At 37.8% G+C, this 72089-nt stretch overlaps 2 protein-coding genes across 6 annotated transcripts; one reads left to right on the forward strand and one right to left on the reverse strand.

The window, feature by feature from the left end:
- The first annotated feature begins 32773 nt into the window (after positions 1-32773).
- LOC107809702 (uncharacterized) lies at positions 32774-36030 on the forward strand. 3 transcript variants are annotated; one of them, XR_001653468.2, is made up of 6 exons: positions 32775-32985; positions 33169-33239; positions 34039-34128; positions 34616-34660; positions 35148-35192; positions 35680-36030. XR_001653468.2 is itself a non-coding variant. In XM_016634368.2 (5 exons), exons 1-4 carry the CDS (start codon positions 32859-32861, stop codon positions 35169-35171), a joined length of 312 nt encoding a protein of 103 aa, XP_016489854.1. In that variant the 5' UTR covers positions 32774-32858; the 3' UTR covers positions 35172-35192; positions 35680-36030. The 3 variants fall into 3 exon arrangements, 2 of the variants coding, with proteins under 2 accessions (XP_016489854.1, XP_016489853.1); XM_016634368.2 differs by lacking the exon at positions 34616-34660 and having other exon boundaries at positions 32774-32985; XM_016634367.2 differs by lacking the exon at positions 35148-35192 and having other exon boundaries at positions 32776-32985.
- A 626-nt stretch (positions 36031-36656) lies between these two features.
- On the reverse strand, positions 36657-42707 carry LOC107809705 (uncharacterized). 3 transcript variants are annotated; one of them, XM_016634373.2, is made up of 7 exons: positions 41924-42707; positions 41049-41126; positions 40572-40606; positions 40418-40473; positions 39029-39127; positions 37625-37714; positions 36657-37070 (listed from the first exon to the last, which is right to left on the reverse strand). In XM_016634373.2, exons 1-6 carry the CDS (start codon positions 42347-42349, stop codon positions 37656-37658), a joined length of 753 nt encoding a protein of 250 aa, XP_016489859.1. In that variant the 5' UTR covers positions 42350-42707; the 3' UTR covers positions 36657-37070; positions 37625-37655. The 3 variants fall into 3 exon arrangements, with proteins under 3 accessions (XP_016489859.1, XP_016489858.1, XP_075079270.1); XM_016634372.2 differs by lacking the exon at positions 37625-37714 and having other exon boundaries at positions 41924-42704; XM_075223169.1 differs by lacking the exons at positions 36657-37070; positions 37625-37714; positions 39029-39127 and adding an exon at positions 39135-40239 and having other exon boundaries at positions 41924-42704.
- Between the last annotated feature and the right edge of the window lie 29382 nt (positions 42708-72089).

Here is a 72089-nt window from a genome sequence, read left to right on the forward strand (position 1 = left end):
CCAATGATCTGGATTGCGTCTATTTGGATTTGACCGCATCTCTTTTGGCCATCATACCTTATCTCCCATGCTTCTCAAAACAGCCACGAGCTCAGAGGTAGTGATATTAAAGTTATATCCGCTAAACCTTGCCTTTAAACTTCTGTCATCATCTCGTGACTCTTGTCTGTTCTGATCATTTCTGAATCTTGATGAAGAACCAGATTCCCTGTTCCTCGATTTTTGATCATATTGCTGGCTATCTTGTTTTGACCGTGAGTCTTTTCCTGCAGGTCCCATATATGGATCGTACCTGTTTTTACCTGATCGTTTTTCGATTTCTGATCTTTTTTCGGTTTCCGATCTTTTGGAACCACCCCTTTCTTCATGATGAAACTTAGGTACGGTATCTTCTTCAATTCGCAGCTTCGTACTGTACTTGTTGTAAACATCATTCCACGTGGTTGCAGGAAATTATCGAAGGCTTTCTTTGAGTCTTCTCGTGGCTTCAGAACTTTTGTCATTTAAATTACTTGCAAAAGCTATTGCAGCCCAGTTGTCAGGTACACGGGGTAGAGTCATTCTTTCTCACTGGAATCTATCAACAAAGTCTCTGAGCAACTCTGAATCCCCTTGTTTGATTTTGAAAATATATTCCATTCTTTTCTCAACCTTTTGAGCTCCCGATTGTGCTTTAATAAAAGAATCTGCAAGCTCAGCAAAAGAATTTATAGAATTTTCAAATAAAAGAGAATACCAGGTTAATGCACCCGTGGTGAGTGTTTCTCCAAATTTCTTGACCAGTACTGATTCAATTTCTTGTTTGGTCAAGTCGTTGCCTTTCACGCCTGTTGTAAATGCAGTCACGCGGTCACGTGGGTCTGTAGTACCATCATATTTCGGGATGTCAGGCATTTTGAACTTTTTCGGAATTGAAAGGGGAGCAACACTTGGCTTCCAAGGTTGTTGTGAGTATTTGTCCATGTCTACTCCTTTTATTACAGACGGAACTCCAGGGATTTGCTCAATACGCTCATTTTGTTCCTTAATCTGTTTCTGCAAGGTTTGTATTAAATTTTGCAAATAGGAATTATTTGAATTACATGGTCCCCATTCCTGTGGTTCACTGGTGGTTCCTCTATTTCCAGAATTAACAAGATCAGAACGAGGATTCTCCAATGTATTATTATTAGGAGTTGGTGTGGGTGGTACAACAGGCAATCGACTAACTAGAGCCTGAAGAGCTTTGCCGACCTATGCATCAATTAGCTTTTGTAAAGCTTCATTTGCACCTCCTTCAAAATGTTCAGATTGTTCTTGTTGATCAGTACGAGATTCAGGAGCAGGAGTGCCTTCACGAGATTGACGTGGTGAATCTGGAGGGGAGGGAACCACGTCAATGTTCGGTTGGTCTCCTTGATTTTGATGGATTTGATTTTCATGGTTTCCCAATGTGTTATCACTGTTATTGTTGTTGTTATTGTTGTTTGACATGTTGATAAAGACGAATAAAACGTAGCTTCAAAGAAAAGATTATTAGTTTCCCGGTAACGGAACCAATTTGTTTAACCAAAAATATGATTCTTTGGTCAAAGCTAAAGACAAATAGAAATTCGGGCTACTGATAATCAGGAGACGAAAAAGAAATAGTAGACCTTTTGAGAATGACAAATAAGCAGTAAATAGGTTTGTATTCCAATGTAATGTTGATGATATCCTCTGTCCTTACAAATGACGAGACCTCCTCCTTTTATAGTTGATTCTAAGTAAAAGAGTAATACCTTAGTCTTAATGAGACAATTATGAGCAATAAATGACATTAAATAAGACGTTACACAATCATTCCTATTTAATACCAATTCTCTAACGTATTGGGTATTTAACATTGAATTTGGACTCCTTTTCGTCATCATATCCATGTCTTCAATGCCTTCTGATCTCTTGGCTTTAAATGACCTAAATAGGTACGAAGCTTGTATTATTCGAATTGCCTCTCGTGCCTATTTAGCTTTCTTTTCCCCGTATCTGTTGTCACTCGTGCCTCTTAACTGATCATCATGTTTTGACCATTTAACCAGTTCTCGTGTCATGCCACGTCACCTTCAATGTAAATTCAGTTTTTTCCCAATACAATTACTAACATTTCCAAGAGACAATCTTGTAGTAAAGTAGTAAACGATATCATATCACCATGTCCTTACTACAAGATATTTTTCAGTCTATGGATCTTAAGAAGTGCTAATCTTTTTTCTCTCCAAAGTAACTGTATATTCAATGTGAAGACAGACAATACCCCAAGAGGTGTGCATCACGCATGACATTCAAATTTAAGGCTGAGAATAGGAGAGGTGGCAATTCCTTCAAATATACGACCCAACATCAGAATTTTGTACTGAGAAAGTTTAGTGATACAGCTCAAAAAGTTTAGTGATACTACTCAAAATCTAAGTATTGCTCCACCCCTATTTGATTGTGAATGTAAACAAAACTAAAAAAGAAGAGCATTCATCAATTACAAAATACAGTGGACGTACTGTTTGTCTGCCAAGGATCTTACAATTGTCCTAAACAACATGGAAGATCCAAGGGCAGCAATAAATTGATGGCCAATCTCACCCTTCCCATACCAATATGTACGTTGTGTAAAGGTTGTAGACATATCGACCCTGCAGCCAATCGCCAGCCATTGACAGAAAAATCATATTAGTAACTTATGTACAGGGGTTAGACTACAGTGATCTCTGGATGATCAACAGTATACATGTGTCGATAGAGGCATAATATAATAAACAGTTGAGTAAACACATAAGGCACAACTAACGATCATTATGTCATTTTTTCAAAAAAAAGACAGTAATCTAATTAATACAGTTGGGATATTTTAAGTATTTTTTTTTTTTTTGAGAAGGATATTTTAAGTATTATTTTTGGACCCACCTACATCTTTTTCTTCTTTGCAACAACTTCAATATATACTATTGGAGCCGAAATTTACCACGGCTGCCGGCACCAGGACAGTCCTTCCAATTGACTCACCTATTTCAAAGACAGAGAAGTAATCAATCATATTATTTCTCGATTGTAATTGATATGTTTGTAGCTGTAGAAGCATGACCTAGTAAATGAAGAAAACTAACTTTAATGATTGTAGATCAATTTATGCATCAATGCATACCTATATATACACATAAAATATTATGTCTGTATATAACCTACATCAGAAGCTGACGGAGGATTAGCAATTGAAAGAGCAGTTAGTTTTTGAGGGTAAGATTCGACTATAAACCAGATAGTAAGGATGAAAAAAAGCATAAGCTACCTCGTTCGTGCTCCCGTCTTTCCCGCTACCATCTTCGGTGGATAGAATTAAACTCCATCAAAAATACTGCATTACTTGAATGATGAGAAAGTCGCCGCCTTTTTGACTCAGCTCTTTTAGCTTGCAGTTGCAACAAAACTGATTGTTTTCTCTCTGGTAACACTTGCGCATATCTAATACTGTTTTTTTGTACCAGCGAGTTGTTCTTCCTCAGTGTTCTGAAGTCTATGCAATCCATTGTCTTTGTTTGTCGACATTCCTGATCCTAGTAATTTATAATTTTGTCAAAGTAACATTTACAATTTACTTTAACTTTCAAAAACTTTACATTAGATAGATACATACCTCTATTTGTAGAAACTACTGGAGGTTGAGAATTCGCTGCATCACATCTACCTGATCAAGTACAGAAGTACAATTCAGGTAACCTTTTGTACAGCTTGTTATTGCTTTGTTCGTACCCCCTTCTTCATTTATATATAGTAGTAATATATAGATAGGTCATTGATCTATTACCCCTCTTAATGAATATGCAGTGGAAGTTGAAACTAGTTGTGCTTCAATTGACACAACTCAAAAACTCTCTGATGATGCTGAATTGAATGAAGATAGAGTTGAGAAAAACCTTCCAGAGAATACTCCAATGCTTCTCGACGTTGGTGCACAATTAAATGAAGCTGGAACTGCTGATATCGACAAAGGCATGCAGCTTAGGTGTATTGGGAAAAAACTGAATTTACATTGTAGGTGACGTGACATGACACGTGGACTGGTCAAACGGTCAAAACACAATAAATAGCCAAAAGGCACGGGTGACAACAGATAAGGGAAAAAGAAAGCAACATTGGTGCGGACCGTTACTAAAATAGGTACGAGTATCGTACCTATCCAAGTCATCTAAAGACCGAAGATCGGAAGAAGTTGAAGATACGAATCTGATGATGTAAAAGAGTTTAAATATAACATTAAATATCAAATACGTTAGAATATTTGTTTTAAAAATAAATGATTGTGTAACGTTTCTTTTAATGTCATTTATTGCTCATAATTGCCTCATTAAGACAAAGGCATTACCTCTTCTCCTAGGATTAACTATAAAAGGAGAAGAACTCACCATCCATAAGGATACGAAATATTATTGGGATCTTATTGTAATACAAAACTATTTACTGCTTTTCCATCATTCTCAAAAGTATTTTGTTTTCGTCTCCTGATTATCAGTAACCCGAATTTCTTTTTAGCCTTGGTCAAAGACTCAGATTTTTGGTTAAACAAATTGGTTCCGTTACCGGGAATCTGATAATCTTTTTCTTAAGCTATATCTTGTCCATTGTCGTCACCATGTCAAACAACAACACCGACAATAACAGTAATAACACATTGGGAAACCATGAAAATCAAATCCATCAAAATCAAGGTGACGAGGTTCCCTCCCCTCCAGATTCACCACGTCAATCTCATGAAGGCACCCCTGTTACTGAATCCCGTGCTGATCAACAAGAACAATCTGAACACTTTGAAGGAATTACAACTGAAGCTTTACAAAAGCTAATTGATGCACAGGTCGGCAAAGCTCTTCAGCCTCTAGTTAGTCGATTGCCTGCTGCACCACCCACACCAACTCCTAATAATAATACATTGGAGAATCCCCGTTCTGGTCTTGTTAATTCTGGAAATGGAGAAACCACCAGTGAACCACAGGAAGGGGGACCAGGTAATTCAAATAATTCATATTTGCAAAATTTAGTACTAACCTTGCAGAAACAGATTAAGGAACAAAATGAGCGTATTGAGCAAATCCCTGGAGTTCCGCCTGTAATAAAAGGAGTAGACATGGACAAATACTCACAACAACCATGGAAGCCAAGTGCTGCTCCCCTTCCAATTCCGAAAAAGTTCAAAATGCCTGACATCCCGAAATATGATGGTACTACAGACCCGCGTGACCACGTGACTGCATTTACAACAGGTGTGAAAGGCAATGACTTGACCAAACAAGAAATTGAATCGGTACTGGTCAAGAAATTTGGAGAAACACTCACCAACGGTGCATTAACCTGGTATTCTCTTTTATCTGAAAATTCTATTAATTCTTTTGTTGAGCTTGCAGATTCTTTTATTAAAGCACATTCGGGAGCACAAAAGGTTGAGAAAAGAATGGAAGATATTTTCAAAATCAAACAAGAGGATTCAGAGTTGCTTAGAAATTTTGTTGATAGATTCTAGCGTGAAAGAATGACTCTACCTCGTGTGCCTGACAACTGGGCTGCAATAGCCTTTGCAAGTAATTTAAATGACAAAAGTTCTGAAGCCACGAGACGACTCAAAGAAAGCCTTCGAGAATTTCCTGCAACCACGTGGAATGATGTTTACAACAGGTATAGTACGAAGCTGCGAATTGAAGAAGATACCGTACCTAAGTTTCATCATGAAGAAAGGGGTGGTCCCCGAAGATCAAAAATCGAAAAAAGATTAGGTAAAAACAGGTACGATCCATATATGGGACCTGCAGGAAAAGACCCACGGTCGAAACAAGATAGCCATCAATATGATAAAAAATCGAGGAACATGGACTTTGGTTCTTCTTCAAAGTTCAGGAATGATTGGAACAGACAAGAATCACGAGATGATGACAGAATTTTAAAGGCACGCTTCGGCGGATATAATTTTAATGTCTCTACCTCCGAGCTCGTAGCTGTTTTAAGAAGCATGAGAGATAAGGTATGGTGGCCAAAAGAGATGCGGTCAAATCCAAATAGACGCAATCCAGATCATTGGTGCGAATTCCACAATGATCACGGGCACAAAACTTCAGAATGTAGATTCTTGCAGAGTGAAGTGGATCATCTATTGAAGCAAGGGTACCTCACTGAGTTATTTAGCGAGAAAGGAAAACAAGCTTATATGAAAAACAGGCAAGAGCCACCACAACCTCCTTCACCCAAGAGGACAGTGAATGTGATAAGTGGGGGAGAAGATATTCACGGCATAACCTACACAGCCTCCAACAAGGTTTCTAAGGTAACAATTACACACGGGAAACGGGTGCGGCAGGTCCTAGAAAATAAAAGTATTTCGTTCGACGACGCAGATACCAAAGGAGTGACAACTTCACATAATGACGCACTGGTAATATCTTTACTTGTACATGATACTAATGTAAAACGAGTTTTGATTGATCCAGGGACTTCTGTAAATATTATACTACTAAGGGTATTACGTGAAATGCAAGCTGAAGACAAAATGATACCCAAGGCGCACACCTTGTCAGCCTTCGACAATTCAAGTGTGGTAACAAAAGGAGAGGTAATTCTAACAACTTTTGCTATGGGTGTTGTTAAAGAAACTAAATTTCAGGTAGTTGATATGGAAATGGCCTACAATATGATCATGGGGAGACCATGAATACACGATATGGATGTTGTCCCATCAACTCTACATCAAGTTATTAAATTCCCATCACCATGGGGAATTTGCCAAATTCATGGGGATCAGCAGATGGCTAGAAGTGTCAACGCTGTAACAAGTACGAGCACCGTAAATAAAGAAAAATAGCAATTACAGGAAACAATTGAAGGTAAAAAAGATCAAACTTCAACTGAACAAGAAAAGACAGATTTGGACTCAAGGCCTGACACAATTCAAGAACCTGAAGAAAATGAAAGCATCAAAACGACAATTGAAGAGCTCGAGGCAGTGATATTATTTGAGCAATGGCCTGAACGGAAGGTTTATGTCGGAGCCAATTTAAGCTTAAACATGCGAGGTATGATAATCGAATTTTTAAAAGCTAACTTAGACTGCTTTTCTTGGTCCCACGCTGATATGACAGGGATACCACCAGATGTGATGACTCATAAACTCAATGAGGACCCTTCTTTCACACCAATAAAGCAAAAGAAAAGAAAGCAAGGTGCTTTCAAGAACCAGGTGATTCAGGATAAGGTCCAAAAATTATTAAAAATCGGATCGATCCGTGAGGTAAAGTATCCTAATTGGCTAGATAACACGGTGGTCGTACCCAAGAAAAATGGTAAGTGGCGCGTTTGTGTGGATTATACCGATCTAAATAAAGCATGTCCACAAGATTCCTTTCCTTTACCGCATATAGACCAACTAATTGATGCAACCGCAGGTCATGAACTTTTAAGTTTTTTAGATGCATACTCGGGATATAATCAAATTAAAATGGATCCTGGTGATGAAGAAAAAACTTCTTTCATCACAGACAGGAGGACTTACTGTTATAAAGTAATGCCCTTTGGTCTCAAAAATGCTGGGGCAACCTATCAAAGGTTGGTCACCAAAATGTTCCAAGAACATTTAGGGAAAACAATGGAGGTATATATAGACGATATGCTCGTCAAAACCCAGCGATCTCATGATCATATTTCTCATCTATCTGTTACATTTGAAATTTTGCGAAAATTTAATATGAAACTCAACCCAGAAAAATGTGCATTTGGAGTTGCATCTGGTAAGTTTTTGGGTTTTCTTGTTTCTAACCGTGGTATTGAAGTAAATCCTTCTCAGATCAAAGCAATAGAAGAAATCCCTGATATCCTTACTAATAAAAAGGAAGTACAAAGATTAACGGGAAGAATTGCAGCTTTGGGGAGATTTATTTCCAAATCCTCAGAAAGGTGTTTTAAGTTTTTCTCTGCACTCAAAAAGCAAGATCATTTCGAATGGAGTTAAGATTGTCAACAAGCCCTTAGAAATTTTAAAGCTTATTTGTCAAAACCACCGTTGTTGGCAAAACCAAAGGTGGGGGAAAAACTTCTCATCTATCTGGCCGTATCTGAAGTCGCGATGAGTGCTGTTTTAGTCCGCGAGGACCAAGGTAAACAATCTCCTATTTATTATGTAAGTAAGTCCTTATTGGATGCTAAGACACGATACCCACAGCTAGAAAAATTAGCATTAGCTTTGATCATGGAATCTAGAAAATTAAGACTTTATTTTCAATGTTATCCCATTAATGTAGTTACTGCTTTTCCGCTTCGAAATATTTTGCATAAACATGAACTTTCAGGAAGATTAGCAAAATGGGCTATAGAACTAAGTGAATACGAAATCATTTATCAACCCAGGACCGCTATAAAATCTCAAGTACTAGCTGATTTCGTGGCTGATTTTAGTCAGGGGATGCATTTAGAAGCAGAAAAAGAATTACTAGTTTTTAATGGTGCAAACCCGGGGACTTGGGTTTTATTCACTGATGGTTCATCTAATGTAAAAGGGGCAGGCCTAGGGATAGTCCTCGTACCACCTACGGGTGAGACTATTAGACAGGCTATAAAATGTCACTCTATAACTAACAATGAAGCAGAGTATGAGGCTGTAATTGCAGGTCTAGAATTGGCACAAGAACTCGGTATAACACAGATTATAATCAAGAGTGATTCTCAACTCGTGGTCAATCAAATGCTGGGGACTTATACAGCCAGAGAGACGCGAATGCAAGAATACCTCGCAAAGGTACGGGAGTTAATAAAGCAATTCCAAACTTGGAAAGTAGTGCAGATCCCAAGAGATGAGAATGTAGAGGCAGATGCTTTAGCAAATCTCGCATCTGCAGCAGACGTAGCAAACGATACAAATGCTTCAGTCATACATTTATTTCATTCCGTTCTCGAATCTGATAAAAACGAGGTAAATTTTAATCATTTAACATGGGATTGGAGAAACGAAATTGTTGCCTTTTTACAGCACAGTACCGTGCCTAATGACAAAGGAAAGGCTCACGCGCTTCGTAAAAAAGCTGCTCGATATTGTTTATATCAAGGAAATCTTTATCGAAAGATGTTCGGTGGACTACTAGCAAGGTGTCTCGGACCCTCTCAAACAGAATATGTGATGAGAGAAGTGCACGAAGGACATTGTGGGAATCACGCAGGGGGACGATCACTGGTAAGAACATTAATTCGCACAGGATATTATTGGCCTAAGATGGAAGAAGAAGCAACCAGTTTCGTGTCCAAATGTGATAAATGTCAAAGGTACGACAACAATATGCACAGACCAACTGAGTTACTACATCCTGTTATAGCCCCGTGGCCCTTTATGAAATGGGGAATGGATATCGTAGGTCCACTTCCACAAGCAAAAGGTCAGGTAAAGTTTCTACTTGTACTTACAGATTATTTCACTAAATGGGTAGAAGCAGGGGCATTTAAACAGGTACGAGAGAAGGAAGTTAAAGACTTCATATGGCGAAATATAATATGCCGCTTTGGAGCACCAAAGGAGATCGTGTGTGACAATGGACCACAATTCATTGGAGCTCAAATCACAGAATTTCTTCAAAGTTGGCAGATCAAAAGGATAACGTCTACGCCATACCATCCAGTAGGTAATGGACGAGCGGAATCTACTAACAAAGTCATTACCAACAACTTGAAGAAGAGGTTACAGGATTCAAAAGGTAATTGGCCTGAGGTGTTACCTGGAGTATTATGGGCTTATTGTACAACGACCAAAACAGGCACTGGAGAAACACCATTTTCAATGGTTTATGGTGCGGAAGCCTTAATTCCAGTTGAAATAGGTGAGCCAAGCAGACGGTACGATCAGGAAACGGAGGAATCTAATGATGAAGAGATGCGGGTCAACCTTGATTTACTTGAAGGAAGAAGAGAAGCTGCATTGATAAGGATGACAACACAAAAGCAAGTAATTGAACGATATTACAATTGGAAAGCACGCCTCAGATTTTTCAAAATTGGGGACTTCGTGCTTAAAAATGTGTTCCAATCTGCAAAGGCTGCTAACTCAGGAAAGCTAAGTCCAACATGGGAAGGACCGTACAAAGTCCGTGATATTGCGGGAAAAGGAGCATACTAGTTGGAGACAATGGACGGAAAAGTCTTACCCTCACATTGGAATGTCGTCCACTTAAAAAGATATTACTTTTGAGAAAGTACCTACGGTCAAGTATCACCATGTTAAAATTTCTCTCTTGGATTATTAATGTTTTACTAACGATTTTAGATGCTAGGCAAAATACCCTAACTCGTGCCAAATGATGAGTCACAACCTGCAAGGCAAAATGGAGTATTCTTAAATTCCCAGCCCAGGGTTACAATTAATCTGATGGAAATACACACGAGTTAGGCAGTCTTCATCTATAATCGCACCTCCGAGTCCCGTATATCTTTCTGTTTTAGGAAAAAGGGCAAAGTAAAAGAAATAAACAAGTGCTCGAGGCTTCATACTTCACCGCTCAAACACTTGGGGGACTACATATTGTACACAGATACGTGTAGAAGTGCAGATACGAATATCGAACAAAAGTCGGCCACAAAGAGACAAGTGTTGAGAAAAAGTTACGAAGTCTTCAACATTCATGAGAACAACAAAGTCATCTCTCAAAACTCATAAACAAAGTCACCTCTCAAACCCTTCTTAATATATAAAGATAGGGTCATGACTATGTACTGAAATAGGTTATGAAGAAAAACCTTGTTTATTCTATGTTATGTAAAAATCTGTTACAAGAAAAAACAATTACGAGAAAGTTGTAGATGTATTGTAATACATGTAATAGTCAAACACTTGTTAAAGTTCATGAATAGAAACTTGCCAAAGTTGTTTCATACAAAACGCGTGTATTACTATTTCTTTCATCGTATTATAAACACTATTATGAAGTTGAGACGGCTTCTTCATTAAGTGTCGATAAAATAAAAGGGCTCTCTTTTATAAGCCTCATGTTGATAATCCATGAGAAGAATCATAAAGCATTTTAAAAGAATAAAAATGCTAAGCTATTCTATAAGTCCTAGATAAATGGGCAAGAATAAAATATACAGAAGTACCAATAAAAACTTCTTAATATAAAAGACTAAGTACAAACTTAGTCAGCAAAATATTTGTTTTTTACAAATGCCCCATTATGATAACTGGGGACTTCGTCAAAAGATCCCTTAAAGTTTCCAAGGGATAACACCACCAATTAATAAAAACAAAAACAGCAATTTCATTTTCAGCTAGTCACTGAAGGGGTTGGAACATCAGAAGTTGCAATTTCATTTTCAAGAGCAATTTTAATTGGGCTTGGAATATTGAAATCACCGAGGGGAGCAAGAATCACAGGAGCTTCAGCTTCCATGGAATGTGTCATAGAAGTTTCACCCTCGGGAGCCAGAATTGCAACCTCAATTGCTGCAGTAGCCACTTCTTCATTTAAAAGCTCTTCCGTTCCAGGAGCTTCAAGTGCAGGAGAAGGAGTATCAACAGGTTGTTGACTTTTCTCGATAGTGTCTAAGACTTTGGCTAATTCAGATTGCAAATCGAAGCTTTCCTGAGCAGCTTCCATCAGAGCATCACGGCGAGATTTCAGGAAAGCCCAACTCACCTCTATGTTGAAGTTCTCCTCCAGAAGTCCATACTCCCTTTCCCACATAGCAAGATCATTCTTCAATATTTGATGTTCAGCTAAATGGGAATCAAGGGAAGCTTCAAGGGAGGCATGAGAGCTCTTCAAAGCTCGAATCTCGTCAGAGGAGGTATGTAAGTCAGCTTGAGCTTGAGTCAAGCTTTGCACTAATTCTCCTGCATATTCTTCTTTCTTGGCTAAAAGTGCCTTAAGCTCCCTGACTTCTTCACTAGCCTTTGATAATTGTTCTGACATTGAGCACTCCAAAAGCTCTTTATCTCTTTTAAATTGGCTTGACGAAGCCTTGGCAGTCGTTAATTCAGAAGTCAAACCACGCTTTTGCTGCTCCAGGAGATTTCTACTTTCTTGCAACTCCTCTATGGTCCCCTGAGCATTCTCAAACTGTTCTTTCCAATTAGCTGCTTCAAGCTGGGCTCCCCTAGCTATTTCCTTGGCCTCATGGATGGATTTTTCATACTCACGGGTTTTTCTTTCCATAAGGGAAATTCTTCCCATCAATTCGGTACCAATAAGGTTAGCCTACAGAGACAACTCATAGAAATGAGGATTTGTAGATCGAAAATAAAAAACTTGTTGGTAAAAGAAAAATACCTTCAGAGTAGAATGAACTATGTCATTCATCAGAGTCATGCAACTGTGGCTCTCCATCTTCTTCTTCTCAATATCACCAATTAGAGGCTCGAGCCAAACATCAGCTCTACCAGTCTTTCTCAAAAGGCTATGGTTGGCAGGAACTTCAAGAGTAACACTTCTCATAGCCATGGTTCTACTGCTAGAACCCGCCTCTGTATGCTGAATGAAGGGATGAGGAGCCATGGAAGGAGGAGTAGCAGAAAAGGAAAACACAGCAGCAGGAGCCATAAGAGTCAAAGAAGGGATGGAAGGAGAAGATGAAGAAACTGACACAGGAATGGAAGCAGGTGCAGTTGAAACTGGCAAAGGAATGGAGGAAATAGGAACGAATGAGGAGAGAGGAGCTCCATCAAAAACAGGACCGGGCTTGCCACTCTCAAAACCACTATCAAAAAGACGCTGAGTTAATTCATTAGTATCTTTTGGCACGGTGTCCCCGTCAGAATGAATCAAAACAGGCTCGGTGGACGAAGTTTGAGCAGGGGTATCCTCAATTTTATCACTATTAATGACTCGTCTCCTAACTCTTGGCCTGGCAATTAAAGAGGTATCTTCCTCTTCCTCATTCTCAGAACTTTCTCCTATAGCTTTCCTTTTGGAAAACGAAGCTCGAGTTTTGTTCAAATCAAGTGCAGCATTAGCAGACATGCGAATGGCCATAGCTACTTCAGCTTTCATTCCTCTAACACCAAATCCTGATCAAAAGAAGGATACATAATCAACATTGAGAAAAAGGTGCTTGGCATGTAAAAAAAACGTGTAAAAAGGGACATACCATGTGTTTTCACCTTCCAGCCATGTAAATAAGAAATTGATTTCCAAGTTCTTTGATCCTTAGGAGCAATCTTCAAAATTGAATCTACCCAACCACGAAAGTTAGGAATAAGTTCCATATCTCCCATGGTTGCTACAAAAAACCAAAAAGAGACGAAGTGAGAAAAAGAATCAGAATTCTCAAAAATAGGTGCGGTAAATAAAAGGAAACTTACGTGCAAAATTCCACTTCTCAGGGAAGGGAATATTTGTTTCACCAAGCAAGTCCACCGTACGTACAACAACGTAACGGGTGTACCATCCACGATCCCTGTCATCTTCAGGATTTACCAAAACCTTGTTGCTTCTTGCAGTTAAGGTAAAAACCCCATGGCACATTAAATTGGGATGGTATAAATGAATAAGGTGAGAAAGGGTGAAGTCAACATTGGCTTTGGCAGATAAGTATCTCAGACAAGCCACTGCTCTCCACACTAGGGGACCGACTTGGGCCAAACAGATTTTAAAGAAACGACAAAAGTTAATAATGACTGGGTCAACCGGAGGATTAAAACCCAAAGTAAATGGGTAAGTATACATGAAAGAATAACCATTTCTAAAGGAAGAAATTCTTTGATTTGGGGAAGGAATTGATATTCGTAGACTATTGCTCCAGTTACAATCCCTTCTGATGGTAGGGATTGTAAGCTCGGTTACTAATGAAGGATAAGTGTCAGCTTTTTCTAAATTTGCAATTTGCCTTTGAAGAGACGTTATATCACTCCCAAAATACAAATCACTGGGAACAATTTCATCGACTAAAGGTTCTTGAGAAGAATCAAGGATTTCTTTACCTTTAGAAGAAGGGGTCTTCGGAATAGAACTCCCGATATTAGGAGAAGAAAAAGCAGGACCAGATAAACCATCACGAGCGGACCCTAGGCCCAAGCTCCGAAGCCTACCTTCTCTGCCTCTCCTATGTCTTGTAGGGGCATTGGGGAAGTGATCAAGAATTGGAACTTTTCTAGGGTTAGGGTTTGGAGATGACATTGTTGAAGAAGGATGTACTAAAAGGGAGAGAAAATACAAGTAAGTAAGAAATTGCTTGTTGAAGATCTATGAAGAAGAAGGTAAACAAAAGAGGGTTAAAAATGCTTATAATGACAACCGTCAAATTTAGAAGTGCAATGAAGGAAAGCCTATAATAAAGGCAACTATCATTTCGTAAATAGTGTGAATGAAGAAGTCTCGAAAAAAGGGGGTAGAATTGCAGAATCAATCAGATGGTGACATGCATGTAAAACATTAAATGGAAGGGACAATTGAAGCGTCAGTATTTGTCATAATATTAATTACGGCAAAAATTCCCTTTTTATGAAAATCCACTTCCCAATTATTTACTTGATAAATAAATGGAAAGTGGGGGGACTATCTGTATTGGGAAAAAACTGAATTTACATTGTAGGTGACGTGGCATGACACGTGGACTGGTCAAACGGTCAAAACACAATAAATAGCCAAGAGGCACGGGTGACAACAGATAAGGGAAAAAGAAAACAACATTGGTGCGGACCGTTATAAAATAGGTACGAGTCTCGTACCTATCCAAGTCATCTAAAGACCGAAGATCGGAAGAAGTTGAAGATACGAATCTGATGATGTAAAAGAGTTTAAATATAGCATTAAATATCAAATACGTTAGAATATTTGTTTTAAAAATAAATGATTGTGTAACGTTTCTTTTAATGTCATTTATTGCTCATAATTGCCTCATTAAGACAAAGACATTACCTCTTCTCCTAGGATTAGCTATAAAAGGAGAAGAACTCACCATCTGTAAGGATATGAAATATTATTGGGATCTTACTGAAATACAAAACTATTTACTGTTTTACCATCATTCTCAAAAGTATTTTGTTTTCGTCTCCCGATTATCAGTAACCCGAATTTCTTTTTAGCTTTGACTAAAGACTCAGATTTTTCGTTAAATACCCGAAACCTTTGGTTAAGGATGAAGGTCAAGGTTTATTCTATAGATCATGAATTTATTACATTTGATCCAAGTATATTTTTTACAGTTTGAAATTTTACATACTTTATTTTCTTTGTTATGCTTTTGAATGATTTTTCAGAAAGACTCGATGCAGCTCAAAAAGAATTTGGTGAGCTTATACAGCTATATCAAAAAGGAGAAATACATTTATTCACACCTGTTGGCTCACAGACAGGTGTGACGTGTGTTGGTATTATTTTATAAAATTTAGTCAGTATTATTTTTTTTTTTTGCATGAAGATATAGGCATATCTGAAGGTAAAGGAAGTGGATCTGTTGGAATGCAAACACCATCTGTGTCTCAACATTTAGACCAAGTAGTTATTTTCTGCAATTCGATTACAAGTTGTTTTTTTTGCCTAATGTGTTTTTGTATCAGTTGTATTTATGTTTTATTTTCCTTGCTTTTGTAGATCTCATCTGATGCATCGCAACTTCTTCCAAATCCTAAGAGAAGGAAGATTTCCAATTCTCCTATGTGTGACACCAGTGATATCCCCAACTTCAATTTATGTTCATTTACGATGGGTAGTACACAAGGGACTGATTCAGAAGCTAATTCTGCTGTTGTTGTTGTTGGTGAAGAGAGACAAGAACGTCATGAACAGCAGGAAGTTGGTCAAGTATCTGCCACGATGGCTGTGGTTTTTCCCCTGCTGCTAAACAATAGCAGTTAGTTGTGACAGAATAGCAGGAAGAGCAAGCAAAAACAAAACCAGATAAAAAAGGGAAAAGATTCGTGTGGAGAGTAATTGGTTGAGATCTCCTTATGTCATTCCTAAAAAAAAAGACAAGGGGGCAAGATTTGAAAGTAGGAAAGACTACACGAAGGTGTCCCTTTCATTATGTTAATCAAGACAGTGGATTGATGCAAAGATTTACAGAGTGATTGGAGACGGATGCCGATGAATATAATTCCAATTCATTCAGATTAGCTGGAATTGATATTCCAAAATCATTTTTTACCGAGCTTGTGGATCCTACCTTTGATCTGTCGGATGAAGTAAGTTATTAAGTTTGTTTTTTGAATTGGTTTTCAACTGTATTTTCCAAAACTTCAGCTTATTTTTGTAGTAAATTTTTTGTACTGTAATTTGGCAAACTTCAGTTTTATTCATAGTAAACTGCTGAAGTTATTTTAGCTTATTTGCTACAACTTCAGCATAACCTTGCTGAAGTTTTTGACATGCATTCTCTAGTTTTTTTGTAAACTTTTAAATCAAACATGATGAAGTTTTTTAGATTATTTCCTAACACTTCAAACTGAATATGCTTAAGTTGTTGTCATGCTGTTTGTAGTTTTATAATGCGTTTTTTCTAAACTTCATACTTATGCATGGTGAAGTTTTTATTTCACATGTTTTCATTTGCTGTTGTTCATTTGCAGCATATGGAAGTGGACATATATTTCTTGCACAAAAAATATTGCTATCACCTTCCAAGTTATCCAAAATCAAGAAGCGCAGTAACAAATTTAATTTTTGATCAATATATGACCAAGTTGACTAGTATTCATCCTTCAGAACAACAGATGGAGAAAATTAGAAAAAGGAAGGAAAAGAGAATGGATGATAAAAAAAAGAGCAAATCAAAGAGAAAGATGACATCCAAAAACAGGAACTTGAGGATTATGAAGAACAAGAAGAAGCGGTTATTAAGCTACTAACTGACTTTAGTTGGTTTGTTGAAAAAACGAATGAAAGGTGGCCAACTACGTAAAAGGCCTCGACCTTTCCTGTGGTATCACGTGGGCATCTGCTGAAAAAGTATTCTTTCCATTTTAGACTTAAGCCACTATCGGGCTAGATATCTACGCACTACTTTTTTGGAATTCTGTAGTTTAAAGATAAAACTATATATGTGTATGATTCCATGGGCAATGTAACATATGACTGTGCGCTTGAAAATGTTAGAAATTATGCTCGGTTGATCCCACACTGTCTCAAATACTTGGAATTTGGTACAAACAATAAAAGTTATGGGAAAAGTCTTGTGGAAAATTTTCATATGAAGTGGATGAACACACCGCTACAGACTAACAAGTATGTGTTTCGCATATGTTTTACCATGCATCTTATGTTTATTATTTTTTGCCCTTGTGTTAACTATTCTTCAATTTCTTTTTCATGTTCTTTTTGTAGTGTTGATTGTGGTGTATTTGTTCTTAAGTTCATTGATATGCAGTTGAAGAAAGAAGATGTCTTCAAATTTGATCAAAGTCAGACATTGACATTCATGAGAGAATTGACTGCTAATCTTTGGGCTCATAGAAAGTGGAAACAAGATAGCGGTTATGAAACTCCAGAAGAGTGACTAGGACATGATTATGGAGATTTTGAAGTGACTCTGTGTGAATTTTATGATTAGAGAATTGGCTGCACAAAATTTGGATTTTGTTAATATACATTAATTAGTTTTTTAGTTGACTTGTGTTAAATCAAATATGTTTTGTGTCTTTTATCATGAATTTTAAGTACATTTTTGTTGAATTATTTTTAGCATGAAGTAAATGACTTCTGCCTTTTAAGCTGAAGTTTTGGTTAAAAGTCATAACAAAAGTGTTGACTGTAGGACAAAAACTCCAGCTTATCAAGTGCTGAAGTTTTTAGAAATCCACTAAATAATTTCAGCAGAAACTGCTGAAGTTTTTTGAAAAAGCTTTACGACAAAAATTATTGAGTCCAGGACAAAAAATTCAACTTATCAAGTACTGAAGTTTTTATAAATTCATTAAATAACTTCAGCAGTTTCTGCTGAAGTTTTTTGATAAAGCTTTACGACAAAAATTATTGAATCCAGGACAAAAACTTTAGCTCATCAAGTGCTGAAATTTTTAGAAATGAACTGAGTAACTTCAGCACATTGGACTGAAGTTTTTTAAAAAAGTTTTACGACAAAAACTATTGAATCCAGGACAAAAACTTCAGCTTATCAAGTGCTGAAGTTTTTAGAAATGAACTAAATAACTTTAGCACATTGGGTTGAAGTTTTTTGAAAAAGCTTTACGACCAAAACTTCAGCATGTTTTGGTATTTTTTTAACTTGATACTTATCTTTTTTGCATTTACTAGCTACTTTTTGTCATTTATCACCTATCACCTACTTCATCTTTCATTTAAATTTCTCTGACCATATAGTAAATGAAGTTATTTTTTTGCTATAGAAAAATTGTGGCCTTATTTTTTACTATTATTTTTATTCCATTTACCAACTACTAGCATTTACCACCTACTTATCTTGTTATATTCAATTTCTCTGAACATAAAACAGTTAACAATCTCTTCAGCATTTATAGATATTAAATTGATATCTTTTACATTTATAGATATTAAATTGATTAGGTTCACTCTTTGGATATATTAACAATCTCTTCACTTGAAAATTTCATAGTCATCCATAGACTTCTATCATATTTCTTTAAATTATATTCAAAGAAAAACAAGAAAATGTTGGCAAAGATATGCTTATTGGGTGTAGCAGGGAGTTCATGGGAAGCAAAGATAATGAAGGAAAAGTCAAAATACGTCATATGTGAAGGAGAGTGGCCAGATCAAAAACTTGAGCTCCAGGAAAATTTGCTCTTTTTACTAGTTAATAAATATAACTTTTAGTAAAAAGAGCAAATTTCCTGGAGCTCGAGTTTTTGATGTGGCTACTCTTTGTCACATATGAAGTATTTTGGACTTCTTCTTCATTATCTTTGCTTCTCAAGAATTCCCAGCTGCACACCAGTAAACATGTTTTTGCCAATATTTTCTTGTTTTTTTCTTATGACAGAAGACAAAAGTTCCTAAAAAATCATAGTAGTAAACTTCGCCAACCTGTGGCTGACAGAAAATACTTTGATGGAATTAAATTTGGTGAAATGGAGTGTGACTGTCTTATAGTTCATATTGTTGCAGCGAACTTGCATTTTTTCACACAAAGTGACTCTTCCCAGATGCACATATGTGGGAAATGCAAGAATATGACAAATGTAATTCAGTGGTCCGTACAAGGTGGCAAAGTAAGGGGCCCATATTGTCGCTTCTGTGAATCAGTTAAAGACATAGTGAAGGTTGATGTGTATATGGTGCAAAGTTATTATACCAGGAGCTCTTCAGCATGGGCATGTCTCTTAAGTTTGACACTGAGATTTGCTAGTGTCTAGGTCTCATCTGTAAGCATGAAATTATAGTAGTAAAGTTGTTATGAAATAAGACGGGAGTTCCTAAAAAAATCATAGTAGTAAAGTTCAGTTGGAAGCAAATTTTAGAGTTCTATAACCAAAGGCATGCATTGGTATTCAACAGAGACTTGACTGCAAATCTTTGGACTCATGTAAAGTGGCAACAAGATAGCAGTTAAGAAACCCGAGAAGAGCAACTAGGACATGACTATGGAGAATATGAAGACACTCTGTGAATTTTTTGAAAAGAGAATAACTTGTAAACAAAAAACTAATTTTTTCTTTTTTTCCCAAAAGATGTAAGTGAAAACAAAATTGGATAATGTGAATATACATTATTTTGTGTGAATTATGTGATTTCTTTTAAATTTTTGTTCTATTCGCATTAATTAGTTTTTTAGTTGATTTGGATTGAATCAAATATGTTTGTATCTTTTTTCATGAATTTTAAGTATATTTTTGTTGAAATTCAGCATGCTAAACTTCAGTATGAAGTAAATAACTTATGCTTTTTAAGCTGAAGTTTTGGTTAAAAGTCATAACAAAAGTGTCGACTATAGGACAAAAACTTCAGTTCATCAAGTGCTGAAGTTTTTAGAAATACACTAAATAACTTCAGCAGAAACTGCTGAAGTTTTTTGAAAAAGCTTTACGACAAAACTATCGAGTCCAGGACAAAAAACTTCAGCTTATCAAGTGCTGAAGTTTTCAGAAATATACTAAATAACTTCAGCAGTTTCTGCTTAAGTTATTTGAAAAAGCTTTACGCCAAAAACTATTGAATGTAGGACAAAAACTTCAATTTATCAAGTGCTGAAGATTTTAGAAATGAACTAAATAACTTCAGCATATTGGGCTGAAGTTTTTTGAAAAAGCTTTACGACAAAAACTATTGAATCCAGGATAAAAACTTCAGCTTATCAAGTGCTGAAGTTTTTAGAAATGAACTAAATAACTTCAACACATTGGGCTGAAGTTTTTGAAAAAACTTTACGTTTCCGCTGAAGTTTTTGAAAAAGCTTTACGTTTCTGCTGAAGTTTTTGAAAAAGCTTTACGACAAAACTATTGAATCCAGGACAAAAAACTTCAGCTTATTATGTGCTGAAGTGCTTAGAAATGAACTAAATAACTTCAGCAGTTTCTGTTGAAGTTTTTAAAAAAGATTATGACAAAAACTTCAGCATGTTTTGGTATTTTTTTAACTTGATACTTATCTTTTTTTGCATTTACTAGCTACTTTTTGTCTTATATCACCTACTCCATCTTTCATTTAAATTTGTTTGACCATATAGTAAATGAACCGAAAAGTTACTTTTGCACTTACATTGATTATGTGAAAAATTTTCAGGCTGAAGTTATTTTTTACTATAGAAAAATTGTGGGCTTATTATGGATGAAGTTACATTTATTTTTGCATTTACCACATACTTATTTTACCACCTACTTATCTTGTTTCATTTAATTTCTCTGAATGTAAAACAATAAAAACACCTGAAAAGTTACTTTTACAATTAGTTAGTTTTTATGTTTAGTTTTTGTAATCCTTTTTTATGTTTTTATGCTGTGCATTTTTGTTTACTTCAGCATATTCAATAGAGAATATGCTAAAGTTATTAAGTTTATTTTCTATAACTTCAGCCTAGAGATGCTGAAGCTTTTGTTTGTACATCTGTTTCTTTTGTGTGTTGTACGCGTATGTGTGTGTGTGTGTTTGTTAAAGATATGTATTTCACATACTGTAAGCTGAAGTTTTTTCTCGCTGAAGTCATTGCGTACTTTCTTAAAATGCAACCAAACCTGTAAGCCTGTGCAACAAAAATGAGTGATTTGTACTATAACAGTATATAAAATAGTCCTAAAGCTTATTTTTTTTATTCCTATGAAAAAAATCACATTTCAAATATGTCATACAATAATGAAAGTCTAAATTCAGACCAAGGATTATTGAAGGTTGGAGTATTTTTCAGTGTGTTTCTTAGAATATGGATGAGGTGCTGGAGAAGACAAGCAAGTTGTTCTGTTATGCCCAACTTGTTTACATTGACTGCATTTGGTAGACTTCAATGGTACTGATTCAGTCACAGGGATATGCCTCTTCTTTTGTCTCCTTCCTTGTAAAATCTCTACATCGGGAGGTTTTGTTATCTCAAATTGTACATTTTGTGGTATATCCCATGATTTTTGATCTCCCACGGTATTCACATGTCCTTCATATGTTTTCAACCATGTTTTCTTTGAATACCAATTTGAGCAGTAATCAGATTTCTGCAAATATCTCTTATTAATAGTAGCAATTGCATGTGGACAGGGCAATTCATCAAGTTAGAATTCCAAGCAGTCACAAGTTCTCTTCTTTAAGTCCACAATGAATTCGATTCTTTTACTATTTATTCTAAACAATATTGAATCAAGGTGAAACACCTAACAAGGAATAAAAAATTAAAATAAAATATATTAGTGTATTGTTGCTTCAAAAAGAAAAAGTATGAAGTTTTTTAAATGTAAGCAGTAAATCACTGTAACAGATATAAAAAGTTGAAGTTAATAAATATACTCACAAATATTTTGCAAGCCAAGTCCATCTTCTTAGTCATCTCTTCTTCTGCCCATATTGATACTCTGTGAAAAATTTTATTTGCCTTTTTCTCCATTCATAAAACCACTCTCCTAACTTTTTTTGGATGAAATCTAACATTCTTAAAATAGGTATCTCTCTCCCTTTTAGTAAAACGAAATTCATTGATTCTACCATGTTTGTTGTTAGCATATCATAACGTCGCCGTGGGAACCACGATCGAGCCCATCTCTCTGAAGGCTCTTCCATTATGTAATTGTATGTTTTCTTATCAACACTTTTGAGTTAGACATTAACTGATTAAAATCTTCACGTTTGTATGACCTTGCAGCACTTTGAAAAAGATTTATTACCGTGGCTTTTGCATATCTTTGCTTAAATTTTTCTCAAAGTGATAGAGGCAGATACCATGGTGAACTTCAGGATAAATGTTTCTAATCCCATTCGCGATCGATTGTTTTCTATCTGACAAGAAAACCAGTTCACGTTGGCCTTGAATTGCTTTTCTCATTTCCCCGAAGAACCAAATGTATGCCTCGTTGTGTTCTGAATCTGCTACACCAAAAGATAGAGGAAAAATTTGATTGTTTGCATCCTTTGATACAACAAAAAATAGAACACCATAATATTTTGACTTTAAAAACATTGCATCTACTGCAATAACGGGTCTACAATAGGACCAACCAGCTATTAATGCCACAGGAGCAAAGAATATGTAAGCAAATCTGTATAGTGAAACATAAAAAAAGAAATCATAAGGTGTGAAGTTTTTCAAATAGGAACATTTGAAACTTCAGGCTGATGGTTAGTATTGTTTTGCTTACCTATTTTGCTAATCTCTTTTTATGCTTGCGTACGTTTCTGGGTTTTTGCGCACTGTCATGTGTAGGTATGAAGGAAGAATCTGGTAGTTCTCTTCCGGTGTTCTCCTTATGCAAGCAACAAATTTTTGAATAGCGCGCCATGCCTTGTGATAACCAATGTCAATTCCAAATTTCTTTTTCATTTCATTTTCTACATAAGGCTGGTGTAACCTCTATCTTTTTGTCTCGAACATGTTCTATAATTTGTTCACTTATAAAATTTGATGTAGGATGCTTCTGATTTGATTTTCTTGCATCAACCGAGCATTCATGGTTGTTATGATATTTTATCACCCTGAATAGTGTGGAATTTTTTATTCTGGTAGCACATACATTCCAACCATATTTCTCCACGATGAATTTTAGCTCGTATCTCTTTGAACATGATCTAACATCAGTGCATTCAACTTTTTGGTTTATCTCCAAGCTGCAGAAAAATTTAGTCATGTTTTGTTTGTTCTCAAAATTGATCCGACTCTTACTTCCTCAGGCAACGCATCGTGCCTAAGTATTTTACATGGTGGAGATTCTTTCAGCTTTTTCCTCACTCTTTTTCTTGATTTCTGAGAAGCACTAGAAGTTTCAGCAATTTCTTCAATTCTACTGATATTATCGGTATAAGCTCCATGTTTACTTCATCTTCGTTGTTGCTTATCATTGCAGAAGGTAACAAAAACTTTGTTAGATTGTATGTTGGTTGTCTATTTGCATTATTAGCTGTCCTTATTCTTCTTGGTCATCGACAAACTGATTTGAATTTATTGGAGGAGTGGGTAATTGTTGCAGTATTATATATTCTGTAGCAGCTGTAATGTTAGAAGGTTGTTGCTCGTTGTCTACTTCCATTATTGGTTGTCCTACTTCATGTTGATAATCAACAAAAGGTTCTGAATCTATTGCATATGCAAGAGATTGTTTGAATGTTGATGATTCTGAATGTTGTATTTTTTTCGATGATGAAATGGCAATTCTTGTAGGCTGAATCAGTTGTAAGCAAATGTATACAGGTACTGAGTTCTTCATCTGAAGGTACAAGCATTCCTTTGCTTGTATTTAGTTTGATATCAAACCATACTTTTAGTGAATGTCTGCTTGAATCAATATTTGTAACTTCACTAATTTTCTTCAGGAAAGTATTGAATGATATTTGCTTATTAAGTAGAACAAGTTTTATATCATGATCCAAGTATTTGAAATCAAGAGTCCACCTCCCATTGAAAGTAATAACAACGCAAATCGAACTCATTCTGCAGAAGCATGTTTAGTGGCAAGTATTAGAAAAGTGAACAAAAGAATTAATTATGAAGTTCATAAAAAATCTAAGCACATTGAAGCTGAAGTTGAGCAAATGTACTAGAACATTTTCAGCTTGTTTATAGTGAAGTTTTCGAAAAAAAACTCATGAAGAAGGTGATTAATGGAGGACAAGACTTGAGCATAAACTAAATTTTACTTCAGCAACATGAGAAAATTACATAGTGCAGGAGTAAAACTTTTAGGTTGTTTGTCTTGAAGTTTTTACAAATGAAGAAGTTCACTTAAACATCTTCTACTGAAGTTTTTTGAAAAAAAGATGTATGATAGGATTAATGAATCTAGGGACAAAAACTTCAGCTTATTAAGTGCTGAAGTTTTAGAAATGAATTAAATAACTTCAGTACATTGGGCTGAAGTTTTTTGAAAAAGCTTTACGACAAAAACTGTTGAATTCTGGACAAAAACTTCAGCTTATCAAGTGCTAAAGTTTTTAGAAATGTACTAAATAACTTCAGCACATTGGGTTGAAGTTTTTTAAAAAAGCTTTATGACAAAAACTATTGAATGCAGGACAAAAACTTCAGCTTATTAAGTGCTGAAGTTTTAGAAATGAACTAAATAACTTCAGCACATTGGGCTAAAGTTTACCAAATGAATTAAATAACCTTCAGCATATTTCAGCATTAATTGTATAGTATACAGGAGTAAATGTAACAAACACAATTAAAGTAGTAATTATATTGCGTTGGGGGTATGTGTTAGTGTAATAATTGCATTCCTATCATATTCATGCACGCTTTTAGTTAGACAACGTTTAAAATTCCTCTTTGTCTTTTCATATACCATTTAGAATTTTTTTCACCTATATAAGCATGCTATACCTTGTCAGTTTATTCGCTCAAACACATATATTTTAGCAGATAATATACAAAACACAGAAAAATGGATGCTGTAATAAGGCAAATAGTTGACAAAATTAAACAAGACATTATAGAGGCTTTTGGGCCGAAACTGGATGAGCTCATAGACAAGTACGATAGGGAGCTAGAAGAAATCAACAACAATATTGATAGTATTGAGATGCTGGTGAAATTTGATAGTCTTGGTGATGAGGATGCTCGTCCATCTGGCAGTGACGATGGTGATGATGATGATATGGACGATTAGTTTTTTTTGTATAATTGTCACAACCCGGATTTTCAACCCTCGGGAGTTGTGATAGCGCCTACTAATGAAAGCTAGGCAAGCCGACTGTTTGACCAAATTACCTTTTTCCCATTTTAAATCCTTTAACAATTATGAAACAAAAGCTTATAGACAACGAAATTTACATAAGCGGAAGAAACATTAAAACTATGTGAATACATTTAATACAACTTCTCAAACAACAACTACCCAGAACTGGTGTCACAACTTCACAGACGGTCTAGGAGTACTACAAACAAAGTCTGAAAGACAAATAATACACTATTTCCAACATACGTAAATAAAACAGGATGAAGGGATAGAGGGAGACGCCAGGGCCTGGGGACGCCTGCAGGACTACCTTGGATCTCCATATGGACTGAAGGCAGCCACCCAAGCTAAGGTCCAAAAGTTACTGCTCTGGGATCTGCACACAGTGCAGAGTGTAGTATCAACACAACCAACTCATGTGCTGGTAAGTGCCTAGCCTAACCTCGGCAAAATAGTGACGAGGCTAGGACCAGACTACCAAATAAGCTTGTGAAGATAAATCATATATAGCAAAAAAGAAGAACAGTAATGTACATCTAACCGTGGGAGGGGGAAACATACTATGGGAAAACATCAATTAAGAATAGAAAGATAATAGGTAAATACAAGGAACACCATATCTCAATTATCAGCAAGAATCAGAAATCAAACAAGTGCACGACATCACCCTTTGTGCTTTTACTCTCGTCCTTACCATAAGAAACAATATAAACCGCACGACATCACTCTTCGTGCTTTACTCTCGTCCTTACCATAGAATCAATATATTTGGCACGGAATTGTACATCATGCGGCACGACATCACCCTTAGTGCTTTACACTCTTCCTCACAAAATCATACATGACATCACCCTTCGTGCTTTAACACTCTCTTACCAAAACAATACACGACATCACCCTTCGTGCTTTAACACTTTTCCTTACCCAAACAACAATCACAAGCAATAAGGCAAGGAAATAAATAAAATTGCAATAAAATTGTGACGATCCGTCCAGTCGTCTTATGAGTTACTGCTCTGTTTCCCCCATTTCTGCTTCTTATTACTTTGTCTATCGGTTCTATATATGATCGGGTTGTTTGGCTCGGGTTCGAAAAGGATTTGGTAAGGTTTGAGACACTTAGTCTCTTTTGAGGAAACTTAAGTTGGAAAAGTCAACCGGATGTTGACTTATGTGTTAGAGGGCTCGGATGTGAGTTCCGATGGTTCAATTAGCTTCGAGAGGTTATTTGGGACTTAACAGTGTGATTAGAATGAGTTTTGGAGGTTCAGAGTAGATTTAGGCTTGAATTGGTGAAGTTGGTATTTTGGCGGTTTCCGGTTGATAGGTGAGATTTTGATATAGGGGTCGGAATGGAATTCCAAGAGTTGGAGTAGTTTCGTTGTGTCATTTAGGATATGTGTACAAAATTTTAGGTTATTCGAACATGGTTTGATTGGGTGTTTGATCAAAAGCGTAATTCGGAAATTTTTTGAAACTTAGACTTGAATCCGATGTGTTTCGGTTGATTCAATGTTGTTTGAGGTGTTTTGAAGATTGGTACAAGTTTGAATAAGATTATGGGATATATTTGTGCTTTTGGTTGAGGTACCGGGGGCCTCAGGGTGATTTCGGATGGTTGACGGAGAAGGTTAGAATTTTGGTGAGCTGCTGATTTTTGCTGCTTCTGGTATTTTCGCACCTGCGGATTGGGGACCGCAGGTGCGATCTCGCAGATGCGTAGAAGGGAGCCGCAGAAGTGGAATGGAGCTAAGGAGGCAGAAATCGCAGAAGCGGTTAGTGGACTGCACCTGTGATATCGCAGGTGCGGCTGGTGCATCGCAGATGCGGATCGGGGAAGAACAAGTGAAAACTACAGAAGCAGTTCTTTGGCCGCAAATGAGGTACCGCAGAAGCAGGTATATGACCGTAGATGCAAAAATGCCTGGTCCAGAAGGTATAAATTGTGTCCTTCGCGATTTTTGAGCTATTTCACCATTTCTAAGTCGGCTTTGGAGCTTTTTGGACGATTTTGAAGAGGGATTTCAAGGGAACTTCATTGAGGTAAGGATTTTGGACCTAAAACTCATTCTTGTGGTATTATTTCATGGATTAGAGCCATAACTAATGGAAATTAAGGGTTAAAAGTAGGGAAACTAGGACTTGGTATTGGAGACCTAGACTTGAGGATTTAAGGGACCTATTGTGGTCGGATTTTGGTACTTTTGATATGTATGAACTCGTGGGGAGATAAAGAACCCATTGATGTGAATTTTATCGAATTCTGAGATGTGGGCCCGGGGGTCGGGTTTTGGTAATTTCGGGATTTGTGTTGTATATTGATTATTTTCGCTTGGACTTCGTCCCCTTAGCATATTTTGATGTCGTGATTCTGATTTTGGATAGATTCGATACGAGTGGAGGCCGATTCGAGGGGCAAAGGCGTCGCAGGGCACACACTTGATGACGAGCGTGGGATCGTGCACTATTGAGGATTGTGACTTAGTCCATCCCGAATGACTATTCTACCGCGTATTTGACTAAAATCTATTTGCTATCATCATTATTTGGGCTAAATGCTATATTTGGGCCTCGTTTCAACTATTTGAACCCTTCGGGGATTTTATTGATATTTCCTCACTGTTTTGACTTTATACTTGAACTCAGTCATGTCATACTCTACTATTTTCATACTCAGCCATGTTTACTATGTTTTAACACTTAAATGATCTTTTAAATGATAATTGGGCTAAGAAGAATGTTTTACTGCTGCCGAGTGGCTTGTGAGGTTTTTGACTGGGTAAGGCCGAGGGCTTATTTGTGAGGAAACATTGATTATGATCATGAGGCCGAGGGCCTGAGGTATGTACACCACGAGGTGGCTTGTTGATATGAGGCCGAGAGCCCAATGATGACGCCACGAGATGGCTTGATATTACGCTTGGGCTGTAAGGGGCCCCTCCAGAAGTCTGCACACCCCCAGTGAGCGCAGGTGCCTATTGTGATGTGAGATAGCCCGAGGGGCGGATTTGTTGATATATTGCCCGAGGGGCGAACCTTTATATGTTTATCTTTCCTTAATTTCCCTTCAATTACCTGCTTAATTGTTCAAAAAGGCTTTCATGAGTTTAATTTGAACTAAAATGACTTTTACATATCTTTTACTGAGTTAGTTTTTACTGGTTTTACTGCTTCATTATACCCTGTAATGTGCCTTATATGATTTACTGCTTTCAGTCTTTATTTATGATTATTACTCACTGAGTTGGAGTACTCACTTTACTCCCTGCACCCCGTGTGCAGATTCATGCATTGCTGATCCTGCCAGTGCGAACTGAGAGCTCCCGACAGACTTCAGAGTCCACGAGGTAGCTGCTTGGCGTCTGCAGTCCTGTGTTTCTCCCCCTTTACCATTCTATCTTTTATCAGACATTTTGTAATAGCTTATAGACTTTTTAGACTTGTATTAGGATTGATAGATGCTCATGACTAGTGACACCCCGATATCGGGCTATGTGGGGTTGTATTCTGCAAATCATGCTAATATCTGCTACTTTGAGATTCTATTTATTATGTTTTAGACTTATTTCTTATGGTTTAACTGTTAAAAATTGAAATGGGAAGTGTCGGCTGGCCTTGTCTTTACGAGAGGCGCCATCACGATCGGGTCCGGGTTTAGGGTCATGACAAAAATCCCGGCAAGGGCACAATAGTTCAACAACCAAATCCTGGCAAGGGAACAATATCAAAAGCATCAACATCCCGGCAAGGGAGATAACATTAAAAGCAACAACATCCCGGCAAGGGAGACAATATAATATTTCTTCTCTCTTTTTCACTTTTACTTCACAACTCTCTTTACAATTTGAGTCAATGCTCTATAAGGTTCAATTGCCAATTATACTTCCACAATTCATTATACACTTGAGCCAACGCTCTTCAATACTCAAATACCACTATTACTTCAACAAACTTTACTCAACAATAGAAATCATCACAAAAGGGCATGAATAATATAAACAGAGTCAAAATAATCATAATATAAGACTCACGGGCATGCTTGACACCAACGCATAGATACTCGTCACCATGCCTATATGTCGTACTCAACAATTATCACATAGCAAATAGGACTCAACTCCTAATCCCTCAAGCTAAAGTTAGACCAAACACTTACCTCGATGCCACGAGCACAATTCAAGTCTCAACTATCGCTTTACCTCTTGATTCCACCACCAATTCGCTCGTATCTAGCCACAAGTTACTTAATTACATCAATAAATGCTAAATGAATCAATTCTAATGCATGAAAATAAGTTTTCTAAAGTTTTTCCCCAAAAGTCAAAAATTGCCTCCGGGCCCACGTGGTCAAAACCCGAGGTTCGAACCAAAACCCGATTACCCATTCCCCCACGAACCCCAATATATAATTTGTTTTGAAATTGAACCTCAAATCGAGGTTCAAATCCCCAAAATTTGAAAAATCTAGGTTCTACCCAAAACACCCAATTTCCCCCATGAAAATCATTTATTTTGAGTTGAAATCATGTGAAAAGATGTTAAAAATTGAAGGAAACTAGTTAGAAATGACTTACAATTGATTTGGAGAAGAAATTTTCTTTGAAAAATTGCCCTCGAGAGTTTATTCTTTGAGGAGATATGAAAAATGGTTGCAAATGCGTCTAAGTGTGAATTAACTGGTCTCAAACATCGCAGTTGCGACCAGTTGCGAACCCCTCAGAAATTTGTTGTTGTCGCATTTGCGACAAAGTATCGCAATTGCGACCGGATTGTCGCATTTGCAACCAAGGGGGATTCCAGGCCACTTCGCAAATGCGATGGGCCTTTCGCATTTGCGAGATCGCTTTTGCGATCACTACGTCGCATTTGAGATCCCAAGGCATACTAGATCCTTTCGCATTTGCGGAGATTTTCTCGAATTTGCAAGCTTGCATTTGCGATCCAGGCTACGCAAATGCGAAGCCTGCAGACCTGCAACATACCAGCAGTTCCTAAGTGAAAATTCCACTCCGTGGCCTATCCAAAACTCACCCGAGTCCTCGGGGCTCTAAACCAAACATGCACACCAACCTAAAAATATCATATGGACTTGCTCGTGCATTCAAATCACCAAAATAACATCAACAACTATGAATTTAGCATCAAAATCATGAAATCACTTAAGAACATCAATTTTCCAATTTTTCTCAAATAAGGTCTGATTCACGTCATCTCAAGTCCGTTTCTTACCAAATTTCACAGACTCAACTTAAATCACATATAAGACATGTACCTAGATCCGGGACCAGAATACGGGGCCGATACCATAAAATTTCCAACACATTTCATTTCCAAAAACTCATAAATATTTCAGAAAATAATTTTCTTTAAAAATTCATTCCTCGGGCTTGGGACCTCGGAGTTTGATTCCGTGCATACGCCCAAGTCCCATATTTTCCTACGGACCCTCCGGGACCATCAAATCACGGGTCCGGGTCCGTTTACCTAAAATTTTGACCGAAGTAACCTTAAACTCATTTAAAGGCAAATTTTATCATTTTCACAAAATTTCATATAATGGCTTTCCAGCTACGCGCTTGGATTGCGCACGCAAATCGAGGTGAGACAGAAAGAGGTTTTTAAGGTCTCGAAACACAGAATTTGTAATCATCACAATAGTCTTTTTAGTTAAAGTATTATAATGTTATTTATTTTTTATGTAATTTTAATTTATATTTTTAATGTTTAATGAAATATTCTATTTTTGTTTTAAGTTTTTTGTGCTCTTTTTTAATATTAGTTCTCTTCAAACTCGAAAAATAACAGAAGAAATGAACTAAATAACTTCAGCAGGAATTAACAAAAACTCATTCGAAAATTAATCATTTTTAGGTATGAAGTTTTTCCAAAAAATCATAATAAAATACATAGTGCAGGAGGAAAATTTTAGCTCCCATTGCTGAAGTTTTCAAGAATGAACTAAAAAACTTAAATATTTTATGCTGAAGTTTTCGTGCAATATATAATTTTAATTTATTTTTTATTTTACTTAATGAAAGATGATGTTTTTGTGCATTTTCTTAATATTAATCCTTTCTAAACTTAGAAAATAACAGAGGAATTAACAAAAACTTATCCGAAAATTACATATTGCAGGACAAAATATTAAGCATGTTTTAGCAGATGAACTAAAAAAACTTCAGCATACTAAAAATTATATGAAAATATTTTACATATTCCGAAAAACTTAAGCATTTTTTGGTATGAAGTTTTTCCAAAAAATCATAATAACATACATAATGCACCTATGCTGAAGTTTTTTAGTTCATCTTTAAAAATATCAGGAAAATGCTGAAGTTTTTTAGTTCATTCTTGAAAACTTCGGCAAAACGAGCTAAAGTTTTTGTTCAATATTAAATTATAATGTATGTTTTTATTTTTTACCCAGTGTAGGAGGAAAACTTCAGCTAGTTTTGTTGAAGTTTTTAAAGATTAAATAAAAAACTTTAGCACCTATGCTGAAGTTTTTGTGCAATATGTAATTTTAATTTATGTTTTATTTTTTTCACCCAGTATAGATGGATAACTTCAGCTCGTTTTGCTGAAGTTTTTAAAGAGTAACTAAAAAACTATGCTGAAGTTTTTGTGCAATATGTAATGTTAATTTATGTTTTATTTTTTTTACTCAGTGTAGAAGGAAAACTTCAGCTCGTTTTGCTGAAGTTTTTAAAGATTAACTAAAAAACTTCATCATCTATGCTGAAGTTTTGCTGAAGTTTTGCTAAAGATGTAAGTACTTTAAAACTGCAGCTCGTTTTGCTGAAGTTTTTAAAGATGAACTAAATAACTTCAGCTCGTTTTGCTGAAGTTTTTAAAGATGAACTAAATAACTTCAGCTTTTTTAGCAAATAAACAAGACATATACTTCAGCATATGTAAAAACTCAGCTTGTTTAACAAATAAACCAAAAATTTCAGCATATTATGTAGTGGAAAACTTCAGCATATTTGAATTTGTCGGATTAGAATGTTAGAATTCAACGTAAAACAAATTTAGAATAGAATTCAGCATATCAATGAAGAGTTCATGTTTCATCCGTCAAACAACTTCAATCAATCAATTAGAAAACATATATCATAAAATCAACCAGTTTCAAAAACTATTTTGAATTCTGAAGATGAATTTGAATACTTACAATGTATTTTATAATTTTGAATTTGGAATTTGAAATTTGAATCTGGTTCAAATATGGTTTGCGAGAGGCGATCTGAGGAGAAACGGAGTGATGAAGGAGAGACGGGGGCGATTTGGAATTTGAATCTGGTATGCGTGATGCATATTTTATATGTTTTGGAAGGGTATAATGGTAATATTATTATAGATTTTTTGTTAGTTGGTTACGAAATTAATAATTTTTTAAAATAGGGTATAGATTAAAAGGTGACATAAATATAGGGTAGTAAATTTTCCCACCCTTTTTGCTGTATCTTTACGAAGGCCTTTGGGCCAAGCAGCCAAGGCCCAGTACGTTCAGTAGCTACTGAAAAAGGGCATTTGGGTCATTTGGTGATTGTCTTCTTGCATCTACTCATTTCTAGGAGCGAGCTCCGGTAGACTCCGATATCAGGACGGTACGATACAATGGCGGCGTGGGCGGCAGCAGCACGTCAAGCAGCGAACTTATCTCGATTCTCCGCTTCCAAATCAGTTAGTACAACGAAGCAAGGTGCCTTGCTTATCCAGCGGCGTGGTCTTGCCGGTGGTGGTGGTAATTTCACTAATTCTCCTTAAACTTAAATTTATGAAACTTTAATTTGTTCCGCAAATTGTATTATCTTCCTGTAAAAGCAATCATAGTACCCATGGGATTTGTTTGTAATGTTGTTATTCATGGACACGGAATACTGGAAGTTGAAATAACTAGTAATAATATTTGTTCTTTTTGATGCAGATCATCATGGACCTCCAAAGGTGAACTTTTGGCAGGATCCGATGAGTCCATCAAAATGGAAAGAAGAGCACGTGAGTCTTTCAGACCTTTGCAATGTCTTTTCTACTTGTCTAAACTGTTATGTTTGTTTGTTGGCTTTGGCATTATCGGCTTGCTTGACGTTTGAATTGAAACTTCTAAAATTTGTTGTAAGCATTCCGTAACTTTTTCCTAAAGGTGTACTTTAGTAATAGTAGGAACTTTGAATGTAAGATGTCAGATAGAGAATTATATTATTTTAATGGTCACTTAAACATGGTTGACAACAAGTTTAGGTGGGGATTGTGGTTCTCTTTATGAATTTGGGATCCAGAAGAGTATTCACTCACTTGTGATTGTGAGAAATGACTTTCTTTCTTACTACTCATTGGGAATGATGTTTTACCTCTTCTAAAGATATATATATTCTAGACCACTGCAAAATCTTATATTACATGGATCCCTGTATGTATCCTTTCAATATTAGTGCATATTAGATTTGACAAAATCCATACTTTTCGACAACTTTGGCTTCCAGTTGTGAGTCACCAATGTTTTGGGCCGTAACTTCAATAGTTCACTGACTAGAAATCCTTCCAATTGGGTGTGATAACATGTGGGTATAACAGGAGATGATTTGCTAAATTGCCATATTTGTGCATTTAATAGGAAAGGATTTGCTATATTGCTGTTTTTTAACGTTTGTGTAATTTGATCACTCTTTATATTGTTACAAGTTTAACTCAGAATTAGAATTTGTAGTCTCTCCGTTAATCACAAGCACTAATAGATAGTGCACTTGCACTTGATACACTTTGATGTTTGATTAGGAACTTAATTTGGTCCTTGTAGTTTGTGATCGTCTCTCTTACTGGTTGGGGATTGGCCTTCTACGGAGGTTATAAGCTCTTCACAAAGGGAAACAAAGAGAAGAAGGAAGAGGTACACTTCTTTTCACGTTGAACAACTTTATTCAAATATTTTGTTGTTGCTGGTAATGTTAAAGTATATATTTAACTTTCTATTTCTACTACGATCTCTAATTGGTGTCATTATTTCGTATATGTCCATTTCATATGCCTATGTAATACTTTTATCAAAAAAACTATGTAATATTTTAAGACCCATTATTTTATCTATTTTTGCCCGCAGTTAGCTGATTGAAATTTGAAAAAGAATTGACATAATAATAAAAGACCAAATGATTGCCCATATGGTTTTACTAGTATATGGTAGTTAAATCTTACTTCACTTCAGAAGAAAAAGGTATTATGCGAGTTAACTGAACCTAGCAAACATCTCATCATGTGCACAGTGTATATGGACATTTCACCTTGAACAGACTGCTTTGAAATATCTATTCTTAGACTGCTTGAAATATGATGTTCTCTCTCTCTATTATCTGCTGATTTGGTTCATCTCATGGCAGAAAGTTGGTGAAGGATCGCACTGACAGTGGAAGAAGAAGGAAGAGGTACACTTCTTTTCACGTTGAACAACTTTATTCAAATATTTTGTTGTTGCTGGTAATGTTAAAGTATATATTTAACTTTCTATTTCTACTACGATCTCTAATTGGTGTCATTATTTCGTATATGTCCATTTCATATGCCTATGTAATACTTTTATCAAAAAAACTATGTAATATTTTAAGACCCATTATTTTATCTATTTTTGCCCGCAGTTAGCTGATTGAAATTTGAAAAAGAATTGACATAATAATAAAAGACCAAATGATTGCCCATATGGTTTTACTAGTATATGGTAGTTAAATCTTACTTCACTTCAGAAGAAAAAGGTATTATGCGAGTTAACTGAACCTAGCAAACATCTCATCATGTGCACAGTGTATATGGACATTTCACCTTGAACAGACTGCTTTGAAATATCTATTCTTAGACTGCTTGAAATATGATGTTCTCTCTCTCTATTATCTGCTGATTTGGTTCATCTCATGGCAGAAAGTTGGTGAAGGATCGCACTGACAGTGGAAGAAGAAGGAAGAGGTACACTTCTTTTCACGTTGAACAACTTTATTCAAATATTTTGTTGTTGCTGGTAATGTTAAAGTATATATTTAACTTTCTATTTCTACTACGATCTCTAATTGGTGTCATTATTTCGTATATGTCCATTTCATATGCCTATGTAATACTTTTATCAAAAAAACTATGTAACATTTTAAGACCCATTATTTTATCTATTTTTGCCCGCAGTTAGCTGATTGAAATTTGAAAAAGAATTGACATAATAATAAAAGACCAAATGATTGCCCATATGGTTTTACTAGTATATGGTAGTTAAATCTTACTTCACTTCAGAAGAAAAAGGTATTATGCGAGTTAACTGAACCTAGCAAACATCTCATCATGTGCACAGTGTATATGGACATTTCACCTTGAACAGACTGCTTTGAAATATCTATTCTTAGACTGCTTGAAATATGATGTTCTCTCTCTCTATTATCTGCTGATTTGGTTCATCTCATGGCAGAAAGTTGGTGAAGGATCGCACTGACAGTGGATGCGTCTCTCTGATCTCCTTGAATAAAGCAGCTGTTAGGGCTCTGCGGTTTAAAATTTTTGCCATGAGTGTTAAATGGTTTCCCCCCATTTCCTCCACCTCTCTTATTGGACTGAATTGCGCATGAAATGCTGGACAACTAGCTATGTATTTTTCCCCCTTGTAGAATGTCGGCCCATTTAGAAACTCTCTGCTTACTAAGGCTGTGGTGTTTCTTTCTTTTGAAGCAAATTTAGTTATTCATTTGCATAATGACCATGAGTACGTCGAGGAGACGAGCCACATTGTTTTTCTCATTCCTTTCTTTGTCATTTTAACAAATTCGGATGCCTAGACCTGGTTTGATGGAGCTTAATGAACCGAGTAGCATGATAGTACCTCAACAGCTGGGAATAAATAATCTAGGAGCTTCAATAGATGCACCAAGCTCATTTGATCATCAAGCTGCTTGCTTCCGTCGTGCTTTTGGTGCCTATATTCATGCTTGTTAGACGGGAGATGTATTCTTACAATTCTAGCTACTGAAGGAGACAAATTACAGAAAACTGAAAATGAGGCGCTGGTATTATGTGATATGATGGTGGAAATATGGAACGGTTTTAGTTGTGGTTTATGCAAGGGTAAGCTTTACAACGTTTAGAAAATGAACTAGTGCTCGCAAATGTACCTTTGCTTAACTTAACAAATTTATACTGTTCGGAAGAGCAGTATATTACGTAGACTCCATCTTATATAGCAAAAAGGTTTTGTAAAACCTATTATTTTTTTATGCAATTCTTTCAATTCCTCACAATACAAACGGAGCTTTAATTCTTGAGAAAATTACCAAGGTACCTGTTTAATCTCTATAACCAGAGCTTACATATTTTGTGGAGACAATACCTCATAAATCCAATAAACCATTTGCAGCTTTGGAATTGAAGATTAAAGGAATGAAAACCGTCCAATTCAAAGAAAATATTGTACTACGATATACAATTGAGTCACATTAAACAATACCCATCAACACCTCGCCTGATGCGAAGCAACAACGCGTTCTTACAAAATGCCAACCCATGCTATCTACATGATGAGGGAATAACGAATACACGCTTCTGTATGTTATGGTATACTACAATCAAGTATAATTGTATCACCACTTTCTTTAACATCATCAGCAGCATTCTATAATACGTTTACCATGTATTTGCTGACTGTATGCTATGTAGGGCCATGCATGATAAGCTATGCTGAATGTGGTGTTCTTCGGTATTTCATAAGAATAGTGCCCCCGAAGCTTTTCTCTTCATACGAACGTGGGATTCTCCGGTCTTCTTCCCATTCAGCTGCTGCTGCCTCCCAATACTCCCTAATGATGATATCTTTGAAAGAAGAAAAAGAAGCATCCTCATACATGACATGAAAGGGCTGCTAAAAGATAAATCTCCTTCCTAAATTCGTAGGGTGCATATGCTCATATAATTTTATAGCAAATAATGTTGTACCCAGCACCCGAACGATACAAAGCTAGCCTAAAGTCTCCAGAATTATAACAACAATAAAAGGATCAATTCTGAAACAAACCCCTCCCAAGCGAGGAATGGCAAAGATGCACAGAACAAGGTTTCATCTAGCAGATAAAGACGGACAGAATATGACTATATCGAAATGACTTTCTTTAAAGAACCACAGCTTGTACACCCTGTTCGAACATTTTTATAGTTTTATTGGGGTGCTGCCCTTCCCCGGATCTTGCGTGAAAGCGAGATGCTTTGTGCACCGGGCTGCCCTTATTCTGGACATTGTATCTACGCTGACAAATATATGGATAAATAACAAAATGTTTGTTCATGGGATCTTTCTCCAAGGATTTTCTTTTCAAATAAATAAAAAACCGGAGACACAAATTTGTTCTCTAATGCACATATATGTTTACCATATGCCACTGTACAACTGGAGACCACTGCCTACTCCGCGTCCTTAACTTCTGCTTCAACATCAACAATTCCGGTAGTGGAATCCTTACCTGTAAAGTAAATACATGAATAGTCTCTAATTCAGATATTGAGGGATCCATTGGATCCTGATTCAAACCCCCGGTGATCAAAAGTTGCACATCTTTTGGCAGTTTCCCACAATCTAGCGGTTAAATGAAGTTTCTTATGAGGATTATTTCAACCTTATCCAAGAAATACGTTTGGAAGATTATCTCTTAGAAGCATATGCTAAAAAAGTTCTCAGACAGAAACTTACAATGAGAAAAACAAAAGAATGCTTGGTTGAAATCTTAGGCTTCGTGAAGCCTTTTAGCTTTTCCTGAATCCTTATGTCCCCACGATCAACCTCCCAAAATACGTGTCCCGCTAAGGGAAGGGGGTGGATTTAGAAGGAATGTTCACTCAAAGATAGTTACTAATTGCATAACACTCTCTTTTCTAAAAAAATAAATATAAAATGTCTGAATATCATATCCTATCCAGAAGAATAAAAACTAGAGGCTCCTTTTGTTTCAAGAGAAACTCAAAGTAAATAAGCATGAGAAAGTTGATCCATAGTCTAGCATAGTGATCTCAAAGCATTTAAGTTTGTTAGAAAGCAGTGATTGAAAAACGAGATTGAGAAGGCTTGAGGCGTGAGAACGACTTTCCTTTAAGAAGTTATTGCCTGTATATAGATTTGGGGAAAATACGGACAATCTTCTTCAGGATACAACAAGCCACTATTTGATATTTGCAGATTTTTCTTAATCTCTTTGTAGGGAATCTCAAGTTTCTTTATAGAGCAAAAATCAGGCCTTTTCCGAAAAGTCACTTTATTTCATTAACAGATGTGTCTGTTTATTTGAATTTTAAATTCAAGAACTTAAAAGGCACATAAAGTAGTGTGTATTCTTAAGCAAATATATAAAATGGACAAGAACTTAAAAGGCCCATAAAGTAGCTTTAGGCCACCGATGTGGGAAAGTCCCACATTTCCCACAAGAATAACAAACTACTTCTTACAAAGTTTGTATCTAATAAAGCAAAGATTAGCAGCTTCCCTGTAACGTTTTCAATTGCTAAAACTTAAGTTTTAGAAAAAGGCTTTAATCTAAGGGATTTGAATGCACTAATAGAGCAATAAGGATCCCAGGAAAGTTGGAACAAAATGGGTTTTCTTCCTTGAAAGAATTCATTTTCATATTTATTTATTCTGACTAACTTTTAGAGAAGGAGAACTGCAAAAGTTTAGCTCATTTAGGGGAGAGGCAGCATTAACTCGTTAAAAGAACGATCTCCAAAAAAAAACAACATGAAATGAATAGACTGTTATTTCCCTAATATGTAAGAAAAATGCAAACCTTTCTTTGAACGAGCACTGAAATCACTGAATGCTTGACCAAATGTGTTTGACTGGTTAGAGAACTTTACTGGGTCTCTCACGAACTCATTGCCAACAACTGCAGATATAACTGATTTAGCTCAAAGATGACGTGTAGAATAACTCATCAATTAAGATGATCATCAATATAACTCATCAATAAAGATGATGCATCAAATAACAGGCTTAGCTTGGATCAGTTACCATGATATGGCCCACATCAATGTTTGAACAAAGACTTGATCAATTGACAAACAAAATTCAAAATTTACACCGAGAAAGATCAAGATAACAAAACGAAAGTCAAACATATCCAACAACTCTTAAGATCTATGTTGCTCAGACTCTCCGAAAATATCGCCAGGTGCGTATCGGATAAAGTAGTGTATTTTTGGAGGATCCAACACAGGTGCGGCAGTATTTTGGAGAGTCCACACAACATAGCTTAAGATATTAATTATTGGTAGCAACATCTGATGGCACTGCTGTATCCAAGTGCACTTTTAATCACCATTAAAAATATCAAACATGTATATACTCCAAGGATTCAAAGGACATCGATTAATTTTAAGGCAAAGAAGAGAAATACATGAAGTTCTCCTTACGAAATCTAGGAGTGGGAGATCAGTGCAGTAAGCCTAACTGCAATGCAAAAAGCCCACATAGATAGTCTAACTCGCATATATGCATTTAGACAAAGGACTAAGATTATGAGGTGGAGAAAAGCAAGGTAAACAACGGTACATGCCACACATGAAACACGCTATTTGATACTTGAATTTCTTGATAAATCTTTTCCGTGGTTCCTTCAGAAAATAATTAACTAATTGGACGAAATTTGATATTCCTTAGCTAATTGAGCTCAGGCTCAAAGTCCATTGACAAAGCAATGAACTGTATTCAGTGTGTAGAAAAGCCGTGTTAGAGAACTGCTTCATGTGTTAATGGCCACTGATACCAAGTTTGAACACAACACAAAAGTTTATTATAAAATTTCTCCCGAAATTGAATAAACTATCTATTAGACTTGGCTTGTCTTGTTTACCGCTCCTTACCCCCCATTCCACCAACTAAAATAATACCCACATCTGCTTTATAAGGTGCATACATGATGAGAAATATACTGGTAATGCAAAAATCTTGGAAAGAGGCCCAACTCCACGAGATTTTGACAGCACTCCCTTCAGATACCTAATAACATAAGGTTACATAAAAAATACAATAAAACATATGCAATTTCCCATCACGAATGCTAGAACTGAGAAGAATAGTGGTAACTAAAAGAAACACGAATGCTATCTATCGATCAGCTATGAGAAAGTTGTCAAAAAAAAAGGGAGACAAGCCAACTTAGAGTATGAAATTTAACCTGAGAACGGCTGAGTACAGAAAGGGCAAAGTTGAACCTCATCATTTAAAGTAGACCTGCACTGGGTGAAAATCAATGCTATAACTAACTAACAGAAATAATCAGGCCACCTGGATTCATATCTTGTTCTTAAACAAGGTTCCATTGCTCTTACCTGAAAATTTGAAAATCATTCCCGCAGTTTGGGCACTGTACAATAGAAGAAATCCATTAGCAAACACATCAGGAAACATGTGCGATAGTTCATAGTTGTCAGATGGACTCGAAAAGCACTTCATTTGATCTGGTATAATTTTGAAATTTTTTATTTCTCAACACCATAGCAACCTAAGTTTTGCACTTACGACAGAATAACCTTTACTGCATGGTGTAAGCATCATGTGGACATTGTAAAAATATATGAGCACAAGACTAACCAATTATTTGTCACAAAATAGTAGTTATTCCAGAAATTCTGTTTTCCAGTTGAAACTTAAGCATTTCACTTTTATAATCAGTCAAATGAGTCAACAGGCTGCTTAAATTTGATAATTCACAGGCACAAGAAGACACTTTTGCAACTTTGAAGCAGGCAGTTGAAATAACAGGATAGATGACGCAAAGTGAAGAGATGCGAGTATAGTTCACTTACAGTGCCTTGAACTATATCTCGTCCAGCCCACCAAATAAAAGCTCCCAAACCTACAATTGGTAGCAGAACTGCAAGGAGCTGGGAGCGAGAAAATGGACAACTGTTAATTTTCATAAGGTGCGGTGTGACAAGAGAATCATTGCTAATACATGCAAAGCAGCAACACAGAGATTGACTGCATTATGAAAAAAATTATACTGTAATATATGACTCACTAATTTAGGTTGAAGCACTACGCAAGCAGCGATAACTTTAAGTAAATTCTAACATGTAGTAAAATAAAACCACCATAAATATGAAAGGATAAGCATCATCATAGTATAAGCATGTTCCATCCATTGTGTTATGTTATCCTAACATGTTAAGTATCAGAAGCTGCAAATGAGAATTAACAGAAGTTTCCAAACTAACATCAGTCAATTAACCTAAAAGGTGACACGTAAGATGTACGTAAATCTGGAAGAAAAAAACTGAGATAAGTACCCAAGCCATGGCATACCACAAAAAACCTATGTTGCTCGAACTCTTCAAAAGTGCCGCCGAATGGTTGTCAGATCCTTCAAAAGTAGTATTTTTGGAGGATCCGACACGAATGCGGCAGCATTTTTGGAGAGTCCGCACAACATAGCAAAAAATTATAATGACAATTCCACATAGCAAAAGTAAATGATTTTAAGTAATATCCACGATATTGTAAAGAATTATTTACAACATCAGTTTATATAAGTTAAACTTTAACTAAATAGTAAATACAAATGCATATCTCCAATAACCAAGTGGAATGCCAATAGAATCTAAATGCTAATATGCTAACTTTAAGTGATGCAAGTGTGAAGAGTGTGTGTGTGTGTGAGAGAGAGAGAGAGAGAGAGTACCCAAACAGAAACAATAGCATCCAAGACCCAGCCAAGCTGACCAGTCATAGAAAGATAAGTCAGCCCAATTGCTAGAACAAGATTAGTCACCACTCTCACAGTGTTACTATTATCCTTCCCACCACCACCACCACCACCATCACCAATTCCATCAAATCCAAACCCTTGTTTGAATTTCACGAAAACCATTCTCTTCTCACCTTTCTCCAAAATCCCATTTTTATCCCTCTTAACTGTCAAGAATGAAGATTTCTCCTTAAAAGCTCTTAACTTGTTCCAAAGTGATTCTTTTCTTGTACTTAAATGACTGTAACAACAGATGGATCGATGCAGTTTTAGCCCAATAAAGTTTGGTTTTCTGTACAAAGCATTGTGTGGTGTATTTAAGGCTAGGAAATTGATGGAAATTTGAGTAAGTGCTGCCATGGCAAAATTCAATAGTTTTCTACAGAAAAGAGGAAGTGAAATGAATTGAGTAAGGAAGTTTATGTGAAGGGAAGTTGAGGTTTTTGTATATTTTACAATTCTAAAAACAGAAGGGACATTTTTACAGAAAAAAGAAGGTTGCAATTTGCAGAGCAGCTCGCATTCTCTACAGGATTTTTCTAATCAAACGTGGCCTAGAACTCGCTCTTCTAGGAGGTGGGACCAGGTTTTATATTTTTCTCAATAAATAATTTATGTTAAAAAACTAAGCTCAAAGTAATAATATAAAATAATAAAATAGACAAAAAATATACGAGGAAGAGGGAGCTTTCTTATTTCTTCTATGTATTTCAAGTGTGTATAATGTGGTACCAAAACCCTCTATTTATAGGATTACATAGAGATATACAAAAGAATGCCATAAACATGACATTAAATATTTGAGATCATGCAGAAAGATCACGGGGAAGGTTATGTAAGCATGAGCGTTACAACCATAAGTATTGGAGAAGTGGGAGATATGGAGATGGAGAAGAGCAGTGAGAGTAACTTCTTTAGGAGTAATAGACATCCACTAATATAATTATAATATTTCACAGCACTCTCCCTTGAATGTCTATAAATAATGTGCCTTGTTAAAACCTTACTAGGAAAAAAATCCAGTGGGAAAAATCCTAGTAAAGGAAAAAGAGTACACATATATTGTAATACGCATTACTTGTTGCCTCGTTAAAAACCTTGCCAGGAAAACCCAGTGGGATAAAATCTTAGCTAAGGGAAAAAGAGTACAACGCGTATGTGCCTCCCTCTGATGAAAACAACACTTTATTTCTCGGAGATGAAAAATTCCAAGCTTGTATAACAACTTCTCTAATCTTGAGACCGACAATGCCTTGGTAAATTATTACGCCAAATTATCACTTGAATGAATTTCTTGAACATCTATTTCATCATTCTGTTGAAGATTGTGTCTGACAAAGAATTTTGATGAAATATAGGATTTATTTTGCCTCCTTCAATATATCCTTCTTTCAATTGAGATAAGCAAACATTAGCGTCTTCACTATTATTAGAATCTTCTCTTCAAAGAAAAGTCACACATCTGTAGTGTGTTAAGTCACTCGCTTCATCAGTTGCTAATATATTGACATGACTTGAATAATTATCAACAATTGACAACCTTATGAAATGATAATATGGCAATTCCCTCACATACAAATAGATTGTTTGAAGAACAGACTTCAAAAAATGTCTGCATTTGCATAACCAACAAAACCTTGACAGTATTAGTTATAATAAACAAATCTATATCAAGGATTCCTTTTGCAATATAATACGAATAGTATAACAATATCTTCATATATGAACAAAACTATATCTCGCTAGCATATTGTCATACTCAATATACATAGTGCACCAACAAAAATAAATCATGTATGCCATGATGCTCTAATCCACATAATAATGGTTTGTTGAAGCTTTATTTAATAAATTTCTTGAAACCTTGATATGCTTCAGAACAATTTAAATCCTTCAAGGATTTTCATTATATGCATATCAAATATATTGTCAGATCAAAACCTGAAATGACTGCATCTACCACAAGAGAACATGTCTCCATATAATTAATGCTAGGATATTTACAAATCTTTTTGTGCCACGAGTCGTCTTTATGTCTATCGACTTGATTTTTTATTTAACCTTTTGCACAAGAACACATTTATACCTCCATTGGCTTTATACGTTCAGGTTTTAGGACTATCCGTCCAACTTCACATTTTTCATGTGAAGTCAATTTTCACTGCGTACTTTTCATTTAGCCAATCATTTATCCGTCCAAACTTCATGACAGATTTGAGTTCAAGATCCTCGTCAATATTAATAATATTAAGGGCCACATTATATCAACAATATCATCCACGATCATTTTACGTCGGTTCCATCATCAATCAATAAAGACATAACTTATCGAGATCTCATTATTTTCAGGTATCTGAGCCTCTCCCATGAGGTCTTATAAAATGTTATGTCATGGTGCTCTTATAAAGCACTTGCCTCCTTATTATGACCATCTTTATCATTTGCTCCTCTCTTTCTTCAAGGAGTTTTATCTTTAGAATCGATTAGTCTATTACGCTTCATGCGTCTCATAAACTCTGTCCATCATGGACTTTATTCTGTTTGGAGCATTAACAGCTGAAATATGACATTTAGCTTTGGGTCAACAAATGCGCCTGACAATATTTTGCAAATGAATTATCACTTGAACTTCAAGTTCAAATTTTCTTGTACGAGCATCTATGTGTACTCATAATAATTCGTTCCATGTATTATTTTTTTAGCTGCCTATTTTCTCCCACTAATGTTGGGATCACCAACACATATTCCAACCTTCTTTGGGAACCCATCTTTGTGCATTGTGGTGGGATAATTAAATCATATAACACATCTATATTTTTAGATAAAATTTATTTGGTTCCTGACCCTAAACCAATTGTGATATGGAGAATTTATCATAACTTGGCTAGATGTATACAAGTGCTGCTGTACGTTAACTAATACATCTCATAACCAATGGTTTAACTATAATTGGAGACCTACAATTTTTGCTAAACCAAGTTGGATTTAAACCAGCATTATCAAGATAAATTATCATAATTTATATTATGGAACTGTGCTCTAATAATTTGAGCAATCAACCTTGCAAAATCCATACTACAAGTTGACATCAAACTCACATGTGACCATACAATAGATGCATTTTTTAAAATTATATAATAATAAACGACCCACATGGCAGGTGACTGGACCTATATATATATATATATATATATATATATATATATATATATATATATCACCTTTTATTAGTTCCAAAAATTTAACGGATTCAATCCCAACCTTAACCGGTATATCATGAGAATAAGCAGCACAAGAGAATTCTTGAAGAATCTTCTATTTCTTCAGTGTATGCCAGTGTGAATTCTCAATCAATTTTTCGCATCATAATTGAACCGGGATGGCCTACCGGTCATGCCAACTGATATTTATTTCAATAAACATCTAATTTACTATCGTATGTGATTCCATCATCATGCTTATACTTGTGTAGTACAAATAGAAGAAAAACCGGATAACCTTTTATATTTACCCGGTGTGATTATAGTAATATGAAAATAATTAATCTTCCTTTCATTTATAGTCTCAATATGCCAACCACTTTGGCTAATACATTTGAAACTCAAAAAGTTTCTTTTGAGACTTACTACAATATCAATATCAAGAAAATTTCATTCATCCGGATAGTAACAAATTAGTTCTTTCGGAGCTCTTAATTAATTTTGTACTACAAGATCTTTTGTCACACCATCCACATGGTGAATGTCTCATTCACGGAGAAAATCATATCATAATAATTGTTTTGATCAAAATCATCATAAACAAAATCATTTCTTGCTTTAATTTTACCTTTAATAACCTTTTATAAGGCACGACAAAATATTTTTTGACGTACCACATGTACGCGACCAATGACATATTCATGTAACCATATTGTAATATTCATTATCTTTATTTCTCTCAAACCTCCCTTAGAGTTGAGTTGTGGTATTCATCCAATCTTGCATAAGCACATTCTTATGCATAATTTGAATCACATATATATTTTCACATTCAATTTTAAGAATGCGTTTGCATTTACAACGCATATCACAAGTCACATTCTCTTCAAGTGGACTATAATCATATGAGCATGCTTATTATTTTCATACCACATTGATGGCAAACATCATCTTCACATTTTTGAAGGAATATTTTGAGAACCCTTATTGTTTTTATTTTTACAATCACCATAATGATGATTATTATTATTTGATCAGTGACACACCCATGTTCATTGGTCAACCACTTGTCTTCATTACACTTATTATGCACTGCTACCACATTCACGTCAAGAATGTTGCAAATCAAGTGAGACAAGTTTCATGTTTTTTCATGAAAAATATATTATATTTCTTTAGTCATCATTATATCATCAATATAGTGCATTGAGACTTAAACCCAATGTCTTACCCATATAACGGTATGTTAGGCCATAATGAGTTGTGACTCAAACCTAACTCTTATAATCACGGTGCATCGGAACTCGAACCCGATGTTTTAACCCTTGTGGTGCGTTGGGACTTGAACCCTCCGTCTTACCCTCAATTAATGGCATAATAAGCCAAAGCGCATGCATTGGGACTTGCCTTCAAACATTTAAAAATATTACATTACTTTGACAACCATATATATCGAGTAACTCTATTATAGTTCAAGGATATTTTCTAATGTAAGACATTCAACTCAAAGAGCTATTACATGATAAATCCTTCAAGATAGATGGTATACCACAGATGTTTTATTATTTCACAAAATAATTTAGCATTGTAAGTAATAATACACCACATAGATAGATATACTTTATGTATGACAATGAACTACCAATATGAATGAAATAAATACTTGAGTTGTAGCTATATGGAAAATGTTGCTCAAGTAATATGATACGTATACTACTAGTAGTAATAGAACTACAACAAAACATTTGACGACTATGACCAGAAGACATTTATATTGCCATATATTAACCCTTCCAATTGGTATTTAAGTAAGCACAAAAATTATATACGTAGGAGCATACCTTGGAATGATGAACCACTTACCAAAATAAGATAATCCATAGAACATTCTTACGCATTGGAAGCTACAATGTTACTTGGCTATGGTAATACAAAAACAGATCAACTTTGTTGTGACACATTTCCTAAAAGTTGAGAAGGATTGTCGCAGAGAACAATCGTACTGATAACGTATTAAGAAACTTAGCTCGAAATAACAATATAGAATAATAAAATAGACAAGAATGTAAAGAGAAAGAGAGGAGATCTTCTATGTATTCAAGTATTTCAAGTGTGTACAATGTGATGTCTAAACCCTCTATTTATAAGATGACATTGAGGTAATACAAAGGGATGTTATGAACATGGTATTAACTATTGAGAACATAGGGGAAGATCATGGGGAGGTTATGGAGGTGTGAGAATTACAACTATAATGGTGAGAAGCAGTGGGCATTATCTACATAATGGAGAAGAGTAGTGAGAGTTATACTTGATTAGTGAACACCCGTATAATATGTATTTTATAACAATTTAAGTTTATCTAGTGTAGAAGAATTAACAAAAACATAAAACAATTATTTTTCTGGTGATGTACTGTGTTCTTTCCATTAGGAGGCAATTCATTGGGTGTAATTTGTTTCTATGAGTTAAGAGAAAAGGAAAAAGAGAGGAAAATCTACTAGTTCTATGTTTCATTTTATATGGTATCAACTTAGAAATTATTGTCTTACATATTTCATAAAAAAAATCTATAAAGACAAATTCTTAATAATAGAATAAGAATGAAATAAATTATATTAATAAAAATGTGTCATAAGAATAATATACTAAAAATGTCTATAAATGGAACAAAAGAAATAATAGTTTCCTCCTTGATGGCTTATTTGCATGTACTTCTATACTAGCTAATGTTGTAAGCTAATTGTATTTTAAGATTCTTGAAACGAATGGTATATTTTTTGTTTTTGATTAACTGCTATCCTACATCAATTAGTAATTTATTTTTCTGAAATCTTTATAATTTTATACTGTCGACTTTATTTGAAAATAGTACAAAAAACAGAGTTTGAAATCTTATCAAAATGGAAAAAAAAGAAATCATAGTTCGATAATGACAATTCTGCAATGATATGTCTACTACCAGTTGCTTTCGGAAGGAAAAATGTGCTCAATTTAATTAAATGACATAAACAAAACGTAAATTATGATAATAGTTACATTTAATTTTCAATCTTATGATTTTGAGGTATTGCAAATCATTACTTTACGTATTCTATACACATCGAAGTTCCTTTTTTATGAGAGAGACTACCCTCTCTTTAACTTTCACTAACCCATCTTAACCCAAAATACCACAGGCCCACCTCCGGCAATTGATCCCATACTTCAAACCCCTCCGAAACCCCCTGACATTTTCCCTGTCCCCCACGCACGGGATATGGCAAAAGAACTCCTTTAAGAAAACCCTCCTTGAAAACCCTCCTTGAGGCAAACCAATTCTTATCGACTTTGTACCAACTACTGCACCAATCACGATCCATTCCCTTATTTGAACTTAACGCCGAGAACATTCCAATCCCACTGACAAATGAAGACAAAGTCAGACTCTACCAACCTTGGGAAAATTCCCTAATTATCAAAAAAGTTGGGCAGAAATTCCCCACCAAGTGCCGCGAGCAAAGCTAGCACACTTGTGGAAACCAATAGAACCCTCACCCTCATCGATTCGAGCTGGATTTTCTTTATAGTCAAATTCAATCTCGAAGAGAGCATGACTTGGATCTTGACAGAAAGCCCATGGCTTGTAGCGGGATATTTCTTATCGGTTCACCGATGGGAATCAAATTTTATCCCAGCAAAATCTAAGATAGCCATAATAGCTGTGTGGATCAGGTTACCCCAGTTGCCGATGGAATTCTATGATAAGGCCATTCTTGAACAAGTTGGCAACAGAATCGGAAAACTCTTAAAGATCGACACATGTACCTCCTCCATCCTAAGGGGCAGGTACGCAAGGATATGTGTTCAAGTGCCATTGGAAATACTAGTTACCACTGCAGTAATCATAGGTATCCACACCCAACCCATACTGTATGCGGGGGAGAGGATTCTTTGTAAGGCCTATAGGAGGATTGAGCATACAATTAAGTTTTGTTCCTTCAATGCTAAACTCCCAGACCGAAACCCGCAACCAGATCCTGTGATAACCCGGTCAGTCATCTCATGAGTTACCGCTCTGTTTTCCCCCATTTCTGCTTCTTTATGCTTCGTTATCCATGTTTTATGGTATCGGGTTGGTCGGATCGAATCCGGAATGATTTTGGTAAGGTTTGAGACACTTAGTCTCTTTTAAGGGAGTTTGAGTTGGAAAAGTCAACCGGATATTGACTTATGTATTAGAGGACTCAGATGTGAGTTTCGATGGTTCGGTTAGCTTCGGGAGGTGATTCATGACTTAGGAGAGTGATCGGAACGGGTTTTGGAGGTTCGGAGTAGAATTAGGCTTGAATTGACGAAATTGATATTTTGGCGATTTCCGATCGATAGGCAAGATTTTGATATAGGGGTCGTAATGAAATTTTGAGAGTTGCAGTAGTTCCATTGTGTCATTTGGGATGTGTGTGCAAAATTTCAGGTCATTTGGACGTGGTTTGGTTGGGCTTTTGATCAAAAGCGTAATTCGGAAGATTTTAGAAAGTTTGGCTTGAATCCGATGTGTTTTAGGCGATTTGATGTTGTTTGAGGTTTTTTGATGATTGGAACAAGTTTAAATAAGGTTTTAGGATATGTTTGTGCCTTTGGTTGAGGTCCCGGGGGCCTCGGGTGAATTTCGGGTGGTCTATCGGATCATTTTTGGAGTTAGGAAATTGCAGAAAATCTGTTCAGCTGTTGCAGAGATTTTACCCTTTGCGTTCGCGAGTGGAGCCTCGCGTTCGTGAAGAGGTAGTTGAGGAAGGCAAGGATTTAGCCTTCGCGTTCGCGAGAAGGGATTCGCGTACACGGAGGGCTGGGAAGTGGTGCATCGCGTTCGCGAGAAGGTCTTCGCGATCGCGTAGAGGACTTTGGGTCAGATGAATTCAAGGTCAAGTGTTCATCGCGTTCCCGAAAGGGTGGGCGCGTTCGCGAAGGGTAAGGTAGGGGAAGCATCGCGTTCGCGATGGTCATGTTGTGTTCACATAGAGGAAAAGTTGGTCAAAGTAAGTTTGTGCTTCGCGAACGCAAAGGTTTGACCGCATCGCGAAGAAGGAAATTAAGGCCTAGGCAGAATGTTTTTAACTCATCTTGTCCGCGATTTTGGGGCTCATTTCCTCCATAGTTAGCCATTTTGGGAGATTTTTGAAGGAGATTGAAGGGGGATTCAAGGGAAATCGTTGGGAGGTAAGTTTCTTGGACTTAAAACTCGATTATTATGTGAATTTCACCTAAAAAATCATAGAATCTAAGCCTAAAATTGAAGAACTAGGGCTTGAAATTGGAGACCAAACATTTGGGATTTGAAGGGTCATTTGTGGATGGAATTTGATGTTCTTGGCATGTATGAACTCGTGGGGAGATAAGGAGTCCGTTGATGTAAAAATTTTTGAATTTCGAGACGTGGGCCCGGTGGTCGGGTTTTGGTAAATTTCGGGATTTGTGCCCTTTGTTGATTGTTTTCGCTTGAGCTTTGTTCCCTTAGCATATGTTGACGTACTCGTTCTAATTTTGGATAGATTCGACGCGCGTGGAGGCCGATTCGAGGGACAAAAGCATCGTGAGCTAGAGATTTAGCTAGTTCGAGGTGAGTAATGATTGTAAATGATGTTCTGAGGGTTTGAAACCATGGATTTCACATTGTAGTGCTATATTGAGGTGAGACACACACTTGATGACGAGTGTGGGGTCGTGCACTATTGGGGATTGTGACTTGGTCCATCCCGGTTGATGGTTTTACTGCATATTTGATTGAAAACTATTTGCTATCATCATTATTTGGGCTAAATGCCATATTTGGGCTTAGTGCCAACTATTTGAATCTTTCGAGATTTTTATTGATATTTTCTCACTGTTTTGACTTTATACTTGAACTCAGTCATGTTATTTTCCACTGTTTTACTACTCAGCCATGTTTACTCAGTTTTAATACTTAAATGATTTTTTAAATGATGGTTGGGCTGAGAAACACCGTTTAAATATTGCCCGAGAAGCTTGTGATGATTTTTGACTGAGTAAGGCCGATGGCCTACGTTGTGAGGAAACACTGATACTGATATGAGGCCGAGGGCCTGCGATATGTATGCCACGAGGTGGCTTGATTGATATGAGGCCGAGGGCCTAGTTTTGATGCCACGAGATGTCTTGTTATTGTGCTTTGGCCGTAAGGGGCCCCTCCAGGAGTCTGCACTCTCCCAGTGAGCGCGGGTACCCATTGTGATGTGAGATTGAGCCCGAGGGGCTAGTATTGTTCTGAGATATTGCCCGAGGGGGAAGATTTGTTAATATTGTGCCCGAGGGGCGAACTTCTATTTGTTTACTTTACCTTAATTACCTATCAATTACTTGTTTACTTGTTTAAAGAAGTTTTACTTGATTTTTCACTGGTTTACTGCTTTTAAATGATTTTTACTGCTTCATTACAGAATGTCGTGTGCCTTACGTGTTTTCTTACTTTCAGTCATTACTTACATTTGTTACTCACTGAGTTGGAGTACTCACTTTACTCCCTGCACCCTGTGTGTAGATTCAGGCGTAGCTGGTCCCGCTCCCGAGTACTGATTCATTCCAGCTTCAGGCGGATCTTCGAGGAGTTTTTAGGTAGTTGTTGGCGTTCGCAGCCTGGAGCTCCTCCCTATCTCTTTCCTTTATGTCCTTAGTTCAGTATTTAATCTCTGTAGTTACATTTGAGGACTTAGTGTGGTTAGATGCTCGTGACTTGTAACACCCCGCTTAGGGCTGTGTTGGGTTGTACTTCCGCACTTTATTGACATTTTCCGTGACTTAGTATTGCTATCATGTTTTAGACTACTTTTATGTTATTTAACTGTTTAAAAAGTGAATTGGGTTTGATTGGCTGGCCTTGTCTTCACGAAAGACGCCATCACGACCGAGTTCGGGTTTGGGGTCGTGACAAGTTGGTATCAGAGCCTAGGTTACATAGGTCTCACGAGTCATGAGCATATTTAGTAGAGTCTCGTGGATCGGTATAGAGACGTCTGTATTTATCCTCAAGAGGCAGCAAAACCTTTAGGAAAACTTCATATTCTTGAAATTCTTGTCGTGCGAACTTGTTGATCCGAGTACTAAACTTCTGTTATTCTATTCTCTCCCAGATGGTGAGGACACGCGCTACTGGTTGGGGTGGACGACCCCCAGTACCACCAACTGTGGCCACCAGAGGCCGAGGACACGGTTGTGGTCATGGTAGAGGCAGAGCAGCGAGGGCAGCACCTATAGATCCACCAGCTGCCCCAATTCAGGATCAGGTCCCAGTTATAGACGCTCCTGCAGCACCAACTCAGGCACCAGCTGTGCCCATCATGATTCTGGATCTTCAGAAGGCCTTGGCTCAGATCTTATTAGTTTGCACTGGCCTAGCTCAGGCGGTTTCAGCCACTACAACTGCAGCTGCTTCTCAGGCCGGGGGAGGCAATCAGACTCCCGCCGCTCGCACACCTAAGCAGGTCGTGCAGGGACTCCAAATGTTGGGGGCACATCCAGCCCAGCCGGTTGCAGCTGCTCAGGACTATGTAGTTCCTGCCATACTGGAGGGCGATCAGCCTAGGTTGGAGAGGATTGGTAGACTTTAGCCTCCGTCATTCGGTGGTGCAGAGGGTGAGGATTCCCAGGGTTTTCTGGACAAGTGTCAGAGGATGCTTCGTACAACAGGTATTCTGGAGACCAACGGGGTTGCTTTCACCACTTATTAGTTTTTAGGAGCTGCTTTCACTTGGTGGGAGGATTTTGAGAGGCGTAGGCCTGTTGATGCAGCACCCCTTACCTGGCAGCAGTTCTCCGTTCTCTTTATAGGAGAAGTATGTGCCTCAATCTCATAGAGAGGAGCTGTGCAGGCAGTTTGAGTGGTTGCGTCAGGGGGAGATGACCGTGTCGCAGTATGAGTTAAGGTTCTCTGAGTTGGCTCGTCATGCCATCTAGTTGGTCCCGACAAATAGAGCGAGGATCAGGAGGTTTATTGATGGTCTTACTTATCAGCTCTGTATTCTCATGACCAGGGAGAGGATGATTGGTTCTACTTTCGAGGAGGTTATGGATATCGCCCATGAGATTTGAGTCTGTTCATCGCCAGGAGCGAGAGGAGAGGGAGGCCAAGAGGCCTCGAGGATCTGGTAGCTATAGTGGTGCTCCTTCGAGGGGTCAATTTCAGCACAGTAGAGGCCGTTCATTCAGGCTTGCTCAGTCAGCTCGCCCAGGTTATCGTGGGACATCTTCGGGTCATGGTTATCATGGATCTCAGTAGGGCCAGTCATCACTCAGCGCCTTTCCAGCTCAGAGTTCATCTCGTGCTCCATCAGCTCAGGGCTCTTCTATGCCGAGTGCATCTGCTAGTCACTCCGGTGCGAGGGGTTCCTTCAGTCCCCTCCTCCAGCACCTGGGAGTTATTATGAGTGTGGCAAGATGGGCCATATGTGGAGGCAGTGTCCTCGTCGTGTTGCTAGTTCGTCCTAGTAGAGGGGTCAGTCATCGACTTAAGTGCCAGTTTCTTCACCACCACCTGCTCAGCTAGCTAGAGGTGGCGGTCAGTCAGCTAGGGGTCGCCCTAGAGGGGGAGGTCGATCAGGGGGTGGTCAGGCCCATCTTTATGCACTCCCAGGCAGACCCGATGTTGTTTCTTCAGATGCTGTCATTACAGGTATTGTTTCAGTTTGCCACAGAGATGCCTCTGTATTATTTGATCCTGGTTCCATCTTTTCTTATGTTTTATCATACTTTGCTCATTATTTGGGTACGCCCCATTAGTTTCTTGATTTACCTGTTCATGTATCTACTCCGGTGGGCGATACTGTTGTTGTAAACCGTGTGTATCGGTTGTATGTGGTGACTATTAGGGTCTGGAGACCCGAGTGGATTTGTTGTTATTGAGTATGGTGGATTTTGATGTTATTTTGGGCATGGATTGGTTATCTCCATGTCGTGCTATTCTAGACTATCACGCTAAGACAGTCACATTGGCTATGCCGGGTCTGCCATGGATTGAGTGGCGAGGTGTGATTGATTATGTTCCCAGTAGAGTGATCTCATTCTTGAAAGCCCAGCGTATGGTTGGGAAGGGTTGTCTTTCATATCTAGCGTTTATGAGGGATTCGGAGCTGATGCTCCAGTATTGATTCTGTCCCAGTTGTGAGGGATTTTCCCGATGTGTTTCCTGCAGACCTGTCGGGCATGCCCCTAAATAGGGATATTGATTTTGGTATTGACCTGGTGCCGGGCACTCAGCCCATTTCTATTCCGCCGTATCGTATGGCACCACCGGAGTTGAAGGAATTAAAATAACAGCTTCAAGAACTCCTTAATAAATGGTTCATTCGGCCTAGTGTGTCACCTTGGGGTGCGCCGGTTCTGTTTGTGAAGAAGAAGGATGGCACAATGAGAATGTGCATTGATTATAGGCAATTGAACAAGGTAATAATTAAGAACAAGTATCCTTTGCCTCACATTGATGATTTATTCGACCAGCTTCAGAGAGCGAGTGTGTTCTCCAAGATTGATCTCCGTTCAGGTTATCACCAGTTGAAAATCCGGGACTCGAATATTCTTAAGACGGCTTTCAAGACCCGATATGGTCATTATGAGTTCTTGGTGATGTCTTTTGGGCTGACCAATGCCCCAGCAACGTTCATGCATTTGATGAACAGTGTGTTCCGGCCTTATTTCGATTCATTTGTCATAGTTTTCATTGATGATATTCTGGTGTATTCACATAGTCAGGAAGAGCACACGGGGCATTTGAGAGTTGTGTTGCAGAGATTGAGGGAGGAGAAGCTTAATGCAAAATTCTCCAAGTGTGAGTTTTGGTTCGGTTCAGTGGCTTTCTTGGGGCACGTGGTGTCCAACGAGGGTATTCAGGTTGATCCGAAGAAGATAGAGGCAGTTCAGAGTTGACCCAGACCGTCCTCAGACACAGAGATTCGTATCTTTCTTGGTTTGGCAGGCTATTATTGCCGGTTTATTCAGGGATTCTCATTTATTGCATCGCCCTTGACCAAGTAGACTCAGAAGGGTGCTTCATTTGTATGGTCGAACGAGTGTGAGCATAGCTTTCAGAAGCTCAAGACAGCTTTGACCACAGCTCCAGTGTTGGTTTTACCATCAGCTTCAGGTTCATATACCGTGTATTGTGATGCTTCGAGAGTTAGGATTGGTTGTGTGTTGATGTAGGAAGGTAGAGTTATTGCTTATGCTTCTCATTAGTTGAAGCCCCATGAGAAGAATTACCTCGTTCAGGATTCGGAGTTGGCTACCATAGTTCACACATTGAAGATTTGGAGACATTACTTGTATGGCGTATCTTGGGAGGTGTTCACTGATCATCGCAGTCTTCAACATTTGTTCAAGCAAAAGGACCTTAATTTGAGGCAGCAGAGATGGTTGGAGTTGCTTAAAGATTATGATATCACTATATTTTACCATCCGGGAAAGGCCAATATGGTGGCCGATGCTTTGAGCTGAAAGGCAGTGAGTATGGGGAGTTTGGCATATATTCCAATTTAGGAGAGACCTCTTGCGGTTGATGTTCATGCCTTGGCCAATCAGTTCGTGAGGTTAGATATTTCGGAGCCCAGTAGGGTATTGGCTTGTGTGGTTTCTCTTTCTTCCTTATATGATCGCATCAGAGAGCGCCAGTATGATGATCCACACTTGCTTGTCCTTAAGGACAGAGTTCATCATGATGATGTAAGAGATGTGACCATTGGTGACGATGGGGTGTTGAGGATGCAGGGCCGGATTTGTGTGCCCAATGTGTATGGGCTTCGGTAGTTAATTCTGGAGGAGGCCCATAGCTCGCGGTATTCTATTTATCCAGGAGCCGCGAAGATGTATCAGGATTTGAGGCAGCACTATTGGTGGAGAAGGATGAAGAAAGATATTGTGGGATGCGTAGCTCGGTGTTCAATTGTCAGCAGTTGAAATATGAGCATCAGAGACCGGGTGGCTTGCTTCAGCAGATGGTTATTCCCGAGCGGAAGTGGGAGAGAATCACTATGGACTTTGTTGTTGGACTCCCACGGACTTTGAAGAAGTTCGATGCTATTCAGGTGATTGTGGATCGGCTGACCAAGTCCGCACACTTCATTCCTGTGTGTACTACCTATTCTTCAGAGCGGTTGGAAGAGATCTATATCCGGGAAATTGTTCGTTTGCATGGTGTTCCGGTTTCCATCATTTCAGATAGAGGTACTCATTTTACTTTGCAGTTTTGGAGAGCCGTGCAGAGAGAGTTGGGTACTCAGGTGGAGTTGAGCACAGCTTTTCATCCTCAAACGGATGGGCAGTCCGAGCGCACTATTCAGATATTGAAGGACATGTTGCATTCTTGTGTCATTGATTTTGGAGAATCATGGGATCAGTTTCTACCCCTTATAGAGTTTGGTTATAACAACAACTACCAATCGAGTATTCAGATGGCTCCATATAAGGCTTTGTATGGGAGGCGGTGTAGATCTCCAGTTGGTTGGTTCGAGCTCAGTGAGGCTAGGATATTGGGGACAGACTTGGTGCAGGATGCTTTGGAGAAGGTGAAGGTGATTCAGGAAAGGCTTCGTACAACGCAATCGATGCAAAAGAGTTATGCTGATAGGAAGGTTCGAGATGTGTCCTACATAGTTGGCGAGAAGGTTCTGTTGAATGTTTCACCCATGAAGGGTGTTATGAGGTTGGGAAGAAAGGGAAATTGATTCCTCGGTTCCTTGGGCCTTTTGAGGTACTTCGGAGGATTGGGGAGGTGGCTTATGAGCTTGCGTTGCCACCTAGCTTGTCGAGTGTGCATCCAATATTTCATGATTCTATGCTTTGGAAGTATATTGGGGATCCATCTCATGTTCTGGATTTCAGCACGGTTCAGTTGGATGATGATTTGACTTATGATGTGGAGCCAGTAGCTATTTTGGGTCGTCAGGTTCGAAAGTTGAGGTCAAAGGATATAGCTTCAGTAAAAGTGCAGTGGAGAGGTCGGCCTATGGAGGAGGATACCTGGGAGACCGAGCGGGAGATGCGGAGTAGTTATCCTCACCTGTTTGAGGCTTCAAGTATGTTTCTTGACTCGTTCAAGGACAAATGTTTGTTTAAGTTGGGGAGGATGTGATGACCCGACTAGTCGTCTCATGAGTTACCTCTCCATTTCCCCCATTTCTTCTTCTTTATGCTTCATTATCCGTGTTTTATAGTATCGGGTTGGTCGGATCAAATCCGGAATGATTTTGGTAAGGTTTGAGACACTTAGTCTCTTTTAAGGGAGTTTGAGTTGGAAAAGTCAATTGGATGTTGACTTATGTGTTAGAGGACTCGGATGTGAGTTCTGATGATTCAGTTAGCTTCGGGAGGTGATTCATGACTTAGGAGGGTGATCAGAACAGGTTTTGGAGGTTAGGAGTAGAATTAGGCTTGAATTGGCGAAGTTGATATTTTGGCAATTTTCGATCGATAGGTGAGATTTTGATATAGGGGTCGGACTGGAATTCTGAGAGTTGCAGTAGTTCCGTTGTGTCATTTGGGATGTATGTGCAAAATTTCAGGTCATTCGGACGTGGTTTGGTTGGGCTTTTGATCAAAAGGGTAATTTAGAAGATTTTAGAAAGTTTGGCTTGAATCCGATGTGTTTTGGGTAATTTGATGTTGGGTGTGTTGATGATTGGAACAAGTTTGAATAGGTTTTAGGATATGTTGGTGCCTTTGGTTGAGGTCTCGAGGGCCTCGAGTGAGTTTCGTGTGGTCTATCGGATCATTTTTGGAGTTAGGAAATTGCAGAAAATCTGTTCAGCTGTTGTAGATATTTTACCCTTCGCGTTCGCGAGTGGAGCCTCGCGTTCGTGAAGAGGCAGTTGAGGAAGGAAAGGATTAAGCCTTCGCCTTCGCGAGAAGGGCTTCGCGTTCACGGAGGGCTGGGAAGTTGGTGCATCGCGTTCGCGAGAAGGTCTTCGCGATCGCGTAGAGGAATTTGGGTTAGATGAGTTCGAGGTCAAGTGTTCATCGCGTTCACGGAAGGGTAGGGTAGGGAAAGCATCACGTTCGTGATGGTAATGTCATGTTCACATAGAGGAAAAGTTGGTCAAAGTAAGTTTGTGCTTCGCAAACGCGAGGGTTTGACCGCGTTCGCGAAGAAGGAAATTAGGGCCTAGGCAGAATGTTTTTAACTCGTCTTGTCCGCGATTTTGGGGATCATTTCCTCCATAGTTGGCCATTTTGGGAGATTTTTGAAGGAGATTGAAGAGGGATTCAAGGGGAATCGTTGGGAGGTAAGTTTCTTGGACTTAAAACTCGATTATTATGTGAATTTCACCTAGAAAATCATAGAATCTAAGCCTAAAATTGAAGAACTAGGGCTTGAAATTGGAGACAAAACATTTGGGATTTGAAGGGTCATTTATGGATAGAATTTGATGTTCTTTTTATGTATGAACTCGTGGGGAGATAAGGAATCCGTTGATGTAATAATTTTTGAATTTCGAGATGTGCGCTCGGGGGTCGGGTTTTGGTAAATTTCGGGATTTGTGCCCTTTGTTGATTGTTTTCATTTGGGCTTTGTTCCCTTAGCATATGTTGACGTACTCGTTCTGATTTTGGATAGATTCGACGTGCGTGGAGGCCAATTCGAGGGGCAAAGGCATCGCGAGCTAGAGATTTAGCCGGTTCAAGGTGAGTAATGATTGTAAATGATGTTCTGAGGGTTTGAAACCCCGGATTTCACATCGTAGTGCTATATTGAGGTGAGACACACGCTTGATGACGAGCGTGGGGTCGTACACTATTGAGAATTGTGACTTGGTCCGTCCCGGTTGATGGTTTTATCGCGTATTTAATTGAAAACTATTTGTTATCATCATTATTTGGGCTGAATGTCATATTTGGGCTTAGTGCTAACTATTTGAACCCTTCGGGGATTTTTATTGATATTTTCTCACTATTTTGACTTTATACTTGAACTCAGTCATGTTATTTTCCATTGTTTTACTACTCAGCCATGTTTACTCAGTTTTAATACTTAAATGATAGTTTAAATGATGTTTGGGCTGAGAAACACCATTTTACTATTGCCCGAGAGGCTTGTGATAATTTTTGACTAAGTAAGGCCGATGGCCTACGTTGTGAGGAAACACTGATACTGATATGAGGTCGAGGGCCTGAGATATGTACGCCACGAGGTGGCTTGATTGATATGAGGCCGAGGGCCTAGTTTTGATGCCACGAGATGTCTTGTTATTATGCTTTGGCCGTAAGGGCCCCTCCAGGAGTCCGCACACTCCTAGTGAGCGCGAGTAACCATTGTGATATGAGATTGAGCCCGAGGGGCTGGTATTGTTCTGAGATATTGCCCGAAGGGCGGATTTGTTAATATTGTGCCCGAGGGGCGAACTTCTATTTGTTTACTTTACCTTAATTACCTATCAATTACTTGTTTACTTGTTGAAAGAAGTTTTACTTGATTTTTCACTAGTTTACTGCTTCATTATAGAATGCCGTGTGCCTTACGTGTTTTCTTACTTTCAGTCGTTACTTACATTTGTTACTCACTGAGTTGGAGTACTCACTTTACTCCCTGTACCCCGTGTGCAGATTCAGGCGTAGCTGGTCCCGCTCCCGAGTGCTGATTCATTCCAACTTCAGGCGGATCTTCGAGGAATCTTTAGGTAGTTGTTGGCATTCGTATCCTGGAGCTCCTCCCTATCTATTTCCTTTATGTCCTTAGTTCAGTATTTAAACTCTATAGTTACATTTGAGGACTTAGTGTGGTTAGATGCTCGTGACTTATGACACCCCGATTAGGGCTGTGTTGGGTTGTACTTCCGCACTTTATTGACATTTTCCGCTACTTAGTATTGCTATATCATGTTTTAGACTGCTTTTATGTTATTTAACTATTTAAAGAGTGAATTGGGTTTGATTGGTTGGCCTTGTCTTCACGAGAGGCACCATCACGACCGGGTTCAGGTTTGGGGTTGTGACAGATCCCCACACAAATACCCCCCCCCATCGGAGAAGAAATAGTTCAGATCAGAGATGGTCAATGGAAAACCGTCCCTTTCTGAAAAACAATCATCTACAATGGCAACATAAGGGAACAATGGCGGTGGCTATCCAAACATAGGTAAAGCGATTCAATCCGGCATCAGGTACGTTCTTTGCCCTGAACCACAGGCCTTCCATGGGCTCCTCAAATTTGGCCTGCATTGAAAATGACCCAGTGAGTCATTTGGCCCAAAGGGTGCGATCTCTCGACCCAAAAGGGCTAGATACCTCCCCAAGGGCCTCTGTGACCTAGAAGCAAATTAGCCCAAATCATCAATTGGGCACGAGTAGCCCACGTGACCCATCACATGCCAAACTTTCTGGCCATAAAAGGCACCTACCTAACACACCAATAAAAGATGGCTCTTTAGGCATAATATCTGACAACCGCATTCATAAATTTGATACCAACAAAGGGGAAAAAGATACCTTAAGTAGACTTCTATTTGTACTCCCCAAATTGGGTATTCTTAGACAAAATAAAAATACCCTAGTCTCTCAAAGAGATATGCTGACAGTTCAATTCCACTTGTCAGTGGGCCAACCCACCCCAAGGAACCTAAACATCAATCCCATTACACTCACACACATAGCCAACCCCCTCTCTCTATCCTCCGATTGTGTCACCCTCTCTACTGGTAATCGATTACCTACTTCATATCAATATCCCATAGTTACCAGTGAGAAGACCTTGCTTGTCAATTCTCTAAGATTAACTGCTCAAGCAATATCTTTAGGCACCCTTCCTAATGAATCAGACATGGATTATAGCCATAGTCCCAATAATATGACTCATTCTTCCCAACCCCTCTCTTGCAAATTCCACGAGGATGAGTTTAGTAATGGAGAACTCAAACTCATACCCCAACCCCCAATCATCAACCCACTAATACTTTCCTTCACCCCATTACCACCAAAAACACACGCCGGACTCATGGCTGAAGCTGGCATTACAATGGACCAGTTAAAAATTAAAATTGATGGTGAGGTCAATCCCCATGAAAATCACAGTCCAGGACACTTAATACTTAGCTAGACTAGCCACGCATCTACTCCATCAGGGCCTGGCAAACTTTGGACACCAGCTTTGGATGTCTAGAGGCACAGTACATAGGGACACAACAACCATCGTCCATAGAGGAGATCAACTACCTAATGGGACATATGTTCTAGTTTATGCCTTTCTTTCCTCTAATGAACCTAGAGGCTCCAACCTCACCACCCAATTTCACCATGTGACCACTAATATTCCCAGTACCCACCCCTTTGTCCACTATCTCCCATCAACTAGCTAAGTAGGGGACTCAATAACACACTGAGTTACCTTAGAGAATCCAATGTGGATCTAAAAAATCTCATAGAAAAGATGGGGTTCCCAAAAACAAAAGCATTCCTCATGCAAGAACCATTGGAAATAGAGTTCAAAGAGCCCTTGGGGGGAATGCTTATTGCTCTATGCCCCAGCAAGCTAATAAGTTGCTCAATAGATCTTCAAGTGCCCTTATCTCAAGGCTTAGGGAACTCATCAGTATCCCTAAACCCCTTGTTGAGTGTGATGAAGCCAACCCTTGTTGCCAAGGGGAAGGGAACCAAGAGGAAAACCCCCACTCAAAATCCATTATTAATGAACTTCATAATATAGAACGCTAGGGGTGCTAATAGTGCTGAGCTTTGTAGGCACCGTGCCTCAATGGTTAAGCTTCACAACCCTTCTCTGTTGGTCCTGCTTGAAACTAGGATGGCAGACCACAAGCACCTCACTGCTGAGCTCCAGTTTGATGCTCAATTCCAAACCCCTTCTATTGACAAGTCTGGGGCATTATGCTAATATGGAAGGAGGATTTACTGAATCTAGAGGACGTGTCCACCCCCCCAATGGATCCATGTCATGGTGCAGGTAATTCCATCTTCCACAAAATAGCTATTTCTGCTATTTATGCTAGTAACTACTTAGCTGATAGGACTAGACTGTGGGAGCTCCTAGAAGACTTAGTTTCTAATTATAGGGGCAACTGGCTAGTTGGAGGTGACTTTAATGAAATTCTGAAAGGTAGAGATAAGTTAGAAGGTAACTACCTAAACTTAATAGGAGTAATAAATTCTGGCAGTGTCTCAATCAATGTAAGCTAGTGGACCTAGGATTCAAAGGCTCTAAATACTCCTGGAACAATAAAAGATATATTAGGAGGTAGGACCTGATCCTGGAAAGACTGGATAAATGCCTTGCTATTGTTAATTGGATAAAACTCTTCCTTGAAACCATTGTCACTCACCTCCCTAGGACTCATTCTGATCACTACCCTTTACTCCTCAACCTCCTGAGCAACCACCACACTACACATAACAGACCTTTTAGGTTTGAATCTATGTGGTGTAACCACCTTGATTTTCTGCCCATTGTGCAAAAAAGTTTCTCCCCTGAGTATAACATCCATAAGGCTACTGAGATCTTCAAAAGTAGGATAACCATCTAGAATAAACATGTGTTTAGCAATATGTTCCACAAGAAAAAACATATCTTTGCTAGATTAAATGGTATTCAAATATCCAATAACTACCCTTTTAGCACATTTCTCCAGAGTCTAGAAGCTAATCTTCAGCATGTGTTTAATGTTATCCGTAAGAATGAAGATGACTTTTGGAAGCTCAAATCTAAGATTAACTAGTTGAGTGAATGGGACGACAACACCAGGTTTTTCCACACCTCAACCCTTAACAAAAGAAGGAGGAACAAAATCCTTTTATTGAAAGATGGGGTAGGAAACATAATTCAAGAACCCTAGCTCATCAAAGAAGTCATCATTAAGTACTTCTCCCATATCTTTACCACTAAACACATTCAATCCAGTAGGACCCCTCCTATAATGATGATAGACCACATGTCCTTGATAAAGAGAAAAGCTAACTTTGGATTCCCCTCTAAAGCTATCTGATATTAGTTGTGCCCTAAACTCCTTTAAGCCAATGAAGGCTCCAGGTCTTGATGGACTTCATCCACTCTTCTACCAGAAACATTGGCACATCCTTGCCAACCAGATAAATAACTATTTCATGTCAGTGTTTTCATCTGGTATCATGCCCCTTGAGGTTAATAGAACCTACCTTTTCCTAATCCCCACATGTCCTAATGCTACTATAGCATCCCGAAAATTTTTGAAGTACTTAAGCGTTATTAAGAAAGTTGATATGTGCTAATTATATTATTTTGTGTATAGAAAAGGACTGTTAATATGATGGATATTAATTTGGATATGATAATAAGTGTACAAGGCATATTATAAGTGATGTGGGGTCTAAGGAGAGCCCTAAGTCTAAGCCAAGTTGGAAATTACATGATAGACTAAAGTTCCAAATTAGTACGCACAAGACCAAACTTTGGACGAGCATATCTACATGTATATAAGGAGTTATGTGATGGAAAACCTATCAAATGAAATATCTTTGAGTCTAATTTCTAACGCTTCAAACTGTTTATCATTTGGACATTCCTACAAAAAGTGATGACCAAATTACCAAGGGCTGGAAGAGGATTTTGCGGATGCAAAACATCTGGGGTCGCATCCAAAAAAATGGCTGGTAGTAAAGTGTTGCCATAACATCCAAGGACGTGTCCGAAACCCAGAAATCTGGGCCTATAAATACCAAGGCAGGGGAGAGAGTATTTTGAGTATTTGGGGGTTAGGGTTCTTGAGGTGAAGTGACGATTTAAGCTCAAATCAAGTCCAATCAACCAAGGTAAGTTGTTAATGTTATTTTGGGTTGATGATTACTCAATATACATGAGTTCTAACATCATTCTTGCATCCAAATGCTAGATTTCATCATCAAATCCTCAAGAACACTAAAATTACCAAAGTTGTGATTTTTCAAGATTGAGCTACTAGAGGTAATTTCAATGCCTCAAACTCGTTTATTATGAGTAGTTAGAAGTATCTAGGACAAGTTTTAATGGTTGAAAGATTGGATTATAAAACTCTAGTTCACAGCATGAATAGTACTTTTGAGAAAATAAGAGAGAAGATGAATGGTAACCTTGGCGATGAAATTTATGAATACAATGAACCTATGGAAATTTTTGTTAGCAAAAGATGGAAGTGATCAACTAAGAAATCACCCGAATTGTATATTTTGCAAGTGTTGATTATGGAAGATGACGAATCGTAACTTGGTGGCAATGGACAATTGATGTAGTATCATTAATGACTTCTGAAGTTTTAAGCATCAATACCACACAAGAGGGGGGGGGAGAGTGATTTGTGTGGTACCCAATTTTCGCTTAACTGAACTATAGAAGAACCTGTTTTTTCTAGGTGTTCCAACTATTACTGTTTGCGGAATAATAAATACAGAAAATAAAGAACACATAGATTTTTACGTGGAAAACACCTGGCTCAAAAGGTGAAAAAAACCACGACCTACTACTCAGTAGGATTTTCCCAAACTTTCACTAAAATCACTCAGCCAAAACAGCATTTACAAAAACTCTTTGTAAATCTAAGGATTAATTCTAATCCTGTTGTGGCACACAACCTCAACTGTTGCGACAACTTCAAGTTAGCGATAACTTGAACACTCTAGGTACCTAATACAATTGCTTCTATGAAAGCTGAAAGGTACAATTTTAAATAATTGAACTAGAATAAAAGATAGACACAATCGAACTGGTTCTTCTATCTTGTTCAAGTAGCTTCAAGAGTGCACACTCAAATCACACATAAATTGCTTGCAAAATAGCCTTGCTCTTTTTCTCTCAATTTGGTTTAACTTCTGTGTATGTGCATTACCTGTAAAAGAGAACAACACTTACATTTAATAGGTTAGTAATAAGAGTTTGATTGGGACTGAATTGCTGCTCTTCTATCGTGGAAGAGTTCATGATGATCTCAAACTCTAACACTATTTTCATCCTAGATTGTGTTCTCTTCATATAAGGAGACTTTCTCCCCTTATCCAATATGCAACCTTTTCGATCAGATCAGGAGATATTACTGCTTGATCAGTAGGACTTATCTCTTTCACGTGCATCTTATATGTATAGGTTGATCATGACTATTGCTTCACAAGATGAACCTGGTCCATGACTGAGTTCTTTTGTCAATCTTCAAAACTTCACCTGTTCTTGTGTCAACAAATTCCCCCTTTTTGATGATGACAAACTATGTGCTTTTTACTGATTTGGAACCTGTACGAACTCAGCTTAACCATCAATTCTAAACCTAGAAAATTCACTTATCATCAAGGACCAGGTTAAGTAGGTTATAAATATCACTTATTTCCGAATATGTAAAGCACAATGTCTCTTTACCCTTTTGGCATCATTGAAATGTTGCATACAAAGTGTGATTCCTAAATTTTAATAAGTACTCATGGCCACTAGGGCAACTGCAAGTGCAATCATGGTGTAATCATCAGTAATCAAGCAAACATATTTAAACTATCAAGGACAGATTAATCATTGAACAAGAGCAAAACAGTAATTATCATTGATAGACATATGTTGCCACCAACAATCCACAAAAAGAAATAAAAACATCCAAACCATGAGCAAAAACAAAAGATAGAAAAATCCCTAATCTGGGTCACTAAGGCACTAACAAGTTCAAGATACAAAAGCTAGGAGTCCTAAGGCTTGGAGGAACTAGAGGATTGGGTTTGGGTTTAGAGAAGATTCAACATATTGTGAAGAATTCCATCATTCTTCTCCTTTTCTTTGGCAAGCTCAGTTCTGAGACCATCCCTCTCAGATTCCACTCCAGTCACACGAGCCTTAAGCCTAGCTATTTCAGCATCCTTGGCTGCACATTCCTGAACCAGAGTCCTAACTTTGCTATTGATAGGTGCCTTCTGGGATGAACCATGTTCATTTGGGATGCCATTGACTGCATAGTCACAAGCAAGAAGAGTATTGATGCCAAAGTGATCCTTGCTCGAGGCCATTTCCCATTTCTTCAGAGTCACATTGAGCCTGTCCAGAACTGTGATTAGAATAAAGCCATAGGGGAGTAGCATGAGCCTTGGAGCCATTTATGACCATATCTAGCAGCTTGATAATGAAGGCAGGCCAGTTGATTTGCTTTCCTCTCTCCAAGCACTCCATAAGAACTAGATCCATGTAATTTGCAATGTTCCTTCTCTCGTGTCTGGGCAATAAACACTTGTTGACAAATTCAAACAAGACCTTATGCTCATGCCTCATTTCACTTTTCTGCACAACCCTGACTCCATTCACATCTTCTAAATCACAAAACCTCCTGGTGATTGCAACAACAGTAGGGAAGAAGTCCAAGCAGGGCCACCTTTGCCTTGTATAGTCATCAAACCCTTCAGAGGGTATGTCCAGGATCTCTCCCAGTTTCTTTGTATCAAACTGCACTTGAACTCCTTTCACCAAGCTACTAACATTGCCATCCTTAACCGCAACATTTGCCATAAATTCAATTAGCTCATTTTTGGCTAGCCTACCATCCATCTGAAGGACCATGTCCTTCCTTCCCTGACCAGCTAAAGCATCCACCAATCTCATCGTTCCTGGTTCCACCAGGTCTTTTAGCAGTCTACCCTTTAAAATCTTTCTTTTGCCAAACATGGCAATCTTATCCTGTTCCTTCTCAGAATCATTTTCTTCTTCTTCTCTACTCTAGTCATCATCTTCAGAAATTTTTGATTGTTTGTTTTTCATTGCAGATCTTGTCCTCTTGGCTAGTGTAGGTTCAATAGCCTCAGACACAGAGGAAGACTTCTTGGAGGAAGTCTTGGGCTTTTTGGGCTTGGGGGTAGGAACCTCCACTGATGTACCCCTTTCTTGATGGACCAGTTCCATCTCCTCTTCCTCAACAGCCTCTGAGGAGTCTGCAATCTTTCCCTTTTCTTTATCCATTTTCTTTTTCTTACTTTCAGCCAAAGCCTTTTGTAGATCGGCTTCACTCTGTTTCACCCTGCTTCTTGTGGCTTTACCCTTTGGCAATGAAGAGCAGTAGGTATTGGGGATGAAGCCTTTCTTTTCTTGGAAGGCTTACGAACATTTGGGGCTTTTGTTGTGGGAGTTCTGTGTTTCTTTGGGTCATAGCTTGCCGCAACCTTTTTCAGCAAGTCTGCTAGGGTCTCTTCAGCAGATGAACCGGGTTCATCTCTTTGTGTGCTCAGATGAACCAACCCCTCTGCAGCTTCCCTAGAACCACTTCCCCCTGACTTCATGCCACTCTCTTCTACCCTTTCTTGTGCAACCCCACAGATAGAAAGCGCTACTCCTTTCCCATTTCCCCTCTCTTCACCACATACACCCTCTCTCTCTTTTTCTTTTTCAGAATTCTTTTTACCTCCACTCCTTCGTGTCCCTGGTAATTCTACATCCTTAACAGACCCAACCAGAACAAACCTAGTTTCTAGATTTTTAGACATAGAAGAAGTTACCTTAGTTGGAGATTCTTAAGTCTTTTCAGAGTCAGAAGACTCAGGTTCTTCCCCCTCAGTAGCGGATTGATATGATTCAGAATCAGAGCTGGAGTTGGAGTTTTGGGCCTGCCTTGCCTTCAACTTCTCATTTAATTTCTTCCTCAGAGCCCCAGACACTACAGTCTTTCGAGAAAGCATTTTTACCCTTCGTAGTCTAGGTTTTGGAGATTTACTGGGTGGAGGAGGTGTGGATGAATTTGAGGGAGTTGGTGGTGGAGGAGTTCCAGGATTGTCTTGTGGGTTAGTCATGATCATTGGTTTCTTGAGAGAATTTAGGAATTAGAGTTTTGGAGAAGAGGGCAAGTGAAAGTGAAGAAGAATTTTTGACGGTTTGGAATTATGAAGATGGTAGGAGAAATGATGTGTATTTAAAGAGAAATACACATTTAATAAGTAACATCAGCTTTTAACAGTGGTCAATTAGAGGTCCAATCAACCTAAAATTCTAGATTTTGAATGATCGGTTTATCTTCCCTAGATTTACGCAAATTTTTCAGTTTAGAGTCCTAGGCAGACGGAACTGGTTCAAAACTAATAGATAGAATTTTCTAGGAATTGAACAATTATAGGACTTCTGCTCATGATTTAAATATTAATCTATTTAATTGTGCAGAGTATAGAAAACATACCTTAGCTTTCATATGAACCCATACTGATGAACCAGGTTCTTCATGTAGAAGTCTCTTGAACATGCCTCAAATGCCATAATAGAGAAAATTTTGTAAGAGATCAGTGAGTCATATAAACACATGTCACAGGAGTATACTAATTAAAATATGAAGCTGAGTAAGAATTAATCTGGATATTTACACAAGTTCAGAATTCCTAGCCAAAAATCTTTTTTTTTATTTTTCAATTATTTTCATATTTTTTTTCATTGTGCATTCTGAGCTGGACCTATTATGTGATCTTAATCATCCCTAATTCCAACCTATTCCTCTCAAAGTTTTCTTTACTCAGTGCTTTAGTGAAGATGTCAGCAATTTATTTATCAGTAGCACAAAATTCTATGGAGATCAATCCTTACTCATAGTTATCTCTTAAGAAGTGGTGTCTAACATCTATGTGCTTAGTCCTCTTATGATGAACATGGTTCTTTGTTATACTTATAGCGCTAGTGTTATCACAGAATATAGGAATGCAACCAACTTCAATGCCAAAATCTACCAGTTGCTGTTTGATCCATAGCAATTGAGCACAACAAGAGGCATCAACAACATATTCAGCCTTAGTAGTGGATAAGACCACTGAATTTTGCTTTTTAGTGGCCCATGATACAAGACATGAACCAAGAAAGTGAGCCATACCTGAGGTGTTTTTCCTATGCACAAGGAAACCTGCATAATCAGCATATCTTACTAGATTGAAATTACTACCTTTAGGATACCAAAGACACAGATCAGTGGTGCCTTTCAAATATCTTAGTATCCTCTTGATAGCAGTCAAGTGAGACTCTTTTGGATTAGCTTGAAAGCGAGCACAAAGCCCTACACTGAAAACTATGTCAGGTCTGCTGGCAGTAAGATACAAGAGTGAACCAATCATACCCCTATACAACTTCTGAACAATTGATGAACCAGGTTCATCTATGTCTAATTTAGTGGCAGTTGCAATGGGGGTGTCTATTTCCTTTGATTCATCCATTTTAAACTTTTTGATCAGCTCTTTTGCATACTTCTGCTGATGGATGATGGTTCCATTTTGGCTTTGTTTGATCTGTAAGCCTAAGAAAAAGTTAAGCTCACCCATCATACTCATTTCAAACTCACTCCCCATTAATTTGGCAAAATCCTTACTTAGTTTATCAGTGGTGGCCCCAAAGATTATGTCATCAACATATATTTGTACCACAAGGAGATCCTTACCCTTTTTCCCTTAAGAATAGGGTACTGTCAATTTTGCCTCTTTTGTAGCCATGTTCAAGCAGGAATTTGGACAGTCGTTCATACCATGCTCTAGGGGCCTACTTGAGTCCATGGAGAGCCTTGTCTAATTTGTACACATGCTCAGGACATTCCTTGCTCTCAAACCCTGGAGGTTGTTTCACAAACACTTCTTCTTTCAGGTAGCCATTCAGGAAGGCACTTTTGACATCCATCTGATGGAGAGTGAATTCCATGTGTGGTGTAAAGGCTATGAGGAGTCTTATTGCCTCTAGTCTTGCAACTGGAGCAAAAGTCTCATCATAATCTATACCCTCCTCTTGGCTGTAACCTTAGACCACTAGTCTTGCCTTGTTTCTTGTAACTGTTCCATCTTCATCAAGTTTGTTTCTGAAGACTCATTTTGTACCAATAACTGACCTGTCCTTGGGTCTTAGAACTAGATGCCAAACTTGACTTCTCTCGAACGGATTGAGTTCATATTGCATTGCATTCACCCAATCTGCATCCTGCAAAGCGTCAACAATATTTTTAGGTTCAATAAGAGTTAAGAAGGCATCAAAGCACACATATTCTTTAATTGTGATCTAGTTTTGACTCCAGATGTTGGATAAGTGATTATGTTCTCAATAGGATGAGAAATTTGATACTTGTGAGGTTTCACAACCAACTGATTTCTGGTAGATGTTTCTCCCATGTTCTGTTGCTAAGGAACAGGGTCATGCACATGTTCTTTTAGGGGATTAGTTTCAATTCCTATTTGATCAGTTCCCCCTGTCAGGTTGCCCTGGATGGAAGAACCTGTTCCATCACCTGTTCCTTCTTTTGGTGCCACTTTAACTTGTGTTGAGAATTCAGTCAAATCCTTTACCAATCCAATGGCTTCATCTTCATGTTCTTGTCTCTCAGAGAGAATGTTAGTTTCATCAAACACTACATACATACTTTCTTCTACACACAAAGTTTTTTTTATTAAACATTTTATATGCTTTGCTATGTGAAGAATATCCCAAGAATACTCCCTCATCACTTCTGTGATCAAACTTACCTAGGGAGTCCTTTCCATTATTGTGCACAAAGCACTTGCATCCAAATGCCTTAAGATGGGATATATTTGGTTTTCTCCCTTTAAGTAACTCATAGGGAGTCTTCTCTACAAAAGGTCTAGTCATGCATCTATTGATAATATAACATGCAGTGTTTACAGCCTCTGCCTAGAAGTTATGGGGCAATTTACTAGAAAGAAGCATAGTCCTAGCCATGTCCTCAAGAGTCATGTTCTTTCTTTCAACTACACCATTTTGTTGAGGAGTCCTAGAGGCAGAGAAGTTATGATCTATACCATGCTCATTACAAAATTCAGCAAATTTAGCATTTTCAAATTCAGTTCCATGATCATACCTAATGGATGCAAGTTGATTACCTAATTATTTTTGAGTTTTTCTAACAAAAGCAGTAAACATGTCAAATGCTTCATCTTTAGATGTTAAAAATAGTACCCAGGTAAATCTAGAATAATCATCAACAAGTATCATCACATATTTCTTTCCACCTCTACTCAAGGTTCTCATTGGACCACAGAGATCCATATGGACCAGTTCCAATGTCTTGGTTGTGCTTACCATTTTCTTGCTTTTGAAGGATGATCTTACCTGCTTCTCCCTTGCACAGGCTTCACAAACTTTGTCTTCGTTGAACTTGATGTTAGGTAGCCCTATCACAAGTCCTTGGAGACTAATTTGTTGAGCTGATTTAGACTAGCATGACCAAGTCTTTTGTGTCACAGGAGGGGATTATTATCCAACACACTTAGGCAGGTGAGTTCATTTTCTGAAAGAGTAGACAAATCTACAATGTAAATATTGTTAACTCTTTTTCCCTGCAAAATAATCTTGTCAGTGGTAAGGTTAATCACAAAGCATTTGGTAGAGGTGAAGTAGACATTCTCAATGGAGTGTGAGTCTGTCTTACCTACCTTTCCAACCCCAATAATCTCACCTTTCTTTCCATTTCCAAAGGAGACATTACCTCCCTTTAAGTCCTCAAGTGAAAGGAACTGGTTCTTACTTCCAGTCATATGTTTTGAGCAACCACTATCCATGTACCATATTTGGTTACTTCCCTTCACTTGGACCTACAAAAAAAATCAATGGTTAGTCTTAGGAACCCAAACTAGTTTGGATCCCTTTCTATAAGCAAAGGTGTAAATCAAATTCCTTTTAGCCCACCCAGGCAGCCTATTTTTCTCTTGAACAAAAGCTTTGTTCTTTTGACAGGCCTTTTCTTTTGCATTACATTTATTTTTGTAATGGCCAGTCTTGCCACAGTGTGTGCAGATTTTGTTCTCAGGAAGAGTGAGGTACTTGCTTTTAGGATCCCACTTAGGTGTTTGAGTCCCATAGCCAAGTCCTCTTTTGTTGCTACTGTGATGTTCTTGTAGCCAGGAAAGTGCACCAGAAGCCTTGTTCCATTTGCAAGTTCTATCTAGTTCATGTTTTACCTTCCCTAGATCTTCTTTTAAGACTTTTA

Source organism: Nicotiana tabacum, chromosome 10, assembly GCF_000715075.1.
Source record: "Nicotiana tabacum cultivar K326 chromosome 10, ASM71507v2, whole genome shotgun sequence".
Taxonomy (NCBI): Eukaryota; Viridiplantae; Streptophyta; class Magnoliopsida; order Solanales; family Solanaceae; genus Nicotiana; species Nicotiana tabacum.

Coding starts and splice junctions, on each gene's coding strand:
- LOC107809702 (XM_016634368.2), top strand. CDS start 32,859: ATGGCGGCGTGGGCGGCAGCAGCACGTCAAGCAGCGAACTTATCTCGA. Junction 33,240..34,038: donor CAAAATGGAAAGAAGAGCAC/GTGAGTCTTTCA, acceptor TGGTCCTTGTAG/TTTGTGATCGTCTCTCTTAC. Junction 34,129..35,147: donor ACAAAGAGAAGAAGGAAGAG/GTACACTTCTTT, acceptor ATCTCATGGCAG/AAAGTTGGTGAAGGATCGCA.
- LOC107809705 (XM_016634372.2), bottom strand. CDS start 42,349: ATGGCAGCACTTACTCAAATTTCCATCAATTTCCTAGCCTTAAATACA. Junction 41,127..41,923: donor ATGCTATTGTTTCTGTTTGG/GTACTCTCTCTC, acceptor TCTCGCTCCCAG/CTCCTTGCAGTTCTGCTACC. Junction 40,607..41,048: donor GAGATATAGTTCAAGGCACT/GTAAGTGAACTA, acceptor TCTATTGTACAG/TGCCCAAACTGCGGGAATGA.